General features: G+C 41.9%; 6 protein-coding genes across 6 annotated transcripts in view; 2 read left to right on the forward strand and 4 right to left on the reverse strand.

The window, feature by feature from the left end:
* Nucleotides 7,745-8,809, forward strand: LOC104748890 (protein ULTRAPETALA 2). Its single transcript, XM_010470468.2, has 2 exons — nucleotides 7,745-7,971; nucleotides 8,316-8,809. The coding sequence occupies exons 1-2, from the start codon at nucleotides 7,770-7,772 to the stop codon at nucleotides 8,807-8,809; spliced, it is 696 nt and encodes a 231-aa protein (XP_010468770.1). The 5' UTR covers nucleotides 7,745-7,769.
* On the reverse strand, nucleotides 9,145-10,248 carry LOC104747772. Its single transcript, XM_010469462.2, has 4 exons — nucleotides 10,035-10,248; nucleotides 9,753-9,823; nucleotides 9,581-9,658; nucleotides 9,145-9,468 (listed from the first exon to the last, which is right to left on the reverse strand). The coding sequence occupies exons 1-4, from the start codon at nucleotides 10,132-10,134 to the stop codon at nucleotides 9,445-9,447; spliced, it is 273 nt and encodes a 90-aa protein (XP_010467764.1). The 5' UTR covers nucleotides 10,135-10,248; the 3' UTR covers nucleotides 9,145-9,444.
* Nucleotides 22,383-22,894, reverse strand: LOC109129240. Its single transcript, XM_019237010.1, has 2 exons — nucleotides 22,693-22,894; nucleotides 22,383-22,604 (listed from the first exon to the last, which is right to left on the reverse strand). Exons 1-2 carry the CDS (start codon nucleotides 22,831-22,833, stop codon nucleotides 22,389-22,391), a joined length of 357 nt encoding a protein of 118 aa, XP_019092555.1. The 5' UTR covers nucleotides 22,834-22,894; the 3' UTR covers nucleotides 22,383-22,388.
* LOC104748891 (serine/arginine repetitive matrix protein 1-like) lies at nucleotides 23,558-24,261 on the reverse strand. The gene is made up of 2 exons (XM_010470470.1): nucleotides 23,642-24,261; nucleotides 23,558-23,564 (listed from the first exon to the last, which is right to left on the reverse strand). Exons 1-2 carry the CDS (start codon nucleotides 24,259-24,261, stop codon nucleotides 23,558-23,560), a joined length of 627 nt encoding a protein of 208 aa, XP_010468772.1.
* On the reverse strand, nucleotides 36,710-52,840 carry LOC104748892. The gene is made up of 4 exons (XM_019236843.1): nucleotides 52,532-52,840; nucleotides 40,256-41,696; nucleotides 37,910-40,155; nucleotides 36,710-37,711 (listed from the first exon to the last, which is right to left on the reverse strand). The coding sequence occupies exons 1-4, from the start codon at nucleotides 52,838-52,840 to the stop codon at nucleotides 36,710-36,712; spliced, it is 4,998 nt and encodes a 1,665-aa protein (XP_019092388.1).
* Nucleotides 71,239-72,089, forward strand: part of LOC104748893 — a 2,314-nt gene continuing 1,463 nt past the window's right edge. Inside the window, exons 1-4 of the mRNA XM_010470472.2 lie at nucleotides 71,239-71,379; nucleotides 71,460-71,633; nucleotides 71,809-71,912; nucleotides 71,991-72,089. The exon at nucleotides 71,991-72,089 is cut by the window's right edge and continues 32 nt beyond it. Coding sequence (XP_010468774.2) covers nucleotides 71,239-71,379; nucleotides 71,460-71,633; nucleotides 71,809-71,912; nucleotides 71,991-72,089 — 518 coding nt within the window. The remainder of the gene's footprint in view (nucleotides 71,380-71,459; nucleotides 71,634-71,808; nucleotides 71,913-71,990) is intronic.

The raw sequence follows: 72,089 nt of genomic DNA on the forward strand, positions 1-72,089 counted from the left end.
TGGTCTTCCTTTGTTAATTTTTTTGGTTAGTTTTGCAATTAAATAGATAAAACAAGGTAGACTTCAATGGAAAGTTCAACTGGTTAACTTCAAATATAGTCGACTATGGTTATTTTTGCAATTGACCAACCCATTGACTTTACAGTAGACTTCTGTAATAGACTTCAACTATCCGTCAACAAGAAAAAGTAAACTTCGTCGTGGTTAGTTTTGCAATTGATCAAGTTTGACTTTCGCCAAGTAGACTTCGTATGAAGTCTACATTAATGATGACTTCGTTTGCAGTCTGCCGTGGTCATTTTTGTGGTTGACCAACATATGAATTTTTTAAGTAGTAGACTTCTATTGCAGTCAACTAATTATTTTAATATAATAATATTACGGTCAATGCTTAAATATTTTGGTCAATTCCAAAAATAGTCACTATTGAAGTCTACTCGTTTATTATCATAAGAAGACATAGCCTAGCAGTCATCACTAAAAAGTCAAGAATTTGGTCAATTGCAAAAATACACCTTAGTAGACTGCAAACGAGGTATTGGTTGGAAATATTTTAATGCAGTCTACACTATATTTTTTTGTTTTCAAATGAAATTAAGGAGACTGGAATTTTAGTCTACGGGCTCGAAAGTCGATAAATTTTAAATTACAAAACTGACCAAATAGTAGACTTTACATGATCTTATGACGGTTGGACTAACAAATGAAGTCTAGTTTCGACAAAAAACAAAGAAAATCACGAAATCTACCGGAAAATAACCTTATCGGTGGTTGTTTCGCAATGTCAAGCACCGAGGACGTCGTATTTAGTCACCACTGAAGAAACACAGCGCCAATTTTCCTTGTTCACGAGATATAACAAGATTAACGAACTTTCAATTTTTTCGATTAAAATAGAGAGGAGATGGAAAAAATGAAGTACTCATAGCATTGGGTGTTATTTAAGCTCACAAATTTGGATTGTTGAAGCAATAAGAGCATCAAATTTGGTTGATCATGGTGGTTGGAAAATTGATGGCGGTGGCACAACCGTAAATAAAAGAAGAAGATGAGGATATGGATGTAATAAACATTTTCGCAAGAAATTCAAATAAATTAGAAATAATGGCATTTCTGTGAATACATGGAATGACAGAGGATTTAGTAGGGAGAAAGTGGCAAATGTTGGAGAGAGAAAAAGAGGGGTCCAATTTTGCAATTGACTCAAGTCAGGGGTCCAATTTTTCAATCGTCCCAATTAACTATCATAATAGAATTATTAAATCAAAATTTTTAACTCTTTCTTTCCTCCATTTTTTTTTTTGAGAATTTGTATACTCATCATTATAGTTAATTCTTGTGATCCAAAATATAATTATATAATGATCATTCTAATGTTTCTTTGATTCAAAATTTTGTAATTTAATGATTTTCTATATAAAAAACAATTTGATATTACATTTCCAAAATTTTACTACAAAGAGGAAATCATTAGAATTTAACCTAGCAATATAGCTTAAATTAAGGTGAAAATAAAAGAGATTAAAAATTAAATTAACATTTGGGATTTTTAATTGAATTTCATATGATTTTATAGGAAATATATTTAATTGATACTTCAACAATAATTTGGCAATTTAATTATTAAATGTTTTCGGTAAATTTCGAATATCATAGTAAAATTTTATTTTTATCATTAACAATATTTTTTACATAACTGATATATTTTATGATTTGAATAAATAAAGTGTATTATTAACATTTAAGAAATTTGTTTGTTATATATGTATTTTTAAGGAGAATTTCAAAAATACATTATAAAAAACTTTATTAAAAAATCTTCTCATAAAGTTCTCATAATTTTATGATTATTACATAAACTAAAATAAATTAACATAACTAATACAACAACCCGCGCATATGCGCGGGATATTACCTAGTTAATTAGTTTGCTAAATGGTGACCACTAAGTTGAATAGCTGAATACAAAAATATTATATTAATAATATATCTATAATAGTATCTGAAATTATATATAATTAAATTATACATTTAAATATAAGAATTGTTTTTTAAAAAAACTAATATATTATTAATTCTTATTTGGAAAATTAATATTTTATTACAAAATATTATATAAAATAAAATCTAACGTTGCTGACGAAAACTACGTCGACTTGTAGACCATATTTGCTCAGCAATTTGATCACGGACGATCTTCATATAGTTTCCATCATGTGTTTCTTCTTCCACTCCAATACCCTTATCATCATTCACATCATCATTAACATTTTGCTGCCCAAAAAAAATATAATTAGTTAGTGAACGATTTGTTTGTTACATATTTCAAAATATAATATATATATATATATATATATATATATAATAATTTAAAACTATAAATAAATAATTTAAAAAACAGATTTTTAAACTCACAATCTTTTTGAATTTCCTTGATTATCGAAATAACAATCTAGATTTCGAATATTGATTTGTTAAAAGATATTTTTTTAAAATCCAAAAATATTAATTCAAATATATAAATTGAATAATTTTTTTTTAGTTTTCCATCTCGTTCAATCTGTTCATCTCCTATTTTATGGTTGAACAATTTTCACGCAAAAAATGTTATTTTCCAGTCATATGGTGGGACCCAATAGATTTGGGTTGAAAACATATTTATCTTAAATAGAGAATTTTTGGCTGAACAAGATTGAAAAGCATGTTCAACTCATTCAACCAGATTGAAAAGTACAATCATTTGCAGCCTTAATCTCTTCTCTTCTATTTATCTATCAACCAACCAAACATCAAATATGGACAATCACCACAATTACAAGTACACATCAACCTATCATCTATGTATGTACGCAGTTTACGTAACGTATGCATATGTTATTAAAAAATAAGTGATATATATATATATATATATATTTATTTACGTAACGTATACATATGTTATTAAAAAATAAGTTGATAAATTTATATATATATATATATATATATATTTTTAGAAAAAAGATTCACAATTCCCATGCGGCCATGCCCCACGACTTGGTGTTTTTCTTTGGCCACCCACCTAATTCGCATCCATCATCTCTCTGTCTCTATAGTATAGATAGTTTCTTTCTTTGTCTTTCAAATCCCTAAAAACCTAGAAGGACACCAAAGTCTCTCTTACTCCAAAAGCATTTTAGCCTTTGAGATTTTGATATAATTATCAGATCCTTGCTACTGATGCTAGGGCTTTTCTCTCTTTTCACTCATATTAAATTACCTTCTTGTCCCTTGGTGTTTAGGGCTCTAATCTAATCCAATAGATTAAAGATATATAATATATGTAACTAAGGTCCTAAAGCACATATATGTGGCTAGATCTATATATGTTGAAGTACGAGATGTTTTTGTGCGTATATGGAAGAGCATAATAGTAAACAAGACACAAGCTTTGTTAACGGGGTTCAGATAACCTACATCCCCGGGACCTAGTCCAGAACAAATCCACTATAACAAGATTACAATTTCAATTACAATTGTACATCATATTAAGCAATAGTGGGGCGACGCCACACACCTTGTGTGCATCTCTCGAGAATATCCTAGACGCGCAAGCCTTCATAATCTGATGAGCCACTTATAGGTGTGTTAAGATAATACAATTACTAGTATTAGACTATCATTCTTTAGCGATTTCTAATCTTCCATTATCAAATTTATTGGTGAGTTTTGTATTTATTACTCGGTAGTGGTATTTATAACAACTGCTCAACTCTAGAGTTGACAACTTACCTATTCTAAACCGGTAAACTAACATATTTAGATAACTCCTAAATATATTTAATCCTAATTCCATAACTCGGTAGGATTAGTATAGCTTGCACCTCAAGCTATCTTCAAGCTTATGCCAACATTCTTCCTCTTAAGCTTGAAATCATTTTCTTCCAAATCTCTCACGCCAATGAGATCCCTCATTTCTTTAAACTTGTTTCTTCTGAACACTTTAGTTAAGATATCTACCTTTTCCTCACTTCCGGGAAGATGCTCGACTTCCACTTACCCACTCTCCACACATTCTCTTATATCTTATTTTATGTCAAGTTTGATTGATCCCCTTTTGATGTCGTCGAACACTATCTTCATCGCTTTCATTCTTCAATGCTTATCTTAAACAAGATTCAACTTCTGAACAATCTTTAATACCCAGAAGCTCCACGGAGACATAATCATAGATACTTCACCTTAGTCTTTCTAGTCTTTGTGACTGCAGCGGACACATCTTAGATTGATCCCAATCAGCTTCTCATAGGATTTTCCTTTCAAATCAGCTTGAAACTTATGACCGAACTTATGATAATCACTGAGAAGAACCTCTTTCCTTTCCATCCAAAAGAGATCAAATACTTCAACCTTGATAATGCAGATCATATCTCACTTGTCCCTTCCTTTTTTTTTCTTTCCCATCAACTCTATTTTTCTCTGTCATCTCTTTTAATCTCTTCAACCACACAATCTTCTTTATGAACTTTGTTAATCACACATAACTGTTTACAAGCTGACAAGATGATCCACTCTTCTGAAATTCTGCTCTCCAACCTAATCTTCAATATATTTCTTCACAACTTCTTGTTTTGAGACAACAAAAAATTCTGCATTTTTCATCAGTTTCGACGCAGAACACAATGAAGACGCAGGAAAAAACAGATCAGGATTTGCATTTACGGTTTGAAAGTTACGGCCACTTTCCTAGCACAGATCCGGAATGATGCAGCCTGCAAGCAGTCCAACTTTAAAAGCAATTTCCCATTAGAGCACAACGAATCAGATGGCGATCTTTATATCATAAGAAAGATCTCGCTCTCAATTTTTCAGAACACCTTTCGTAGCTTAAATCCGAGGCCTGTAGCAATAGTAACCGAAGAAGAAAGTACCGATCCTAGAAAGAAAACTGTTCTTGAATCCCGAAAACTTTTTCTTTTCATCATTCTTACAATTCCTCTTCTTCTTTTGGCATCTGTTCACTCTGTTTTCATCATTCTTACGATTCCTCTTCTTCTTCTGGCATCTGTTCACTCTGTTTCGTGTTTCTCTTTTGTAGGATTAAGCAATGAATCAACTTCCAACACTCCCTCTTGATTCATTAGCTGAATCCCCAAAGTCCAAAAACAAAGAAATTTGATCCCACACGCTACTTCTTCTCGGTTGGTTCGTGAATCTCTTTCACGACATTGGCAGAACTCATTGGTGAGTTCCCTTACTCCCTCATTGCTTCAGTCTTCACAAGATTTTAATTTGCTTCGTCACTCTCTCTCTCTCTCAGATCTCCCATTTGCTCTTATTCTTCATGAATTTTTTCTTTCTTCTGCAGGTGCTTAGAGTGGAATAACTCTTGTTTTCCTCTTCAATGGAGCTGATGCTTTACGTCAGTCTCTTCCGGTTAGTCAAACCCTCACCATCTCATTTTTCTTCATGGAGACTCTATGCTCTCCACAGTCCACACAGAGGTAATTCACTTCTCCCTCTTATTGATTGTGTGTCTCAATAAGGCAAGCATCCGAGCCACGGCACACATACAACAAATCAAACAAAACATCAGCTGACTTCACCCCACACAAGAACCATTGGTGACTGCATGATTACGAACATAATTCTTTTCATCTTCTCGCTTTGAATTTTCTATGAAACTCCTCTATAAAGCTCTTGGCTTCAACATACATCAACACACATCCAAGAATGCTTATCAAATAAGACAAGGCCTCAATACTTCTTCTTATCAACAAATTGTTTTTACCATTGTTGTCCTTTTAGTTCTCAATCTTGCATAGGCTTCATTTCGATATATACTCGTACTCGTTTTCACTGGCGTGCTTCTCAACCTCTGAATCTTTCTTGGGTCACTTCTATCGGAGATTGAGAAAACCACCCTTTGAATCTTCACATCTTAAGCACATTACCTGAAGAAGGATTTCCAAATCTCTGTCCAATTTTCCCATCAGCCTCTCAAAAACTCAAAACTTTAAAAACCCTCTGATTTACATAAAGGCTACCACATACTTTACCAATTTTGTATTCGCTTCTTCCTTTAAGTTCATGTAAATGTGAAGGTTCCATTCAAGTCAAAACGGCAATAGAAAAGAAGACTCAAAGAGTTGCAGTGAGAAATAAATTCAAACCTCAATCTATCGTAGAAGGAGATTCTCAATCACTCCCTTTGATAAATCTCAGATTCCAAGAAGAGAGTCATACTCGCCCTTAAATCTATCTCCGGCACGAAACTATAGTGTCCAGCTTCTTCCAATCGACCATGTCTATACTTGCCGTGACTCTCCCTATCATCTCCATGAACTTACGAGTCCAGATCGATGAACCCAACATCAAACATGCCAACATCACTTTCTCTCAACCAAACCTCTTCAGCACAATTGAAACCACACACCAAAAGAAGGAAAAACAAACTTTGTTAATTGTGTGAGCTAAACACTCGATCTACAGAGAAGAAAACTAATGTATAGCTGATTTATTACAAATTCCCAAAATTCACACGTGTCCACCAGCTTCCTAAACAAAATTTCTTAAACCCTTTATTTCTTCTAGCAGCTCTAACACAAGTTTCTAATTTTTCCTTACTCATTGTGAATCGCCATTGATGCTGGAGATGAAGACTCAAATCTTTAATTTTTTTTAAAATTATATCTCAAATTGATGTTGTGGAGTAGAGGATCGACTTTGACAACACCAATTTCACCATCGTTGTTTTAATATCTTGATAGCCATTGAAACCCAAAAATCCAAGCCCATACAGCCATGCTACCTTCTTCTCTTAATAAACATAGCTCTTGGTCCAGTAATAACAAACCTATCTCTCGTATCTTGTAAGTCTTAGAGGAGACAAACTAACAACAAAAACCCCATGAACACGAATGATTTCTACTGTTTCAAATTACACAATCCATGAGTCTCTGTTCCTATCTGTCACGTTCACAATTTCATTCTCCTCTTAAACACGTTCATGAACACTGTAATTCTCATCCACTTAACCTTTCTTTTCAAGCCCATGTCAGTAAAACTCTTTTCTTCTCAATCGTGTCCCGATGACGGTAATAGAAACAACCAAATTAGTTGCGCTCTTTATACAACTCCGATAGAACAAACCCTTTATGAGAGTTTGTGATTTTTCTGCCCCTTCATGAATACTCTCTACCTTCTCATATGCATTCTCCGCTAGCCACAAATCCAGGATCACACCCGAAACGAAAACAATTCTCTATAGGCTCTGATACCAAATAAAGCACATATATGTGGCTAGATCTATATATGTTGAAGTACGAGATGTTCTTGTGCGTATATGGAAGAGCACAATAGTAAACAAGACACAAGCTTTGTTAACGGGGTTCGGATAACCTACATCCCCGGGACCTAGTCCAGAACAAATCCACTATAACAAGATTACAATTTCAATTACAATTATATATCATATCAAGCAATAGTGGGGCGACGCCACACACCTTGTGTGCATCTCTCGAGAATACCCTAGACGCGCAAGCCTTCATGAAACACCCTCTTGGTATTTATAACAACTGCTCAACCCTAGAGTTGACAACTTTCCTATTCTAAACTGGTTAACTAACATATTTAGATAACTCCTAAATATATTTAATCCTAATTCCATAACTCGGTAGGATTAGTATAGCTTGCACCTCAAGCTATCTTCAAGCTTATGCCAACAGGTCCTTGATATTACGATACTAACTAGGAGGAATCTCTTCTTCGTTCTTTACTAGTCCCGATCGGTGATGGAGAGAGAATGTGGGTCGAAGGAGTTGTTCAGCAAAGAGGAGCTTCAAGAAATAAGTCAAGTCCATGTGGGAGACGATTACGTCGAGGTGATGTGTGGCTGCACCAGCCACCGTTACGGAGACGCAATTGCAAGGCTTAGGGTTTTCTCAGATGGAGAACTTCAAATCACCTGCCAATGCACTCCCGCTTGCCCCGAAGGTCTCTCTTCTCTCTCTCCTAGATATTTTTCTTGTGTTTTTATCTAAATGGGTTTTCGTATTGTATTTGTGCATGTTTCATCGCGTGACATTATCTATGCAACTTTCTTTTGTATCGCGTTTACGGAGATCATGATAGTCAGAAAATGCAATGCAGTTGTCTCTGCCTCGGTAAACCAGGGCTGCCGTTCAAAGTCTTTCATGTTCATGTATCTCCATGTTCATAAACTTTCTATTGTTCATGTTCATGTGTGGCTGCCTCATGTATCTTCGTGCAGTCTTTTGTATCTCCATTTTAAACTTTCTTTTAGAGTGATCTTGACATCTTCGATTCTATGATGGTAGACAAGTTAACGCCTGCTGCCTTCGAAAAGCATTCTGAGAGAGAGACTTCTAAAAACTGGAGGAACAATGTGTGGGTGTTCATCGGGGGAGACAAGGTTCCGCTTTCAAAGACAGTGTTACTCAGATACTATAACCAATCATTAAAGAAATCCAACGGATCAAAAATCATTCATCGGGATGAGTTTGTTGGTTGCAGCAGATGCGGGAAGGAAAGAAGGTTCAGGTTGCGGAGCAAAGAGGAATGTCGGGTGCACCATGATGCAATGGCAGAGCCCAATTGGAAGTGTTGTGATTATCCATATGACAAGATAACATGCGAGGAGGGGGAAGAAAGAGGAAGCAGGAAAGTATACAGAGGATGCACTCGCTCTCCATCCTGCAAAGGCTGCACTTCTTGTGTCTGCTTTGGCTGCAAGCTCTGTCGTTTCTCTGATTGTAACTGCCAGACTTGCCTCGACCTCACCACCAACACACCCAACTCATTTGACTTCTAACTTAATTATTCTGCAAAACACTTGTATTGTATGGTGGATGCTCTGTATTTTCTTTAATCATTAGCTTGTTGCACCTGTTATGTGACTGGGGAGACAAAGTACGAAACACAAACAACTGAAAAAAAAACAAGTCGGGCTTGGAAAGCTAATTTAGCTCGCACTACGAGAACATGCAGCTCATCTAATTTCAACTTTCTAGCCTCGCCAAAAAATACACACAAGGCCAGAGATCGAGAACAAGAATCAAGCAGTAACGGTAATAGTATGCTGAAGTCAAGAATAAACGCACTAGCAGTGCTGGGAAAAGGTGCAGACAAGAACAACTTACAAAGATGTACTTTCAAATGGGCAGAATCACCTCCAACAAAAAATTGGCATCCGGAGGACAATCAAATAGAATGTAAAGCATATATCAAGGTACATAAAGAGAGACAATGCTTTCGCTTAAATCCTGACTGTTTCAAACATAAGGATATTATGAAACACAAAACAATAAAGAATCATCATTCATTGCAGACATCATGAGATGCATATTATTTTGAAATGAAACACAAGACCAGTCTCACAAGATGCTGAAAGGGGAAAAAAAGTGCATGAGAATGAGACATAAAAGATCTTCCTGGTGACAGCGAAACTCATTGTGTACTCTCGACAGGCTTCTGCAAAGATTAAAAAAGGAAAAGGAAAAAAAAAACTTGTTTTTAGGGAAGGAAGGAACATGAAGCCGCATTGCAACGGAAGAAGAGCAAGAGCAAGAGCAAAAGCAAGTACCTCTTTGTTACCCCCGGTGGCGAGCTTGTATCCACTGTAGAAGAGCAAGCCCCAGCCAGAAAGAGAGATAAGCACAAACTGCACACATTGATCAGGGAAGAAGGGGTCAATCTCACCAAAAGATCACAGGCAGCTTCATATAACAAAAACATAGAAAGTTAAAGACACATACATGCTCCTCTTTCCAGTTTCCTGGGTTCGTGGGCTGTTTCCAGAAGTCAACCTTGGTAGATCCATGGTGATCTGCCACAAAAAATTGCTCAAAATCACATTCTTATATTTAAACATAATATATACTATACAGTGATTCAACTTAGAACCTAGGAGGAAGGATGAGAACAAACAAGAGATTACAAAAACCTTGGCAAAGTTGTAACATTTGCGAATTAGACAAAATTGATACCGAAACCATCGTAGATTCAAAGGAAATGTCGAGAAAGATAAGGGGAGTTACCAGCGGCGCCGGCGAGACCACGACGCTGACCAATAGAAGCGTGAACACGGGAAGATTGGATCTGAGCTAAGCTCATGGCTCGGCGAGCGAAGGAGGCCATCGATCTCAACTTCTGATTTTTAGGGTTTTCTGAGAGTTTCGAGGAGAGAGAGAGAGATCGATTTGGGATGATGAAGGAGGAAGGAAGCAATGTTTGTGACACCCCCCGGAACTTTAACAAATGTTGTTTCTTCATCTTAAACGTCGTCGTATTTGTCTCTTGGAAACACCTGAGGAAACCTCCTTCCCCGTCAGAGGCTTTCTTTTGTGGACTTTTTCACTTGTTTTACTGATTTTTGGACGATTGGGCATTCAGCTCTCGTACATAAGTCAATCTACACTGTCATATTAAATTAATTAAATAAAATATATATTATAAAATATCACTAATATATATATATATATAATATTTAATCTCTAAAATATCATTAATATATGATATATAAAATATATATTCTAAAATATCATTAAGAATCTAAACCGTAATTTTTAATTATAAAATCTAAACCCTAATTCTCAATCAACTCAAATCAATATGTAATCTTTTTTCTATTATAAAATCTAAACTCTAATTCTCGATTTGTCAATTCAAACTGGACGTGTAATCCTTTTTATTTGTAAAATCTAAATTTTAATTCTCATTTGTTAGCCCAAACTAACATTTAATCTCTTTTATATTGTAAAATCTAAACTAACATATAACCTGATAAACCAAAACTTAATAATATTTTTAGTTTTCTAAAAATACTAATTTTTTTTATTAATTGGCATAATTTGATTGGTTGAAAAAATGAAATGAACAATTGGGTGAATAGTATTTCCCTGTTTTTTTTCTTTTTCTCATGGCATTTTTTTATCTCTGTTTCTCTACCAAGAAAAATGATGTTTAGGTGTATATTTTGATTTCTACTACCATCTTTGAGTCTTTCATTAGCATCAACACATCCTTAGAAAATGATACAGTTGATTCTCTATAAACCATCCCTTAAGAGCAAATAGATAACAAAAAAAAAACTTAAGACTCATAACAAACATTAAAAAGAAAAGGCTAGTGCTTAAGTTTGTTCATCATATGCAGAAGAAGAAAAAGCTAAAGAGACATGATAAACCTTAACCCATACTGAGATCTTGTGTTATCAACAGCATCCTTAAAACTTTGGTCTCTTCATGAGTTTGGGTGCGGCAAAGGAAAGGTCTTGAATCTTTACGTCTTTGAATTGTTCGTTGCTTTTAATATACTTAGCTACTTCCGTGAGACTCCTTAGTCTTTTTTGTTGGAGAGATTCGTAATACACATCCACTCTCTCGCCGTTTTCTCTGACAACCAACAGCCTCTTCAACCCTTCAGGGGTTTTGGGTATACCATGTTGATCCACAAACCAACGCACACCAGGGGAATCACAGTCCACAACCACACATCCAGGTTCTTCACAACTCTTGCATTCAAAACATGTCTCTGGTGATTTACTTCGAATCTCCTCATACTTTTCTTGTGTCTCTATATATCTCAGTTTCTTACACTTTCCACATTGTACAACGTATGAGTCAATTAACGTCGTCAATGGTTTTTGCTACACAAACAATACCAAATTATAAGATTCTGTCTGCAAAACGAATGTTCATGTAATGATAAAATAAACCATTGGTGATACCTTGGGGGAAGTCGCTTGAGTCGTCTTCTCCATTTCAAGATTTGAGGGAGATGAAGAGTTTCGGTGGCTTGGCTTTTTGGTGGAAGTGAAGAGGTCTTAACTATTTTAACCGAGCCTCTTGAGTCTTGAGTCTTGATTGGCAGTATAGCATTTAAGTGGATTTTAAGCCTTAAAACAGTGATTATCGGAAGAACATGAAGGAGGTCGCATATATATTTATCAAATTCGTCCATATAACTAAAGCCTGCCTACATACTGTATATATATAATTACCAAAAAACAAAATAACGAAAGGGCTGGGCTCGTGATCCATTATTTTTAACTTACTTGTTTCTTATAAACTAGATGAATACATGCACTAGGTACGGTTTGATTATTGCATATATATATATATATTTATTGCAATATATTTTTTGCTTCTTATATTTTCACATTTTAAAAATTAAAAAGTATATATTACCCAACAAAACTAAGATTTTTTTCTGAGGAGGCAAAAAATACTAAATTTTGTTTGAAGCTAAATCTTATTCTAAAGTGATTTTTGTAGATAAAAACTATTGGCACATTTGATTGGTAGATAAAAAGATTTAAACATCCTACAATTCTTGTCTAAAACTTAGGTATTTAGATATATTTTTATTTAAGCTTCTCAATTAAATACCATGAGACTATCAAATTTTCTTTTATCAAAAAGATTTTCATGCAGTTTGGTTAACTCTTTAATGGTTATAATTGAGATAGACAATTTTCCTTCCTGCTAGCTATTCAATTTTTTTTTTTGTCAACCATCGGACAACAACTGGCCGGCCCATTAGCCAAATCCTTATATTTGTAGGGAGCGAGACTCGATCTCTGGTGTGATGATGCCTTCTACAAATGGACTTATCTTCTGCCACTGCACTAAGTTCACTTCACTGAAATTTAATTTAGTTTTCTTCTTCTTTTTTCTATGTATTTTCCTCAACCAACATTATATCATTGATTTAACTATCTTTCATTCGATAGTGAACAAAACTCCGATCTTTTTCATATATAAAATTTATTTCTCTAATGACACTTGTTTATTTTTTTTTGGACAAATTTCTCTAAGGACACACTTTCATGAATTTCTATACAATAGTAACCAAATTCTCATTCACTGCTACAACCCGTCAAATTGTTGAGAAAATTCTAGCGCATAAACCATATGTTCATATCTTTATGGTTTACTCTAAGAAGATGAAATAAATTTTTGGTTTTACTCTCGATACATTTTTTTCTTTTGGTGATGCATCTGCTTATTTAAAAAATACATCAATATGTTCTAAGCCTTTCTATATTTCTTATATAAATATTAAAATTATTTGTAATTTGAAAAAAATAAAAGATATAGAAAATGTTTCAAATTCCTCTTTAATTTTAAATATGTTTGTTTTTAATTTGGAATGACATGTGTTACTCTCTCCACTACTGATATGTCACTCATATAGAGAGAGTTGAGCAACTTTCATAATATAGATTTAACTTATTTGTTTCATATGCTTGGAAATTTAAGACAATATATAATTATATATCTCACCAAATTGTATTGGGATCAATAGGCAAATACCATCACAGGGACAGAAACATAAAAGGATCTGATTTAAATTGTATTGGCCAGGCCAGTGATTGTTGTGATCCTCGGACTCGGAGCCATTGATTTTGCATGTACTTTTTCCAAGGAGAGAAAACAAAAAGAATGCTTTGAGATTTGTTATTAATGAACTGCTACTCTTAAGTGTCGTACCAAAGAATTAATCACCGTTGATCTTTTGCGAGATAGATGCAGGTGAATTTTGGACGGTTGAGATGGATGTAGGTTATGGCTAGCCTTTTGAATCATAAGGTTTGTCGATGACACGCGTTTTACCTAACTAACCCCCACATAAATTACTGAAGAGTTAAGATATGCAAATAATCAAAATTATTATTATTATTTTTTTTTAACAACCAACTACTTTCATTTAATTAAATTGACTCATTACAAACTAAAAAAGCCTATTTTGTCAGAGTATCAGGTTCAACATTTCGATCTCTTGGGATAAAATTAAACAAACAACTAACAAAAGAAGTCGAAAGGTTCATGATATCAAGGAGAATCCCGTGAAGTTCTTTGGATCAGATCTTCGAGTTGAGGGTTTTGACCAGCGTCTGCGAGTCTGAAGCTACATGAAGATGGGTGAAACCCAATTCAAAGGCAACTCTAACTGCCGTGAGAGTTGCTATTGCTTCGGCCATCAAGGAGGAATCAACAAAGTCGGAGGATGAGGATCTATAGAGCAGCGTTGTCCGGGTCGATCTTTGAAAACCCAGCCGAAACCCGCGTTTTTGTTCGTCGTCCAAGCCGCATCCGTGTAATACATAGTTGTGGAGGGAGGTACAGGTGGTTGCGGATCGATCAGGTCTGGTCACTTTGCTCAAATTTCTTTCATCTGTGCCTGTTGCCATTCTTTAGCTCTGGTAATTGCTAACAAGAGGATCTCTTCTGCCTGGATCTGTTCTTTGGGAAAAATGAAGCGGTTGCGGGCTGACCAGATTGACCAGAGGATCCACGGGAAGAGAGGGCCATTACCAAGTCCGGAGGGTGGGAGGTTAATCAATCGGGATCCTACAGCTATACCAGATTTTACATCACAAATGAGTTTGGGCCGGATGGAGTCTTTTAAGGGGGCGGAGGACCAAATCTTGGAGACAAATAGACAATGGAAGAAGAGGTGGAGGACAGATTCCGATTCACCACAGTGAGGACAACTTGCCTCTTCTCTGATCTGTCGGTAGAGGAGATTTTCACCCACCGGAAGTGCGTTCTAACTTGCTTTCCATAGAAGGAGTTTTACTTTGGGGGAACAGTTAGTGGACCAAATACTAGATTTCCAATCAAACAAAATATGTTGATTTCTCTGGGGATGATAAGGTCTTGCTGCAGTCGTCAACTCGGATCCATCTTGATCCTTTAACAGCAATCCTTCATAATATCTCGATTTAGTGGAATAGTAACCATCATTTGAAGGTAGCCACCCCCATCTATCTGAGCCATGAGTTCCACTTGGTCTTAGCTTAAGGATATCTTCCTCATACTGGGGGAGGATCTGACGGATAAGTTCTCTGTTCCAGGTTGCCGAGTTTGGTAGTAGGAGGTCCGAGACAGCGAGGTTCTGGGTGGCTTTAGTAGGCGGGCCAATAGGTGCAAGAGGTTGTGAGAGAGATAACCATGGTGTTCTCCATATCGGTGTGGAAGCTCCACTACCTAGCAGTCGTCCCAGGTGGTGAAAGACCCCGACCCGGACGTCCCAGCGTCCGCGGTCACGGCTTCCCCTCGGCCCTATTCCCGGCCGAATATCCTTTAACCCGTCCACTTAGCTTTGGCTCGCGGCCTTGCCTTTGGACCTTTATACGCAGCGGAATATCATATTAACCTTAACCCATCCCTTGGTGCATAGCCATACAACCAANACCAACCAACCCCACAGGCTTGCACAGTTTAGGGATGGGGACTTATAGTCCCTTCGGATCACGGTGTACGGTTGCTCTATCGGCTTCTCGTACCACTCATGTCCGAAGCTTACCGCACATACCGTCCGTTGACCTATCGGTCATATCTTGGTACCCCGGTCGACTCGTCGGTCTTGGTATCAGAGTCAGGTCCGATCAAACGATCCGACCCCATAATCGAGTCGCCAATCCACAGACCAAGCTGATACTTCCGACTGACTCGTCGACCACCCGACCGATCCATCCGACCTACGGCTCGTATCGTCGATCCTTAGATCGCCCGATCCGACTAGCCATCGAATCACCGGTCGACGCTTGATCGATCCGTCCGTGGACGCAGATCGTCAATTACCATTCGATCGGTCCGACACTATGATCGAACCGTCGATCATCCTGCGGTCAGTTCGACTCTTTGGACGAAACACCGCTTATCCTACGATCGGCTCGGCCCGATTGCCAACCCGTCGCTCGTCTCATCGTACCTTCGATAAAGAGGTAGCGTGCGCATCAGTTCAAACGAGAATACTCGCCGAGCCGCACCCCCTTTTCTTCTTAGGCTTCGATGGACGAAGGAAGGATGATGGTGTATGAGAGGCTGGGCGTCCATCCCTTATATAGGACGCCAATGGGTATGTTCCATGAAAGGACACGCCCATTCCTCGCCCCTTTTCGATGGGTCGCGTCTCTTTGAAGAGTCGCACCCTTCCGGTGGTGACCGCTCACGCTACCGAGCTACCACACTCCTCCAGCTCGAGTGTAAGCTGACCGGACTACTCAGCTGGGTCAGCACCGGACCAGTTAACCGAGCTGAGTTGAGCTGATGGCCAGCTGACCTAGCTAGTGTACCAGCTGGTGTAGCTCAGCTCAGCTGAGCTAACTAGTTCATCGAGCTTGTTCAGCTCGTTTAGCTCCTATTCCAGCTGATTGAGCTAGTAGCTTAGCTACTTAAGCTCATTTAGCTATCATTTTTCTTAAAACAAATTGCCCCCCTTTAGGATTGCGGGACGCGGGCGTTACAGGTGGGGTTTGAATAAATCCCTGCCAATACATATGCTTTGCAATCCGTGGGAAGCCGATGAAGGGGGTGCACAGTCGGTAAAGGAGGTGTTCCTGCAATACTTCCCGAATAAAGTACTCGCCAGCAAATAGTGTGGGTTTGACAGAAGTCTCCAGCTGATATTTGCCAGTAACACATCATTGAAGGTTTGGATGTCTCTGAGCCCTAAACCTTCGTCTTTGAATGATTTTGCCAGTTTTTTCCACGCTAGCCAACACATTTTCTTTTTCCCATCGTTAGAATCCCACCAGAACCGAGTAAGCGCAAATTGAATACATTTACACAAAGAGTTGGGGAGCTTGAAACAGGACATTGTGTAAGATGGAATAGCCGCCATAATAGATTTAAGGAGAGTTAGCTTACCAGAAGATGAGAGGAAACGAGATGAACAACTTAGGGCCCGTTGTTTAATCCTATCAACAATTTCACTGAAGAGATATTTTTTCTTGCCTCAAAACAACTCCGGTAGTCCCAGGTATTTACCTTGACCACCCTCTTTTGATATGCCTAGTGTTCTTTTGGCTTCCGTCCTGACTTCAATACTCATTTTAGAGGAAATAGTGATGGAGGACTTTGCTTGATTTATTTGCTGACCAGATGTGATGTGACCCGGAGACGCGGTTGCGGAACATTCGCGGCTCAAGCTCTCGGTCAACTTAAGATCAGTAAGACTTTACTCGGCAAAGGCTCGTGGCTTCGGATCTATGGGAGAAACAAACGAAACGGAGTTTGAAGCGATTCAAACGAGCCGTTTAGGAATACGGTCGTGAGGCCTCGAACAGGACGGTTGGATGGAACGGATGCGATAGCGATCGAATGGAAGTGGTTATCGGACGGTTGCGATGGAAGCGACGGTGGAAGCGAGTTGAGATGGTTCGATGGTGAACTCGAGGGCTCGTGGGGAAAGAACTCGAGGTTGACGAAGGTGGAACGATAGACGACACAAGAGTTGTGGCTCTTCTCTTGATACGGTCGCTATCAAACGATGAACCCGGTTCAAGGTTTGATAGGGTTCTTTCTCTTAGATGAATCCCGGATTAATCTAAAGAAAGGATGGAGACAAGTCAAGAATCTCTCTTGAGAAAAGTTTGTATTTTCATTCAAGTCTACAGGAGGAACAAGGGCTAAGAGAAGTTTAAATAGTTAGGTTTAGGTAGGGGCTTAAGGACACACAGATTCATCTTGATCCACACATCATCCTTTGACGTGTTCTGTTTGCAATGAGAACCCATCGCCACCTTTTGACTAACACGCTAGCCACAAACTCTCTCAACGTTCATAAGCAAAAGCATCAAGAGAGGAATATTCCCCAAAGTTCAAATTTAAACCAACGACAAGAAATAAAAGAGATAACCGCCTTGGCCTTGCGCGGGAAGCAACTTGGCTTTAGGCATTGTGCGCCAAGCTACATGCCTCGTTAAAACCTTCTCCGGTAAACCCATTGGGAAAAACCCGGAGTAAGTAAAAAGAGTACACTTTCTTGCTTTGAGCGACTTGTTCGTCTTCACTATTGGGTAAGAGTGAAGACTAAGCGAACTGAGCCTTTGGAGTCTTTATGGGACGGCTGGTGTTGAGCGAATGACCGGACAAATAGATTGAGACGTTGCTTGGTCGCCTTCGCTGAGCTCTTGGACCGTGTGGTGGCTCCGGGAAGGATTGTTGGAGCTTTGGCCGCGTCCGAAGTGGTTGTCTTAGCTGCATCCGATGCGTCTTGGTCAGGCGTCTCGGTTGCGTCCGGCATGTCTTGATCTACTTGGCCGAGGTCGCGTCCTGCGATCACATCATTCCCTCCCCCTTGAAAAGGTTTTGTCCCCAAAACATCTCCGTCTTCACCTACATCAAATGGAACGAGGTCAGTGACATTGAAAGAGGTAGATGTGCCAAACTCACCTGGAAGCTCGAGTCGGTAAGCATTGTCGTTGATCCTTTCAACGACTCGGAAGGGACCGTCTCCACGCGGGCTGAGCTTATCCTTTCGTTTCTGCTAGAACCTCTCTGGTCTTAAGTGAAGCCACACCCAGTCGCCGGGCTTGAATAGCATCGGTTTACGGCCTTGGTTGAGAAAGCGTGCATATTGCGCGTTCCTTTGTTCGATGTTGGCTCGAACATCCTCGTGCAACGCTTTAACCATTTCTGCTCTTGCGGCTCCATCTTGATTCTCGGCTTCATTTGGTGGTATAGGGAGGAGATCCAGTGGCGTCAATGGCTTGAATCCGTATGCGACCTCGAACGGTGACTTCTTCGTGGATGACTAGGGATGATAACCAGAGAACGCTCTCCACTAAGACTCCCGTATGATATGCAGGTTAAAGCAAGAGTGCACCGCCTGGTTGTATGCGAACTCGATGATCGGAATGCACTTGAGCCAGGAGCCTTTGTTGCTTGCGATAGCTGTGTGGAGTAAAGCGTCTATTGATGTGTTGACAACATCCGTTTGGCCATTGGTTTGAGGATGAGCCGCGGTGGAGTAAAGGAGCTTCATCCCGAGCTTTCGCCAAATAGTGCACCAAACGTGGCCAAGAAACTTGGGATCCCGATCAGATATGATGGTGCGAGGAACGCCATGGAGCCTTATGACATGACTAAAGAACAGATTCGCCAATTGCACAGCATCATTGTTCTTGTGGCACGGGATGAAGTGAGCCATCTTCGAGAACCTATCAACAACCACCATGATACTATCTCTATGCGTCAAAAGGGGTAGGCCGAGGATGAAATCCATGGAGAGATCGATCCATGGTGCGGTTGACACGGGCAAAGGCATGTAGAGGCCATGCGGGTGAGTTGTCGACTTAGAAGTGCGACAAACGATGCATCGACCAACGTGTTTCTCCACCATACTACACATCTTTGGCTAGTAGAAATGCTCTTTGAGCACGGCCAAGGTCTTGGTGATACCGAAATGACCCGCTAAACCACCACTATGAGCTTTACGAAAAAGTAACTCCCGGATAGAGCCATTTGGTATACACAGCCGACGTCCTCTGAACAGGAACCCCTCATGAAGGTAGAATTTGGTGTTAATTCCCTTCCCATGGTTCTGAAAACAATCTCCAAACTCTGCGTCCCCAGCGTAAGCATCCTTGATGCTTTCAAAACCCAACACTCGCGCGTCAATAGTAGTGATGAGAGCGTGTCTCCCTGACAAAGCATCGGCAACCACATTTTCTTTGCCCTTCTTGTATTTAATGACGTAAGGGAAAGATTCTATGAACTCCAACAACTTCGCATGGCGCCTCTTGAGGTTGGTTTGGCCGCGGAGATGCTTCAAGGTCTCGTGATCGGTGTGAATCACAAATTCTCGCGCCAACAAGTAGTGTTGCCAAACCTCCATCGCACGAACGAGGGCGTACAACTCCTTGTCATACGTTGGGTAGTTAAGCGCTGCACCCCTAAGCTTCTCACTATAATATGCAACTGGTCGGCCTCCTTGGGTCAAGATGGCTCCAACTCCGACTCCCGACGCATCACACTCGACTTCAAAAGTTTTGTTGAAATTAGGCAAGGTGAGCAATGGTGCGCTCGAGTGAAGACTAAGCGAACTGAGCCATCGGAGTCTTCATGGGATGGCTGGTGTTGAGCGAATGACCGGACGAATAGATTGAGACGTTGCTTGGCCGCCTTCGCTGAGCTCTTGGAGCATGTGGTGGCTCCGGGAAGGATTGTTGGAGCTTTGGCCACGTCCGAAGTGGTTGTCTTGGCCGCGTCCGATGCGTCTTGGTCAGGCGTCTCAATCGCGTCCGGCGTGTCTTGGTCTTCTTGTCCGAGGTCGCGTCCTGCGATCACATCAAGATGCCTCCTCATATTTGTGCAGGATATCCTTCAGGGTTCGGCAGTTTTGCTTGTTTGAACGGCTGAAGAACATGGTATCGTCCGCGAATAAGAGGTGGTTTACTCGTGGACTTTGCTTTGACACTCACAAGCCAAAAAATCATCCCTGAGCTTGAGCATTGTGGCAGAGCCCCGAGAGGACTTCACTACAACAAATGAAGATGTAGGGAGAAAGTGGATCGCCTTGGAGAATGCCCCGGTGCGGATTCACCAGTCCTTTAGCCTGACCATTGATAAGGTATGCATACGATACCGTAGTTATGCATTGCATGATCCAGGTAGTCCATTGGTGATTGAAACCTAATCTGTGAAGAACAACTTTGATAAAGTCCCACTCTAGGCGATCATAAGCCTTGCTCATGTCTGTCTTGACAGCCATAAAGCATCTTATTTTAGCCTCTGATGTCATTAAATAGTGAAGAGCTTCATGTGTAATTAGGACGTTATCTGAGATAGCTCGTTGGGGAACAAAAGCTGACTGATTTTCTGATATGCAGCTTGCTAGGATTGGTTGGAGACGGTGAGATAGGAGCTTTGCAATGATCTTGTAGTAAACAGAGCAGAGCGCAATGGGTCGATAATCCGAGACTTTTGTAGGGCTGAGGATCTTTGGGATGAGTCTAACATGGGTGTGGTTTATATTCCGAGGGAGGGATCCAGATACAAAGAAAGCAGGCCGAAAACCCATCAGGCCCCGGTGCTTTGTCCGGATGGATAGAGAAGCAAGCTTCTCTGATCTCCTCAGCAGAAGGCATTTTGATCAGCTGATCATTCATCTCCGGTGTAACTCGTGGATTCAGGGCTTCGTGCACAATGGACAGCCTATTCCCATTTTTGGAAGTAAAGATATCCTGGAAATAGTTTGAACACTTGTTTTGATGTCGAGGAATGAATAATCTGAATACCTGCTCAATTATAACAAAAAAAAAGTAGTGATAAATCTGCATTTTGAACGTAACAACATATATATATATATATGCATACAGAGGCGGACCCACGTTCATTAGAGAGGGTGCAAGTGCACCAGATAAAAATATAAAACGTTTATTTTATGTATACTTATTAGTGATGTAAATAGCCTAATGGTCAACACTACAAGAAAACAGGCGGTTAGCGATTACACTATTAGTCGGTTTGTAGTCGTATAAACTGTGTTTATGACCAAATAGCGACTAACTCAAGCAGTCGGAGATCGATAGTCGCTAATTTATGTAGTCGTATTTATAGTCGCCTTTTAGCGACTACTGTACGACCATATAATGTAGTCGTTATATGGTCATTACGTAGTCGTCTCATAGTCGTTAAAATACAACTATATTACGACTATAGTGTGATTAATTAGTAACTGAGTGTTTATAGTCGCTATATAGTCACTTACCGTAGTGACTATTTAGAAACTACATTACGACTATTTGGCCACTGATGTTGATTTTAGAATCTGTATGTTACGACTATTTAGCCACTGCTGTTGATTTCATTATTTGAAAGTTTCATATACTAATTTCCCATTATCCTCTTCTTTTCATTCCCATTATCCTCTTCTTTTCATTCTTGTATACCAATATTAATTGAAAGATTCGAATTAAGAAAGACATAATATCGAAATATTGAAATACACTACATGTTCAAGTTACAGAAATCAAAAGAGGATGAGATAGAGTTCATACAAAAGTGGCAATGAGTTCATACAAAAGAGCGAGAGATAGAGTTCATCCGAGTAGAGTGAGATAGAGTTCATCCAAAAAGAGTTAAGACATAGAAGAAACCTATTAAGCAGCGGTTGATGAAGTTGGAGTTGGATCATCTTGGAGAAGAGGTTCTGTGGTTGTCTGTTTCCTTGCAACGAAATTCTCAAACCGCGGATCACATTCCCTCAGAAAATCCTCGACGACTGATAAATGGTCAATCTTGTCGTTCTGGGCAGCAATAACTTTGGATTGCTCAGCTTGGGCAGCAATACGTTTGAATTGCTCAGCTTCACGCACAGCTGTTTCTGCATCATGCCTCCGCAGTTGAGCAGCCTGTTCTTCTATCATGCGTTGAGCTTCCTTCAACTGTTCTTCGAGAGCCACAAAGGTAGAAGAGCCACATGCTTGCTTATGCTTTCCATTGACAAGGCAGTCCTTGAGGCTTCCAACTCCATAAGGTGTTCCTCTTGTATCTTTCTCAGTGGACTTGAAAATAAGAGAAAAGTTAAGATTAGTGGATGACAAATGAAACTATAAATGTGTATTGGTTTTTTAAAAAAGTTACCTCAAGGAAAATTTATGTATATTCTTCTGTTGTGAGGTCCCGTGGCCGTGATTCTCCATCCGACACAGCAAAAGACTCTGCCTCGAGCTGAGACAACCTCTCTTGAACAGTCTTCTCATAAGTTCCAGCAATCTTCTCTGCCTTCCGATCAACATATGTACCATCAGGCTTTGTATGTGCCTTGATAAAAACCTCACCAAGTCGGACTTCTCTTCCCAATTCCTCAACCTGCAATGTTAGCAAAGAAACAAATATTAACTAAAAAAAATAACAGCTATGTAAGAATTGAAAGTGGCAAAAATAACAGCTACTTAACCATTTCGTCTTGAAGCTGTCGATACGACTTTGGCCCTGAGAGGTGTACGTGAGGACCTAGGCCGTTACGGTCAGACATACGGGCATCAGAGTAGGTTTTACTCCTTTGTTGTGCTTCTTCAATGTCCCAGTAATCCTCCATCGTAATCCAGAGAGTGTCGCCAATCCAGTTTGGTTGAACTCGACTAGTCCTCACACTGCTAACCATGTCTTTGATCCGGTTTTGAAAGATTCCCTCAAAGTAAGCTTGAACAGTCCCGGTTATCAAAGGATCCCAAGTGTGGGTTTTCTAGAAAAAAATGAGCTATTGTGAGTAAAAAGACATGTAAAGCTATGTATGAAAGCTATGTAAAAAGGAGCTATCCTTACCGCGAACTCAAGGAAGTATCTCTCTTGTTTGTCCCGCGGCACACATGTCCAGCTGTAGAAGGAACCTTCGAATTTGTTTTGAAGAATTTTAGTAATCTTCCGAACAAGTTTCGATCCTTTGTCACGAGTAAACCTCCATACACATGAACCAATAAAATAAGTAAGATCAACACTAATTGTTATTCGCACAAGACAAGACCAACTTAGAAGCTATTCGCACAAGAAAAACCACAACCATTTCTATTCGCACAAGACTAGACCATAGTAATTGAAGAGGAAAATCATTGTTATTCGCACAAGACAAGACCACAAGACCACAATCATTGTTATTCGCACAAGACAAGACCAACTTAGAAGCTATTCGCACAAGACAAACCACAACCATTTCTATTCGCACAGGAGAAGACCACAGTAATTGAAGAGGAAAATCATTGCTATTTGCACAAGACAAGACCACAAGACCACAATCATTGTTATTCGCACAAGACAAGACCAACTTAGAAGCTATTCGCACAAGACAAACCACAATCATTTATATTCGCACAAGACAAGACCACAATAATTGAAGAGGAAAATCATACCATTGGGTGTTCGGTGCGGGTGTGGGAGAGAGGACAGTGGTGAACTGATCCCTGTCTGGAACCACAAGCAATGCATTTAGAGCACGCAACACATCGGACTGTAGTTCGGGCAACACCGGAGAAGATTCTTCTTCAAAGTTGTTCCCTTGAGATGATGGATGCGATGGATGCGACTGACTTCTCGCCTGAGGTTGTGAGGGTCGAACTGGAGAAGGCGGAGAGACTTCCCGACTTCTGGCCTGACTTCTCACCTGAAGTCTCGCCTGAGTTTGAGAGGGTCGAACTGGAGAAGGCGGAGAGACATCATGACTTCTCCCCTGAGTCCGTGGATTGAAGTGGACTTCTTCTGAAGGAGTCCGGTGTAGCTTGGGTGGAGGTGGATGTGTAGATGAGTTCTGAAAAAGTTGTTGCGGCGGAGTATAGTTCCGGATCTGGGCTGGAGACTGTCGTTGCAAACTGCCGACTTGTGCTTCAGGCGTCTGCAGAGGAGGAGGATCTTGTCCCGCCGGCGTGAAGTTGTACCGACTAGGCAGAGTATTAGGCCGTCGATTTGGTGTTGCCCCTGTCGCTCTCTGAGTAACGTTAGGACCAACCTTCCTCTTCTTCCCTCGATTTGGCATCTTCTTGGTGATGGAGACTGATAGATTCGAAGAGAGTGAGAGTTGTGTTGTGAGATTAGGGTTTGAGAGATAGAGGCGATAGAGTTTCGAAGAAACTGAGAGTTGTGTTGTGAGTTGTGTCGTGAGATTATGTTTTTTAGGTTAGTTAGTGGGTTAATGGGTTTAGGTTAGTTAGTGGGTTAATGGGTTTTTAGGAATTACAAGGCCTAATTAGATAATTAGGTAGTGGGTTTGGGCCTTAAACATTTAAATGATTAAGATAGAAATTGTAATTAAGATAGAAATTATAATAATAAAATGAATTTATTATTATTCTAAAAATTATAATTACAAATTTAAATTATTTTAGTACTTATTAATACTTAATGAATATTGAAACAAAAAAGAACGTATGGCGACGACGATGGCGATATCGGGGTTTTGACCTAATTTCTTGATGTGCGTTTGTTCGGGGTTCTTGATTCTCGATTCTTGCGGGTTCTCATGCATTTGTTATGGGTTTTCGATTTGCTATCAGTGGTTGCGTCTGATTGTACTCGATTTGGGATTAAAGGGTTGTGATTTGGGGATCTCTGGGATCTGATTTTCTTCCCGCTGTCTGTGGTATATTTTGGATTTGGTTTCGATTCTGGTTTTATGGGTATCAGTTATCAACGTTGGAAATGGAATACAAATATCTGGGTTTTATTCTTGGGGTGGATTTGATTCGCGGTGGAGTAAAGTCCTTGGTGATCTTGGACGGATATGGCGACGATGTTTCCGGTCACACAGTGAAGAATATTGCTATGAGGGCTGGTTTGGATATCTTCGGAGGATTTCGGGAGATTTGGCTTTCAAGGGTGCGATTGCTTCGTTATTGTTGAAGATCTGGTTGGGGTATATAAGGGCTTCTCGGGTCAGAAGGAGAACTCATCATTCTCTCCATCTTTTGCTACCCCTCATAGTGCGATCTTTTCAGTTCCCTGTGTCTGCGATAATGTCTCAGAGTATGTTGATGAGTAAGAGTCAGCTTCTTGGGTCTACGGTTCCTGCTGTGAACAAGAGGAAGGTGAAGATCCCGTTCTTTGATAACACGGCTCTGATTGAAGGTTATTCCAAGACGGTGGTCGGAAGGTGTTTCAATCCCAGACGCCAAGACATGAAAGCTCTTCTCATCATGTTTCCGCGTATCTGGCAGTTAGAAGGGAAGGTGGTTGGTGCAGACCTGGGAATGGGTAAATTCCAGTTTGACTTCGACGAGGAAGAAGACATGGTGAAGGTCTTGAAGATGACTCCGTTTGACTTTGACCATTGGATGGTGTCAATGGTTCGATGGTCACCGACGGTGGATCCTCAGTATCCTTCCTCCTTAACTTTTTGGGTCCACATCATGGGGGTTCCATTCCAGTTCTGGGCTGAGCCAACATTCAAAGGGATCGCTGCGGATTTGGGGCGTGTTGAGGCGGTTGACATTGATGGTGGCCGAGTTCAGGTTACAATCAATGGGTTCAGGCCTTTGAGTTTTGAGACTGAAGTAGAGTTTCACAATGGTGAGGAGACTGTGGTGTCGCTCCGGTATGAACGGTTATACGGCTACTGTCGGCACTGTTTCAGCCTGTGCCATGACGATGATCACTGCCCGTTGCTGAAACCACCAGTGGTTTCTGATGTTCCGGTTCTGCATCATGACGAACCTGAAGATCGTCAAGCTAAGAGCTACAAAGGGGCTGTCTTATCTTCAGGGAGACAGGGTTCTGGTCATGAGCGGGGGTATAAGAATGGTCCTAAAGGCAAGCACTCAGGGGAGGTTTCTCAAGCGGAAGGCAAGCGACCTTTTGAGGGGAGATATGCTAAGGGTGCAAAGCCTAGGGCTGACTTATCAGCAAGGGAACCGATGGCTAAACAGAGACGATTCCAGTCTTCTGTTCAGGACATTGATCATTATCACTCAAGTTTGGCTGTTAAGGAGATTGTGGGTACGGAACATGTGGAGCTCCCGGTGGTGAGGGAAGAGGGAGAGGTCTCTGCTTCGCAGGTGGTGACTGGTGTATCCATTCCAACCAAAGTGGTCCGCAAAGTGTTGTTTCAAGAGGAGGATACTAGTGTTGATGTATCCATGGAAGCGGAGGGGACAAAGACTAATGCGGATTTGGCTTCAGTGGTTGAAGAAGGACAAGGCCAAGCTGGGGATTGTGGTTTGCCAGAAACTGGGGAGGAGGGTGCGAGTATCGATTCTGAGGTAGGTGGAGAAGGTATTGTTAATGTTGTCGCAGGGCTTGTGGGAGAGTGCTCCCTAGGCTCAGAGGAACCCATTGAGACTAGTCTTCCACCGAAAGTGGATGCTGCTGCAATTGGGGGCTTAGGTGGCTCGGGGGAGACTATGGAGGCCCAAGAGGCCAATATGTCCGATGGCGATGGTGTTGAGGGGATGGAGGTGGATCAGCAAGTCATGGCGGAAGGCTCTCTGCCCAAGCAACGCAAAGGTAAAGGTGTCATGGGTCTTAAAGGTATGGGGTCGAAGAAGTTAAATGTCTACGTCCGTACTCCCCGCAAGCGTCCAGCTCTGAAGGGTTCAGTTCTTACCGGGGTCCCTGCTAAAACCACATGGGGTGGAGAAGGAGGCAATGGGTGGTCCTAAACCACCACTTCCAAAAACTGATAAATGAAGGTTCTAAGCTGGAATTGTCAGGGTTTGGGTAATAAGGCGACAATTGGCTATCTCAGAGATCTATGGAGGAAGCATCGTCCTGATTTCTTGTTCCTCTCTGAGACTAGACAATCTTTTTCTATTTTAGAACCTTTTGTTGGTCATTTTGGTTATTTCTCTTTAAAAACAGTTGAACCAGTTGGTTGTAGTGGCGGTTTAGCCCTATTTTATAATAATAATTTTCATGTTTCAATTTTATTTGCATCCAATAGATTGATTGATGTGGAAGTTGATTTCCAAGGGAAGACTATTTATCTGTCTTTTATTTATGGTGATCCTGTTCTAAAGAACCGGGATGCGGTATGGGAACGGTTAACGAGAATTGGCCTAAATCGGGACTCACCTTGGTTTCTAATTGGGGATTTCAATGAATTAAAAGGCAATCATGAAAAGCGCGGGGGGAAATTGCGTCATGCTTCTTCTTTCGTGCCGTTTAACACTATGATCCGTAACTGTGGTTTACTTGAGTTTCCATCGGTTGGAGATAGTCTTTCTTGGAGAGGCTGGCGGGATAAAAAGCCGATTAGGTGTCGCCTGGATAGAGCCTTAGCTAATGAGGCGTGGCATGATATGTTTAGTAATGCCTTTACGGAATACCTACCGATGATTGCGTCGGATCACAAACCAATTTTAGCTTCTCTGGATGATAAAGTCCGTCGCGGAAGAGCGTCTTTCGTTTCGACAGGCGTTGGTTGGACAAAGAGGGTCTGCTTGGCACTATTGCTACGGGTTGGGCGTCCGGTGCAGGTTCTGCTTTGGGCAAGGTGTTTGAGAAGATTGTCTCCTGTCGGGCGGCGATTTCAAGGTGGAGGAAGGAACAAGAGCCATATGGGCGAGAAACAATCGAGGAATTAAAGACAAGATTGGCAACGGCTCAATCGAATGATGCAACCACTGTTGAAGAGATTGCGGCTTTGACTTAGAGTTTGAGGAAGGCCTATCGGGATGAGGAAATTTACTGGTATCAGAAGAGTAGGAGTCGGTGGATGAAGCTTGGTGACTACAACACTAGTTATTTCCACCCCCAAACAAAGCAACGGAGGGTTAAAAATAGGATTATTGGTCTTCATGATGAAGATGGTAATTGGTCAACCGAGGAGGCCTCAATTCAAAATATTGCGGTAACTTATTTTGAGGATTTATTCACATCGTCTGATCCGGCAGGTTTCTCTGAAGCCCTGAGTGAGGTTCGTTCTGTGGTTACCGAGGACACAAATGATTTCCTGACTAAAGAGGTTACTGAAAAGGAGGTTAAGGAAGTGGTGTTTTTGATGCACCCGGATAAGGCCCCAGGCCCAGATGGGATGACGGCTTTGTTTTATCAGAAGGCGTGGGGGACGGTCACGGCGGACTTGGTTCTTATGGTAAACTCCTTCCTACGAGACGGGGTTTTTGATAAGAGGTTGAATATGACAAATATTTGCCTTATCCCTAAAGTGGATAAACCAACACGGATGACAGAATTGAGGCCCATTAGCCTCTGTAATGTTGGGTATAAGATTATTTCAAAGGTTTTGTGTCAGAGGTTACGCACGTTACTGCCTTCTCTGGTTTCGGAGATGCAGCCGGCTTTTGTAGAGGGTCGGCTCATCTCGGATAACATTCTGATTGCTCAAGAGATGTTTCACGGGTTACGGACTAACCCTTCATGTAAAGGAAAGTTTATGGCCATCAAGACAGACATGAGCAAAGCATATAATCGGGTAGAGTGGCCTTTCATTGCACATTTATTGCGGAAGTTTGGTTTCTGTGAGAAATGGATCACTTGGATTATATGGTGTATCACGTCCGTTAGTTACAAGGTTTTACTAAATGGGCAACCACATGGTTCCATTGTTCCCCATTGGGGACTGCGCCAAGGGGATCCTTTATCACCTTATCTTTTTATTCTATGCACGGAGGTGCTTATTGCTAATTTTCGGAAGGCGGAGGAGGCCAAACTTATTACAGGGATTAGGGTGTCGACGGCTTGCCCGACGATTTCCCATTTGTTGTTCGCAGATGACAGTTTGTTTTTCTGTCGGGCTTCGAAGGATCAGTGTGAGGTTGTCCTTGGGATCCTTAAGCAATATGAGCGGGTTTCGGGTCAAAAGATAAATTTCCAGAAAGCGTCGATTCAATTCGGCCATACAGTAGATGGTACCCTCCGAGAGGAGCTTAAAGGGGTCCTTGGAATTACAACTATGGGTGGTATGAGTTCATACTTGGGTATTCCGGAGAGTCTGGGTGGGTCTAAAACAAAATTTTTTTCCTTCGTTCAGGATAGATTACAAGCTCGGGCGGGTGCATGGCCGGCTCGGCTCTTGTCCAAGGGGGGGGAAAGAGGTGATGATTAAGTCGGTGGCTACAGCTGTTCCAACTTTTGTGATGTCCTGCTTTCGGCTTCCGAAAGGGGTTACAAGGAAGTTAAACAACGCGATTTCCAATTTCTGGTGGAGCTCATCGGGAGAATCGAGGGGATTACATTGGGTAGCATGGGATAGATTGTGTCTCAGTAAGTCGGATGGAGGTTTGGGTTTTTGGTGTTTGGATGACTGTAATACTGCGTTCCTGGCAAAGCAACTATGGCGGTTGATTACAGTACCAGACTCTTTATTTGCTCGGGTCTTTAAGGGCCGCTATTATAGACATTCAGATCCTTTGGATCCAATTAAATCATATTCCCCATCATATGGTTGGCGGAGTATGGTGTCTGCTCGCTCTCTGGTACACAAAGGACTCATTAAACGGGTAGGATCAGGTGAATCGATTTCCGTCTGGAATGATCCCTGGATTCCTGCACAATCCCCGAGACCAGCATTGAGCTGTGGGTCGACCTTCGACCCCACGCTCCGAGTTAACTCTTTCGTCGACAGGAATTCCAATTCCTGGAACATGGCTCTACTTACGGCCACTTTTGTGCCAGAAGATGTTGCCACTATTTCGGCCTTACCTTTAGGACAGCCGGAATCGCCAGACTTGTTGGGCTGGCATTTCACAAAAACGGGTAAATATACAGTTAAGTCTGGGTATGCTGTTTTGCAGTAACAAAAGGTCCCTGCCTCAGGGGGGAAAGTTATCGGCCCTCATATTACTCAATTACAAGCTTTTGTTTGGAATACCGGTGCCCGCCTAAGATTCGACATTTTTTGTGGCAAGTGGTTACCGGCTGTGTGGCGGTTTCCACTAATCTTCAGAGACGTGGTGTGGGCTGTGATACTCAGTGTTCGCTTTGTGGGGTTCATGAGGAGACCATTAATCATGTTCTGTTTGAGTGTTCCCCGGCAAGGCAGGTGTGGGCTTTATCTCAGTTCCCGACAAGTCCAGGAGTTTTCCCTTCGGCGTCCATATACACGAATATGGATTTTCTTTTTTGGAGGTTTTCGGAGACACCTACTCCAGAGGTTTATCCATGGCTACTGTGGTATTTATGGAAGGCCCGGAATGATAAGTTTTTTGGTAATCTGGATCCACACCCAGAGGCAATTCTCCGGATAGCGGTGGATGAATCTAAGGCTTGGTTTTTAGCACAATTAGAGGATGTCACTGAGTCTACGCCGGTGATCCCAGGGATTTTCCCTGGAAATGGTAGTTTGGGTTTAAGAGGTAGCTTTCAGACAAGTCTCTTATGTTATGTTGATGGTTCTTGGAAAGCGACAGATCCATATGCCAGCCGAGGTTGGTTCTGCTCTCCTCCTTCGGGAGGGGTCCCCACTATGGGAGCAGCAAATCTTCGTCGTAGTCTATCCCCGCTTCATGCAGAGGTTGAAGCCCTTATTTGGGCGATGCGTTGCATGATTGGGGCAGATAATCAGGATGTTGTTTTCCTTACCGATTGCTCTGACTTAGTGAAGATGGTGTCTTCACCTACAGAGTGGCCGGCGTTTGCGACTTACTTAGAGAACATCCAGGAAGATAAGGAAGAATTCGCATCCTTCTCGTTGATTCTCGTCCCTCACTCGCAGAATGGGAAAGCCGATAATCTGGCAAGACGTGTTCGTTCTGAAGCTCAACTTACCATCTACGTCAACGATATCCCGTCTCATTGGCTTTAAGTCAATCTTTTATGTTGTTGTCAAAAAAAAAAAAAGAAAAAAAAAAGAAATAAGGAAAAGATTCTGTATATAATTTCTATCTCTATTATAATAATAATTAAAAGAATTTGTAATTTTAATTTTAGAAAAATAATAAATTAATTTTAATATTATAATTTCTATCTTAATTATAATATAAATCTTCACATAAATTATTTTAGTACTTATTAATCCTTAATGAATATTGAAACAAAAAAAAGAAATAAGGAAAAAATTCTATATATAACCTATATAGATACTTTAAATAGAGCATATTCATAAGTCCAAATCCAATGCAAATATTGTTTGTGAATAAAAGTAAGAAAATGATAGGCTTCTTAAAACATATGTTTGTTTTCTTCTTCTACTACATGAACAGAAAAACTTACCGCCATTATTCTGAACTGTATCTTGGCTACTTCCAAACGAGAATTGGTCCAACCCCACTAATTCGAATTCTAATGAAAAATTTCCCGCCATTATATATATATATATATATATAAATTGTTTTTTTTAAGAACTATATATATATATATTTTTTTGGAGAAAATAAAAATTTTTATAAATCCAAATGGGTGAAATTTGTGTTGGAATGAAGACGGCAAATGGGTGAAATTTGTTTTTAAAGTCTACATCTATGCCACTAATAGGCGACTACTCAATATCAGTTGGCCCCCATAGAAAAACACTTTTTTAACTGTCTTTTACGACTATTTAGCGACTAAGGGGTGACTATTTAATGACTCGCCGAATGAGTCGCAGAATAGTCGCTAAATTGACGACTATAGTACGACTATCTACTGTGGTCGGTAAAGTAGTGACTGATTGGCGACTAAATCACTGTAGTCACAACATAGTCGCAAAGTGGTCACTATATAGTTGTTATTTTTGGCGACTACAAATGTAGTCGCTACTTGTAGTCGCTAATCCACTGTTTTCTTGTAGTACAATGATGCACCACATACTATTTGAGTTCAAAGGTTCAAATCCCCACCTGAACACTTTTGGTTTTTTTTTGCGCTCTCTCAAAAGATTTGTTGGATCCGCCACTGTATGCATATATACATTTCAAAGTTTATGAGTAAACGAAATTATTCGATTTAATGATAATGGTGGACATGTACGTATGTAGTTCAACCTGCGTTAGTCTAAATTTTCGAGGTACTCGTGTTAGTGGACCTGAATATATCTCTACTATCTAGCTTTTGACAAATATGACACTTTAAAATTTGCTTTTGAAAGAATCGTCGTTCGTGGACGTATACAATGCTAAAATACCGTTTCGTCTTTCACTTACATTTTGAAAATCATAATTTATATCTCATCATACATGCTACAAAAGGAAAAAGGATTGTAATTTGATTACGTAAAGAAGAAGTAATTAATGTTTATGCACCTTTAGAAGCAATGATACTAGATATAAGTAACTTAATTTATACTGAATTTCTTTGATTGGACAGAGCAATCTCTCCAAGAAATTTTGGATACTCTTGAGGAATTTAAAGCTCAATCAGGTTTGAGGATTAAGTTAACAGAGAGAAAACCAATCTTTTTTTGGATAGAGGAAATTTTCATAATAGTCAGCATTTTGACTAGGACTCACTCAAGGTTCACTCCCTATGAGATACTTAGGGGTGCCTGTGCCTCTATCCTTTAAAAAGATAAGAAGACAAAACTACCATCCTCCTCTAAACAGGATTAGGAACATATTCTCAGCTTGGCCGGTCATAAATCTATCTTTTGCAGGGAGGTTACAACTCATACAGTCGGTCATTTACTCTACTATTATCTTCTAGACGTCCATCTTTTTGCTCCCTAGGAATTGCATTGAGGAGATTGAGAAAATGTGTAATGTTTTCTTTTTAGCAAGAAGCTTCAAATTCGGCCAGAGGAGCCAAATTCAGCTGGGAGAAAGTATGCACCAATAAAGAGAGTGGGGGCCTGGGGTTGAAGAGAATTGAAACAAACCCTTCCCGTTTTTTTTTTTCAATAATATTAATTCACTAGTGGTCCCATACCCACTATCAACCTAGCAACAATCAACAACAGCGGATAACTAAAGAAAACATGTGACAACCTGTCCCATGGACCCCACTTGTAACGCCCCCGAACCGCGCTATAGCCATCCCGGCCATGCCACAGCCCGGAGACGCTACTATAGGAACGTTCATCAAAGGTCCGGCCGGGTGTGAGAACAAATCAGGCCCTTCGGCCAGTCCCTCGACGAGGTTCCCGACCACACGACACATCCTTCAGGTTTTGCAACCCTACGGACACGTCGTGCGTTGGGCCGACTCGGACTAAGCCTATACCAGTACGACCCGCTTGATTTAAAAGAAAATACGAATTCATTATTTCTTAAAAGGGTATCCACAACCGATTACACAAAATAGTTCGCAAGGCTTAACGCCAAAACTTGGTTCGCAAATAAACATACTTTGAATTTTACAATAGACACCAAAAAGAAAACTACTCCGGATCCCTATCGTTCACCACGCCCTCTAGTTCCCTCTAGTGTCACCTGCAGAACAACAATATTATCATAAGTAATCTAAGATTACTTAGTGAGCTCAGGGTTCCTGCAGAGAAATTAAATTCCCAACCCCAATCCCCCAATCACACACAACATGCACGCATATATGACAACATGCAAGCATAAATAAGCAACATGCAAGCGTTGATAAACAACATGCAAGCATAAGCTATCAACGAGAAAGCGAAAACAACTCAACAACCATCAAAGATGGCATGCGGAAGCTAAAAAGCTAACCAACCACTTCAACATCACTCGCATCTACATGCAACCATAAACAACAATCATGCAACAGCATGCAACAACACGCAACCATAAATAACAATCATGCAACAGCATGCAACAACATGCAACCATAACTAACAATCATGCAACCATAAATAACAATCATGCAACAGCATGCAACAACATGCAACCATAACTAACAATCATGCAACAGCATGCAACAACATGCAACCATAACACTTGTAATAAAAACAACAGTTTTTAACAAGTTTAATCCATCTGGGCCCGGTACGCATCTCTCTTCCCCAACCCCTTGTGAATTCTCCAAGCCGCAACCACAAAGGTACGCGTTTGGATATCAGCCAACGTTACACCGTCGTGTAAAATAGCCTCGGCCAGGGTAGCGAGCCCAGTAACCTCCGAGCTCTTCGTGACCAACCCTGCACACACACGAACATGGGTTGCATGTCGCGGCTGCATGTGGCACGGAATGGGAAGGATAGCAATACCAACTCTCACATCGCTTAGCCGGAATCCCTCGCGGACTAAAGCGTCTCAAGATCTCACCANGGTCCCATACCCACTATCAACCTAGCAACAATCAACAACAGCGGATAACTAAAGAAAACATGTGACAACCTGTCCCATGGACCCCACTTGTAACGCCCCCGAACCGCGCTATAGCCATCCCGGCCATGCCACAGCCCGGAGACGCTACTATAGGAACGTTCATCAAAGGTCCGGCCGGGTGTGAGAACAAATCAGGCCCTTCGGCCAGTCCCTCGACGAGGTTCCCGACCACACGACACATCCTTCAGGTTTTGCAACCCTACGGACACGTCGTGCGTTGGGCCGACTCGGACTAAGCCTATACCAGTACGACCCGCTTGATTTAAAAGAAAATACGAATTCATTATTTCTTAAAAGGGTATCCACAACCGATTACACAAAATAGTTCGCAAGGCTTAACGCCAAAACTTGGTTCGCAAATAAACATACTTTGAATTTTACAATAGACACCAAAAAGAAAACTACTCCGGATCCCTATCGTTCACCACGCCCTCTAGTTCCCTCTAGTGTCACCTGCAGAACAACAATATTATCATAAGTAATCTAAGATTACTTAGTGAGCTCAGGGTTCCTGCAGAGAAATTAAATTCCCAACCCCAATCCCCCAATCACACACAACATGCACGCATATATGACAACATGCAAGCATAAATAAGCAACATGCAAGCATAAGCTATCAACGAGCAAGCGAAAACAACTCAACAACCATCAAAGATGGCATGCGGAAGCTAAAAAGCTAACCAACCACTTCAACATCACTCGCATCTACATGCAACCATAAACAACAATCATGCAACAGCATGCAACAACACGCAACCATAAATAACAATCATGCAACAGCATGCAACAACATGCAACCATAACTAACAATCATGCAACAGCATGCAACAACATGCAACCATAACACTTGTAATAAAAACAACAGTTTTTAACAAGTTTAATCCATCTGGGCCTGGTACGCATCTCTCTTCCCCAACCCCTTGTGAATTCTCCAAGCCGCAACCACAAAGGTACGCGTTTGGATATCAGCCAACGTTACACCATCGTGTAAAATAGCCTCGGCCAGGGTAGCGAGCCCAGTAACCTCCGAGCTCTTCGTGACCAACCCTGCACACACACGAACATGGGTTGCATGTCGCGGCTGCATGTGGCACGGAATGGGAAGGATAGCAATACCAACTCTCACATCGCTTAGCCGGAATCCCTCGCGGACTAAAGCGTCTCAAGATCTCACCAAAGTTTATACTTGAATTTATGCGGTTCTTAAACCCATAATTTCACAAGTATTCCAACCAAAACTTGCCCTTGTTACTAGATCATCTCGATCTAGCAACTAGCACAACCTCAACCCGCATGCATTTAAACAAGAAAACATAACAAAACTTCAAGCAAATGCATCTACATGCAACATGCAAAACCGCGCACTAGATGGATGTTTTCAACTCTCCATCTAAGCCGATGCAAATATGTGCCTGAACTCACAGTAAACCGTCGACGAATGATCTCCTTTGATGAAGCTCTTCTCGCGGCTACTCGGATCTCTCCTTTGATTAGAATCGATTTCCTTATCGATCTAACGTTGATGGTCTTGGTCGATAGTCTTCTCTTGCAACCACTCTCTTCTTCTCTTCTTTCTCTCCCAAACACTTACTCTTTCTCTCTCAATTTCTCTTAACTTATCCCTTCTTTCCTTGAGCGAAAATGAGAGGAGTGAGAGCTTATTTATAGAACAAGTGGGCGGTGGAGACAGCCAATGGGAGTCGCATGCACTCTCCCTATTAGAGGGACTTCAACACTTGGAAGCTCCTTGCTTCAACACCTTGAATTCCACTTAAGCTCCCTTGAATTCTTTAATCCTCCACTAAAAACCCACTAAGCCTCCTTGAATAAAATATTCACCCACTTAACTCCACTAAGCCTTCTTGATTAAAATATTAATCCACTTAACTTCCTTAAGTGATTCTTGGGGAAGACTTTTTCCACTCTCGGTTGCCCTTCGCCGGTCCTCGGCAGCTCTCTCGGCAACTATCGGCATCCATCGGCAATGTTCTTCGGGTACTCGATGCTTTCCTCGAGTACTCGGTAGCTTCCTCGAGTACTCGACACGTTCTCGGGTACTCGGTACTCTCCCTCGAGTACTCGACACTTCCTCGGGTACTCGGTACTCTCGGCATCTCTGGGCGATTGCCGGGTAATGCGTCTTGGACGGTACGTGCGGTACGTCTCGGACGACTCGGACAACTCTCGGTCCGTTAACTTTTTCTCGGACTTCCCTTCATCAAACTTCCAGCTCTTCTTTCTGCCTTCCTTTTTCCGGTCTTTTGGACTTGAAAACACGTCAAAATTTTACCCTTAGGTGAGGGTCACTACATTCTCCCCCCCTTAATAGAATTCGTCCCGAATTCCATAGGGTTCTGATGGTCTTGCCTCATCTTCTTCCGCAAACAACTGAGGATACTTGGCACGCATCCTATCCTCATCTTCCCATGTGGTGACCTTACGGTTCTGTTTTCCCCAGAACACTTGAATTTGAGGAATACTCCTATTCTTCAACTTCCGGGTCCTTCTTTGCCCTATTCCAAACGGTCCTTCGGGGTATGTGAGATTTGGCTCCAACTCCTCGATAGACTCGGGCACAATCATTCTTGGATCTGGCACATGCTTCCGTAGTTGTGATACGTGGAAGACTTTATGCAACCGCATCACCTCGGGCATTGATAACCGATAGGCTACCTCGCCAACTCTTCTCTCAATCCGGTACGGTCCGATAAACCTTACCGCAAGCTTTCCCACTTTGCCAAAACGATCCTTTCCTTTTTGTGGTGCAACCTTCAAATACACCATGTCTCCAACTTCGAATTCCACTTCTCGCCTCTTACGGTCTGCGTACTTCCTTTGGCGATCTTGAGCCTTCTTCATGCTCTCTCGAATAAACTTGATCTTTTCTGTCGTCTCATCAATCAACTTGTGGTTGAAACTTGTTCGCTCTCCCACTTCTGTCCAACATAAAGGCGTTCTACACGGCCTTCCGTACAAGGCTTCAAATGGCGACATGCCAGTGCTCGAGTGATAACTATTGTTATACGCAAACTCGACCAAAGGCAAATTCTTCTCCCAATCAGATGACCACTCCAATGCACACAATCGAATCATGTCCTCTATGGTTCGAATAGTTCTCTCCGTCTGCCCGTCAGTCTCTGGGTGAAACGAGGTGCTCATATGAACATTTGTTCCCAACGCCCTATGTAAATCTTGCCAGAATATTGACGCAAACTTTGGATCACGATCCGAAACAATATTCGCTGGCACTCCATGGAGCTTCAAAATCTCGTCTATGTATTTCTCTGCCAAGACTGGCGCTTGATCCGTGCTCCTCACTGGAACCTAACGGGCTACTTTGGTTAAACGATCAACCACTACCCACACTGCGTCATTGATCCTCCCTTTTCTTATAGGTAGGCCGGTAATAAAATCCATAGAGATAGAGTCCCATTTCCATGTCGGTATGGGCAAGTTGCGAAGCAATCCCGCTGGCACTTGATGCTCTACCTTGATTCGTTGACATGAATCACATTGGCTTACCCATTTTGCTACTGCTCTCTTCAGTCCAGGCCAATGATAGTATCTACGCACATCTTTGTACATCTTGGTGCTCCCTGGATGTATACTCAATGCTGAGCTATGGGCGGCTCCTAATATCTCTTCTCGCAATCCGTTCCGATTTGGTACGGTCACTCTCCCATTGAGAAGTAAAGTGTCATCGTCCGCTAGATGATATCCACTAGCATTTGGTCCTTCTAACCCTTTCAACTCTTCGATGATCTTCTTCAGATTCTCGTCTTTAGGTTGTTCCTCACGAACTCGTTGTAGTAGGCTCGCTTGAGTTACGGCTTGTAAACCCAACGGCTCACTAGATTCTCCCTCCAAGGCTAAAAGCCTTACCTTCTTCAATTCCTCAGTTAAAGACTCCACGTCCTTCTCAACATCAACTTGTGCTTTTCTTCGGCTTAGCGCATCCGCTACTACGTTCGCTTTGCCTGGGTGATACTGGATTCTTAAGTCGTAATCGGCTACGAACTCCATCCATCTCCTCTGACGCAAATTAAGATCCGGTTGCGTGAACAAGTACTTAAGACTTTGGTGGTCTGTAAATACCTGAACAGCTTCTCCATACAAATATGATCTCCAAGTCCTCAATGCAAACACCACAGCGGCCAACTCTAGGTCGTGTGTGGGGTAGTTTTCCTCATGCTTCCTTAGCTGTCTAGATGCATAGGAAATCACCCTATCCCCTTGCATCAAAACACATCCAACTCCAACTCTTGATGCGTCTGTAAACACAGAATATGGTTGGTTTTGTTCGGGCAGGGCTAACACCGGTGCGGTTGTCAGCGCTCCCTTCAACTTTCTGAAAGCCTCCTCTACTTCCTCACTCCATATGAAAGGTACTCCTTTCCCGGTAAGTCGTGTCAAAGGTTTCGCGATAGTCGAAAACCCCTTTACGAACTTCCGATAATAACCTGCCTGGCCTAAGAAACTCCTTACTTCCGTTGCGGTCGTTGGCATCAGCAAACCCTGTATTGCGGCAATCTTTTCTGGATCCGCGGACACACCTTGTTCCGACACTCGGTGTCCTAAAAATCCAATCTCCCTCTGCCAAAACTTGCACTTGCGAAACTTCGCGAATAGCTTCATCTCCCTTAACCTTTCCAAAGCCTTCCTCAAATGCTCCGCGTGGTCCTCCGCACTTCTTGAGTATATCAAGATATCATCAATAAAGATGATCACGAATCGATCTAAATAATCGTGAAAAACCTCATTCATTAATCGCATGAATGCGGCCGGTGCATTGGTAAGTCCAAACGGCATCACTACGAACTCGTACTGGCCATATCTCGTTTGAAACGCCGTCTTCATCACATCTTGTTCCGCAATCGAGATTTGATGATAGTCGGAGGCTAGATCAATCTTCAAAAACCAACTTGCTCCTCTTAGCTGGTCCAACAGCTCATCGATCCTTGGCAAAGGATACTTGTCCTTTATAGTTATGTTATTGATACATCGGTAATCAATACATAATCGCATGCTTCCGTCCTTCTTCTTGACGAACAGCACTGGGGCTCCCCATGGCGACGAACTTGGTCTTATAAAACCCTTCTCTAACAAGTCCTCCAACTGAGTCTTGAGTTCAGCCAACTCGGCTGGCGCCATGCGATACGGTGCCTTAGCAATTGGGGTAGCTCCCGGTTCCAAATTTATGGTAAGCGGATGGCTCCTAGGTGGAGGCAATCCTTCCAATGGCCTAAATACGTCTCCAAAGTCCTTGACTATGGCAATATCCTCAACTTCCATGCCTTCTCTGTCATCTCCTCCCATCGCGGTTAGAGTGACTAAATAAACTTCATCTTCCTCACTCACTCTTCTAATCCTTGCTGCCGATGCGAAGTATGCCGTTTTACTTGGGCTGATCCCATTGAAAGCTAGAGGGGTCCTCCCTCCATTTTCAAATATAACTCTGCTTCTGCTGCAGTCTATATGGGCTTGGTGTTCCGATAACCAATCCATTCCCAAAATAGCATCGAACCTTTCCAATGGCATCACCAAAGGATTTACCGGGAGGTTCGTATCTTGCAAGACTATCGACACTTCCTTGACCCATCTTGTTGTCCTCAACGGCGGCTGATTACCCGCAGTGTAGACATTAATGTTCACCTCTTCCTCCTCACACAAGTGTCCCAACTTGTCAACCACTTCGGGTGTCACAAAACTATTGGACGCTCCCGAATCGAACAGTACATGTGTGGGGTTACCACCAACAAGTAATGTTCCTAAATGCAAAGCAAATATAACAAAATGCAATGCCAAACTAATCACACAACCTCACAAGCAACACAAAACAATCACAAGAGAGTTAGAACCCAATCAAACCTGTTATAGGGCCCTTCGCGGCCTGTGGAGGTTTGGGTGGCTCTATTCCTAAACCAAAAACATTTGCTGGGGTTGCTTGCTTCTTCGCTGGGGGTTCCTTCACTTGGTTCGCTATCTGGGCACGGTTCACAGTTTGGGTGTTCGGTTTGGCCGGCTTCGACGGACATGAGTTCGCGTAATGTCCCAACTCGCCATAGTAGAAACATGTGACGGTTGACAAGTTATTGCTCTTCGTTTCCTCGACAGTCGGACAAGCGCGAGCGAAATGCCCCACTTTCCCGCACACATAGCATCCCCTCGGATCCATGTTGCTCACCTTACTACCACCTTGGTTAACGTTCATCTTGACCTTCCTGCGGCCTGCGCTCCAATTCCGTCCTGCTATTTGATTCACCTTTCGGGTGTTCACAACCTTAGTTTGCTGGACGGGTTCCTTCTTTCTATCCCGAGCTGCAATCTCCTTTTCTTTCTCGATTGCTTCCTCAACACTTACCGCCCTCTCTTCCACTTCCTCGACACTGCGGTAAGTCACAGCGTGCAACCTTCCTTGAATATCTAGCCTAAGCCCGTTAAAGTACCTTCGGGCCATCGCTAACTCGTCGTCATTTCCTTGGTACAGGTACCTCCAAAGTCTTGTAAAAATTCTCCCATATGCTCGAACGGTCATTTCACGCTGTTCCAATTGTAAAAACTGACTCTCCAACCGGTCACGCGACTCTGGTGGAAAGTACTTCAGCTCGAACTCTTTCTTAAAGATTCCCCATGTTACGGTCTGAAACCGGTAACGAGGAACTACGGTATCCCACCATGCACGAGCATCTTCCTCCAAGAAATTAACCGCTACTGGCCTCTTAAACTCCTCTGGACACCTTGTCAACTCGAAATTACTTTCCAGGTCTTTTATCCAAGCGTCTGCTAATACGACATTCGGATCTCCTTTGAATTTACGGAATCCTAAGTTCCGTAACAACATCACCCGCTTAAGAAACTGGTCGGATGGATCTTCGGCTGCACGATTTGCTTGATCCTGCTGCTGCTGCTGGATCATATGGTTCAAGAGATCTTGGACCATCTTAAGTGTCTGCTGGGTCTCCGGCACATTCTGCTCACTTGGTCCTTCTCCATGCGCTTGATTTACACCTGGCATGTTCTGAGTTGGATAAGCGGCGTACGGTCCAAACGGCGAAAATCCTGGCGGGTACATGCCCTCCGATGCACTAAAATGATTCGAACTTAATGGTGTGTATCCTAACGTCGCGCCAGGTACATTCCTATTTGGCACAAACATATCCGGCCCATAAACATCCGAGAACGACTCTTCCCTTTGAGCATCATCAAACTGCGAATCCCATTCCTCCGGACCAAACTGCTGACTTGAACCCCTCCCTGTGTCCGGCGAACGATACGTCGACCTCGATCTTTCAGATCCTTGACGTGACATCTGCATCCACGATCAACAAAGGGTTTACTTAATCCCGNTGTGGAGGTTTGGGTGGCTCTATTCCTAAACCAAAAACATTTGCTGGGGTTGCTTGCTTCTTCGCTGGGGGTTCCTTCACTTGGTTCGCTATCTGGGCACGGTTCACAGTTTGGGTGTTCGGTTTGGCCGGCTTCGACGGACATGAGTTCGCGTAATGTCCCAACTCGCCATAGTAGAAACATGTGACGGTTGACAAGTTATTGCTCTTCGTTTCCTCGACAGTCGGACAAGCGCGAGCGAAATGCCCCACTTTNAGCATCATAACCATGCTCTGATACCACCGTTGTAACGCCCCCGAACCGCGCTATAGCCATCCCGGCCATGCCACAGCCCGGAGACGCTACTATGGGAACGTTCATTAAAGGTCCGGCCGGGTGCGAGAACAAATCAGGCCCTTCGGCCAGTCCCTCGACGAGGTTCCCGACCACACGACACATCCTTCAGGTTTTGCAACCCTACGGACACGTCGTGCGTTGGGCCGACTCGGACTAAGCCTATACCAGTACGACCCGCTTGATTTAAAAGAAAATACGAATTCATTATTTCTTAAAAGGGTATCCACAACCGATTACACAAAATAGTTCGCAAGGCTTAACGCCAAAACTTGGTTCGCAAATAAACATACTTTGAATTTTACAATAGACACCAAAAAGAAAACTACTCCGGAGCCCTATCGTTCATCACGCCCTCTAGTTCCCTCTAGTGTCACCTGCAGAACAACAATATTATCATAAGTAATCTAAGATTACTTAGTGAGCTCAGGGTTCCTGCAGAGAAATTAAATTCCCAACCCCAATCCCCCAATCACACACAACATGCACGCATATATGACAACATGCAAGCATAGATAAACAACATGCAAGCATAAGCTATCAACGAGCAAGCGAAAACAACTCAACAACCATCAAAGATGGCATGCGGAAGCTAAAAAGCTAACCAACCACTTCAACATCACTCGCATCTACATGCAACCATAAACAACAATCATGCAACAGCATGCAACAACATGCAACCATAAATAACAATCATGCAACAGCATGCAACAACATGCAACCATAAATAACAATCATGCAACAGCATGCAACAACATGCAACCATAAATAACAATCATGCAACAGCATGCAACAACATGCAACCATAAATAACAATCATGCAACAGCATGCAACAACATGCAACCATAAATAACAATCATGCAACAGCATGCAACAACATGCAACCATAAATAACAATCATGCAACAGCATGCAACAACATGCAACCATAAATAACAATCATGCAACAGCATGCAACAACATGCAACCATAAATAACAATCATGCAACAGCATGCAACAACATGCAACCATAACTAACAATCATGCAACAGCATGCAACAACATGCAACCATAACACTTGTAATAAAAACAACAGTTTTTAACAAGTTTAATCCATCTGGGCCCGGTACGCATCTCTCTTCCCCAACCCCTTGTGAATTCTCCAAGCCGCAACCACAAAGGTACGCGTTTGGATATCAGCCAACGTTACACCGTCGTGTAAAATAGCCTCGGCCAGGGTAGCGAGCCCAGTAACCTCCGAGCTCTTCGTGATCGACCCTGCACACACACGAACATGGGTTGCATGTCGCGGCTGCATGTGGCATGGAATGGGAAGGATAGCAATACCAACTCTCACATCGCTTAGCCGGAATCCCTCGCGGACTAAAGCGTCTCAAGATGTCACCGAAGTTTATACTTGAATTTATGCGGTTCTTAAACCCATAATTTCACAAGTATTCCAACCAAAACTTGCCCTTGTTACTAGATCATCTCGATCTAGCAACTAGCACAACCTCAACCCGCATGCATTTAAACAAGAAAACATAACAAAACTTCAAGCAAATGCATCTACATGCAACATGCAAAACCGCGGACTAGATGGATGTTTTCAACTCTCCATCTAAGCTGATGCAAATATGTGCCTGAACTCACAGTAAACCGTCGACAAATGATCTCCTTTGATGAAGCTCTTCTCGCGGCTACTCGGATCTCTCCTTTGGTTAGAATCGATTTCCTTATCGATCTAACGTTGATGGTCTTGGTCGATAGTCTTCTCTTGCAACCACTCTCTTCTTCTCTTCTTTCTCTCCCAAACACTCACTCTTTCTCTCTCAATTTCTCTTAACTTACCCCTTCTTTCCTTGAGCGAAAATGAGAGGAGTGAGAGCTTATTTATAGAACAAGTGGGCGGTGGAGACAGCCAATGGGAGTCGCATGCACTCTCCCTATTAGAGGGACTTCAACACTTGGAAGCTCCTTGCTTCAACACCTTGAATTCCACTTAAGCTCCCTTGAATTCTTTAATCCTCCACTAAAAACCCACTAAGCCTCCTTGAATAAAATATTCACCCACTTAACTCCACTAAGCCTTCTTGATTAAAATAATCATTCCACTTAACTTCCTTAAGTGATTCTTGGGGAAGACTTTTTCTACTCTCGGTTGACCATCGCCGGTCCTCGGCAGCTCTCTCGGCAACTATCGGCATCCATCGGCAACGTTCTTCGGGTACTCGATGCTTTCCTCGAGTACTCGGTAGCTCCCTCGAGTACTCGACACGTTCTCGGGTACTCGGTACTCTCCCTCGAGTACTCGACACTTCCTCGGGTACTCGGTACTCTTGGCATCTCTCGGCGATTGCCAGGTAATGCGTCTCGGACGGTACGTGCGGTACATCTCGGACGACTCGGACAACTCTCGGTCCGTTAACTTTTTCTCGGACTTCCCTTCATCAAACTTCCAGCTCTTCTTTCTGCCTTCCTTTTTCCGGTCTTTTGGACTTGAAAACACGTCAAAATTTTACTCTTAGGTGAGGGTCACTACACCACTAGCCCTAAGCTAGCTGCCCCAACGGACCGTCCGTGGATCCCACTAGCCCACCGCTAGCCGTCCAACGGACCCCAAGCTGGCCTTGCAGGGCATCGATCCTAACCCATCACTGTGGATATCCAAATCCACCAGTAGGTTATTGGTGCGCCAGGCGTTCCTCGAACCCTGGTCCCCACCCTTTAACAACCTTCCCACAGGACCTGCAGATCAATTGGTGGCAACTTGTCCTGTGGGAAGGTTGTTAAAGGGTGGGGACCAGAGTTCGAGGAACGCCTGGCGCACCAATAACCTACTAGTGGATTTGGATATCCACAGTGATGGGTTAGGATCGATGCACTGCAGGGCCAGCTTGGGGTCCGTTTGGGCGGCTAGCAGTGAGGCTAGTGGGCTAGCAGTAAGGCTAGTGGGTTAGCAGTGAGGCTAGTGGGGTCTACGGGACGGGTTGTCACAAAAAAATTCCATTAAACCAATAAGAATTTCAACAATAATAATCTAATAACCAACAATGCAATAACCAAGTTCCAACATCCTACAACGTTCTATCCACTCAACACTAGGAACCTAACAATAGCTAGACCACAATCAATCAAGCCTCTAGAACATCCTCCTCCTCATTGCCTTGACTCCACGATTACACTTTTCCTTTACCTGCACACCACAAACAACAATTGAGATGCGTAAGTATTATCATAAATACTTAGTGAGGCCGTCCTCCCATCTACTAGGTTATACACACAAGCATCTGAGACTCTCATGTTTAAGCAAACAAACAATACATCAAACCACGAAAACAAGTCTCAGATGAGACTGGTGTCGACCGATGCTACATCGGTATCATCGATGCTTGCACGACATGGTGTCGATTGATGCTACATCGGTATCGATCGATGCTTCTTTTGCAGACGCAAACTGCACGAACACGAACGTCGATCCTCCGTTTCAAATCATCTTGAAACCGTCCCAAACTTACCCAAACACCTCGGGAACCTATGGTAAACACGAAAACAACGAACCCAAGCAAGCAAACACCACAGATAGACAAAGAACATCCCAAACAAAAGAGATTTCATGCTTAGATCAACCATGGTCACACACTCACCTCTTTTACAGGAAGATTGGGTTGAGAAACGGTGGAAACAACACCTTAGGAACCTTCTCCTTCGTTCCCAGCAACAGCTCCCCCTTCTCCAGCCACAGATCACTCCAAAAACGCCAAGAACAGACCCAGAAACTCACAGAAACACTCTCCAACGCTTTCTCTCCTTTTTCTCTCTTTCTCACTTAACGGCGACAAAAAAAACTCCCAAAACCCTTAATTCGTCGCTTCTTCACTTATAAATGCGAATTAAGGATTTCTAATTGAACCAAACCGAACCAAACAGCAACTAAAACAAACACGACCAAACCGGAACACATGGTGTCGATCGATATACCAAGGGTGTCGATCGACACTCAGACTAAAAATGCAATATTTGGTTTGCGGATGTTACAATTCTCCCCCACCAGTAAGGATTCATCCTCGAATCCCGCATCACCGTCCATCCGTCAAGGACCTCCGTGCCACCGTCAACACGGCCCGCACGTCCTCCAACCGGACTAAACACCGTCAGCCAAAGTTTCCCGTGCAACTGTCGCAACAGCCCACACACCTCCGACTGAACCATGAGGTCCTTTCTAGCCAATATACTCACATCAAATACACTATTTGCTCACAACTCAGTGCTTCCCCCGTCCGTGGTCACAACAGACGAATCATGCCGGCTTGCTATCAGGCCAACCGCCTTAAGCTACGGCATCCAGGAAGTCACTCACACACACTCCCCCGCTCTCGGGTTGCAACCCTCGAGACATACCGGCTCACTGCCGAGCAACAACTCACGGCTACGGTATCCAGGGAGTCTCAAATATCCTGCTCTTGGGTCGTCACCCTAAAGCACGCTCTCGGATCGTCATCCGAAGCAACATACAACTCCCACTCTCTGGCCACAAAGTCCATCGAGCTATCGGTATCACATGAGTTGGGCCCACACGGCCTTGAGCAAAACCAAATCTGATGCCATCAAGTATCTCCCGGCTAGATCTACCTCAACACTTCCCACAAAAATTCCCCTTTTAGAAACTTTCTAAATCTGGAAACCTCCTTTTTGGAAACTTTCTATTTATGGAAACTTCCAAAAATAGAAATCCGAGCTATTTCTCTTTTTCCCATGACAACAACCNGTTAAAGGGTGGGGACCAGAGTTCGAGGAACGCCTGGCGCACCAATAACCTACTAGTGGATTTGGATATCCACAGTGATGGGTTAGGATCGATGCACTGCAGGGCCAGCTTGGGGTCCGTTTGGGCGGCTAGCAGTGAGGCTAGTGGGCTAGCAGTAAGGCTAGTGGGTTAGCAGTGAGGCTAGTGGGGTCTACGGGACGGGTTGTCACAAAAAAATTCCATTAAACCAATAAGAATTTCAACAATAATAATCTAATAACCAACAATGCAATAACCAAGTTCCAACATCCTACAACGTTCTATCCACTCAACACTAGGAACCTAACAATAGCTAGACCACAATCAATCAAGCCTCTAGAACATCCTCCTCCTCATTGCCTTGACTCCACGATTACACTTTTCCTTTACCTGCACACCACAAACAACAATTGAGATGCGTAAGTATTATCATAAATACTTAGTGAGGCCGTCCTCCCATCTACTAGGTTATACACACAAGCATCTGAGACTCTCATGTTTAAGCAAACAAACAATACATCAAACCACGAAAACAAGTCTCAGATGAGACTGGTGTCGACCGATGCTACATCGGTATCATCGATGCTTGCACGACATGGTGTCGATTGATGCTACATCGGTATCGATCGATGCTTCTTTTGCAGACGCAAACTGCACGAACACGAACGTCGATCCTCCGTTTCAAATCATCTTGAAACCGTCCCAAACTTACCCAAACACCTCGGGAACCTATGGTAAACACGAAAACAACGAACCCAAGCAAGCAAACACCACAGATAGACAAAGAACATCCCAAACAAAAGAGATTTCATGCTTAGATCAACCATGGTCACACACTCACCTCTTTTACAGGAAGATTGGGTTGAGAAACGGTGGAAACAACACCTTAGGAACCTTCTCCTTCGTTCCCAGCAACAGCTCCCCCTTCTCCAGCCACAGATCACTCCAAAAACGCCAAGAACAGACCCAGAAACTCACAGAAACACTCTCCAACGCTTTCTCTCCTTTTTCTCTCTTTCTCACTTAACGGCGACAAAAAAAACTCCCAAAACCCTTAATTCGTCGCTTCTTCACTTATAAATGCGAATTAAGGATTTCTAATTGAACCAAACCGAACCAAACAGCAACTAAAACAAACACGACCAAACCGGAACACATGGTGTCGATCGATATACCAAGGGTGTCGATCGACACTCAGACTAAAAATGCAATATTTGGTTTGCGGATGTTACAATTCTCCCCCACCAGTAAGGATTCATCCTCGAATCCCGCATCACCGTCCATCCGTCAAGGACCTCCGTGCCACCGTCAACACGGCCCGCACGTCCTCCAACCGGACTAAACACCGTCAGCCAAAGTTTCCCGTGCAACTGTCGCAACAGCCCACACACCTCCGACTGAACCATGAGGTCCTTTCTAGCCAATATACTCACATCAAATACACTATTTGCTCACAACTCAGTGCTTCCCCCGTCCGTGGTCACAACAGACGAATCATGCCGGCTTGCTATCAGGCCAACCGCCTTAAGCTACGGCATCCAGGAAGTCACTCACACACACTCCCCCGCTCTCGGGTTGCAACCCTCGAGACATACCGGCTCACTGCCGAGCAACAACTCACGGCTACGGTATCCAGGGAGTCTCAAATATCCTGCTCTTGGGTCGTCACCCTAAAGCACGCTCTCGGATCGTCATCCGAAGCAACATACAACTCCCACTCTCTGGCCACAAAGTCCATCGAGCTATCGGTATCACATGAGTTGGGCCCACACGGCCTTGAGCAAAACCAAATCTGATGCCATCAAGTATCTCCCGGCTAGATCTACCTCAACACTTCCCACAAAAATTCCCCTTTTAGAAACTTTCTAAATCTGGAAACCTCCTTTTTGGAAACTTTCTATTTATGGAAACTTCCAAAAATAGAAATCCGAGCTATTTCTCTTTTTCCCATGACAACAACCGTCAAACATAAAGAAAAATACTCATTTTATTAATCTCAAAAATGTCATAATCGTTACAACCTCAACGAAAATACAAAAGAAAAATAAGATACAACAATCCAAGCCATCCACCCACATCCCGAGCACCACCTCATCTTGGTACTTAGTCGCACAACCAACCCCCCTAAGCGACCAAGTATCAAGAGAGATTGGCTGGAATACTCCGTACCTGCTCCAGCCACGGACTACAACGTGGACCCGACTAGACAAGCTCATGTCGCGGCCTGCTTCTCAAGCCACTTCTTAAACCTTGCCTTCATCCTCTACTTCATCACAGTCCCACATGACTCTCATCAAAGGAATCTTCTTTTCCGATGTTCCTCGACTCTTCTCCCGAGCACCCTCAACNGACCACAATCAATCAAGCCTCTAGAACATCCTCCTCCTCATTGCCTTGACTCCACGATTACACTTTTCCTTTACCTGCACACCACAAACAACAATTGAGATGCGTAAGTATTATCATAAATACTTAGTGAGGCCGTCCTCCCATCTACTAGGTTATACACACAAGCATCTGAGACTCTCATGTTTAAGCAAACAAACAATACATCAAACCACGAAAACAAGTCTCAGATGAGACTGGTGTCGACCGATGCTACATCGGTATCATCGATGCTTGCACGACATGGTGTCGATTGATGCTACATCGGTATCGATCGATGCTTCTTTTGCAGACGCAAACTGCACGAACACGAACGTCGATCCTCCGTTTCAAATCATCTTGAAACCGTCCCAAACTTACCCAAACACCTCGGGAACCTATGGTAAACACGAAAACAACGAACCCAAGCAAGCAAACACCACAGATAGACAAAGAACATCCCAAACAAAAGAGATTTCATGCTTAGATCAACCATGGTCACACACTCACCTCTTTTACAGGAAGATTGGGTTGAGAAACGGTGGAAACAACACCTTAGGAACCTTCTCCTTCGTTCCCAGCAACAGCTCCCCCTTCTCCAGCCACAGATCACTCCAAAAACGCCAAGAACAGACCCAGAAACTCACAGAAACACTCTCCAACGCTTTCTCTCCTTTTTCTCTCTTTCTCACTTAACGGCGACAAAAAAAACTCCCAAAACNCTCAACGGTCTCGCCTCAAAAGTCATGTTAGGCTGAAGATCCTCAGGAATCTTAGCCAACCACCGATCCTCCTCGTGAAGACACTTCCTCAGCATCANCTTCACTTATAAATGCGAATTAAGGATTTCTAATTGAACCAAACCGAACCAAACAGCAACTAAAACAAACACGACCAAACCGGAACACATGGTGTCGATCGATATACCAAGGGTGTCGATCGACACTCAGACTAAAAATGCAATATTTGGTTTGCGGATGTTACAATTCTCCCCCACCAGTAAGGATTCATCCTCGAATCCCGCATCACCGTCCATCCGTCAAGGACCTCCGTGCCACCGTCAACACGGCCCGCACGTCCTCCAACCGGACTAAACACCGTCAGCCAAAGTTTCCCGTGCAACTGTCGCAACAGCCCACACACCTCCGACTGAACCATGAGGTCCTTTCTAGCCAATATACTCACATCAAATACACTATTTGCTCACAACTCAGTGCTTCCCCCGTCCGTGGTCACAACAGACGAATCATGCCGGCTTGCTATCAGGCCAACCGCCTTAAGCTACGGCATCCAGGAAGTCACTCACACACACTCCCCCGCTCTCGGGTTGCAACCCTCGAGACATACCGGCTCACTGCCGAGCAACAACTCACGGCTACGGTATCCAGGGAGTCTCAAATATCCTGCTCTTGGGTCGTCACCCTAAAGCACGCTCTCGGATCGTCATCCGAAGCAACATACAACTCCCACTCTCTGGCCACAAAGTCCATCGAGCTATCGGTATCACATGAGTTGGGCCCACACGGCCTTGAGCAAAACCAAATCTGATGCCATCAAGTATCTCCCGGCTAGATCTACCTCAACACTTCCCACAAAAATTCCCCTTTTAGAAACTTTCTAAATCTGGAAACCTCCTTTTTGGAAACTTTCTATTTATGGAAACTTCCAAAAATAGAAATCCGAGCTATTTCTCTTTTTCCCATGACAACAACCGTCAAACATAAAGAAAAATACTCATTTTATTAATCTCAAAAATGTCATAATCGTTACAACCTCAACGAAAATACAAAAGAAAAATAAGATACAACAATCCAAGCCATCCACCCACATCCCGAGCACCACCTCATCTTGGTACTTAGTCGCACAACCAACCCCCCTAAGCGACCAAGTATCAAGAGAGATTGGCTGGAATACTCCGTACCTGCTCCAGCCACGGACTACAACGTGGACCCGACTAGACAAGCTCATGTCGCGGCCTGCTTCTCAAGCCACTTCTTAAACCTTGCCTTCATCCTCTACTTCATCACAGTCCCACATGACTCTCATCAAAGGAATCTTCTTTTCCGATGTTCCTCGACTCTTCTCCCGAGCACCCTCAACGGTCTCGCCTCAAAAGTCATGTTAGGCTGAAGATCCTCAGGAATCTTAGCCAACCACCGATCCTCCTCGTGAAGACACTTCCTCAGCATCGACACATGAAATACCTTGTGGAACGCATGCATAACCTCAGGCAACTCCAGCCGGTATGCCACTAGTCCCACCCGCTCAACCACTCTGAACAGACCCATGTACCTCAGACTCAACTTAGTCTCTGTCAATGACCTGTTCGGACCCCGCAACATGGCCATCTTAAGGTACAATCTATCCCCAACCTGAAACTCAAGATCCTTCCTCCTCTTATCAGCATAGCTCTTCTGCCGATCTTGAGCCTCCTTCATGTTCAGCCTCAGAACCCGAATCTTCTCCGAGGTCTCCTGAACAAAATCTACACCATATATGCTCCTCTCCCTCACCTGAGTCCAACATAACGGTGTACGACACGGCCTCCCATACAATGCCTCATAAGGGGCCATCCCAATACTCGCCTGGTAGCTGTTGTTGTAAGCAAACTCTAGCAAGCTCAAATGACCCAAATCGCATTAAACGTCCTCGACACAGGCAATCCCACCACGAAGTCCATCGTGTTCAAATCCCACTTCCACTCTGGAATGGGCAAACTCTGTAATAATCCACCAGGAACCTGATGTTCCGCCTTCACTAGCTGGCAAGTATCACACTTCGCCACCTAGTCGGCTACGTCCTTCTTCATCCCGACCCAGTGATAATACCGCTTGAGGTCACGGTACATCTTGGTCGCTCCTAGATGAATAGAGAACTTGCTCGAATGAGCCTCTCTCAGTATCTCCTGCCTCAGATCCACACCCTTGGGCACACAGACATGACCATGCACAAGGATAGTACCATTAGCAGAGACCTGATACTCCGAACCCGCAGCCTTGGAGGCATTTACCAGCCCCTCATCGCTCTCCTGAGCTAACTGCACTCTGCTCAACAAATCCGCTCGATCAACTGCCTCCAAACCCAAAGGTTCCTGTGAGATAGCACACAACCTCAATGCACTAATCTCACCTACCAACGCCTCCACATCCTGCTCCTGAGCCAAAGCCGCCCGCTTCCGACTCAAGGCATCTGCAACTAGGTTAGCTTTACGAGGATGGTAAGCTATGTCCAGATCATAATCCGCTACTAACTCCATCCAACGCCTCTGCCTCAAATTCAGCTCAGGCTGAGTAAAAATGTACTTCAAACTCTTGTGATATGTAAATACATGTACCTTCCTGCCATACAAATAAGACCTCCAAATCTTCAGAGCAAATATCACTGTTGCCATCTCCAAATCATGAGTAGGATAATTAGTCTCGTGCTTCCACAACTGCCGCGAAGCATAGGCTATAACCTTCTCCTGCTGCATAAGAACACAACCCAACCCCACTCCAGAAGCATAGGCTATAACATAAGGCTCGTTCTGCTTAGGCAGTGCTAACACAGGCGTGGTAGTCAACATCTGCTTCAGGCTTGCAAAACTCGCCTCACACTCCAGTGACCACACAAATGGAACCTCCTTCCCTGTAAGCTTAGTCATTGGCTGTGCCATACTCGCAAAACCCCAAACAAACCTCCTGTAGTAACCCGCTAATCCCAGAAAACTTTGGATCTCAGTGGCGCTCTGCGGCCTCGGCCACTCTCTGATGGCATGAATCTTCTCAGGATCCACTGAAACTCCCTCTACCGGAACAATCACGCTGCCAGAAACTGCACTTACTCAGCTTAGCAAACAACTTCTGCTCCCGGAGCTTCACCAGAACTACTCTCAGATGTACTGCATGCTCCTCAGGACTCTTATAGTATACCAGGATGTCGTCGATGAATATGATGACTGACTCGTCCAGAAACTCCTGGAACACGCTGTTCATCAATCTCATAAACGCAGCTGGCGCATTAGTCAACCCGAAAAGCATCACCACAAACTCATAATGCCCATACCTCGTCCTGAAAGCCGTCTTCCTCACATCTGCCTCATCTATCGGTATCTGATGATAACCTGATGCCAGATGCACCTTAGAGAACCAAGTAGCACCCCTCAACTGATCCAACAACTCATCGATCCTGGGAAGAGGGTACTTGTTCTTCATAGTGACCCGGTTCAAACCCCGGTAATCAATACACAACCGGAAACTCCCATCCTTCTTCTTCACAAACAACACGGGCGCTCCGAACGGTGATACACTAGGGTGGATGAATCCCTTACCCAACAAATCCTCTAGCTGCTTCTTCAGCTCTGCCATCTCTGCTGAAGCCATTCTGTAAGGAGCCTTGGATAACGACATCGTCCCCGGTTCTAGTTTAATAGTAAAAGAATCCGACCGAGATGTAGGTAATCCCTGCAATGACTGAAACACATCCTCAAAGTCCTCCACTACCGGAATACCGCTAACCGTAGACTTTCTGACTGACTCTGGCATAGATATAGTAACCAGATAAGCCTCACGGCCCTTCTCGATCATCTTCCCAGTCTGAATGGCCGAGATCAGGAGACTCCCCGAAGTCGGTCTAATACCCTGAAAAACCAACTTCCCTCCTGGACGCTCAAACTCCACTCTACCCCGATAGCAATCCAAATCCACCCTATGCCGATGCAACCAATCCATCCCGAGAATAACATCATACAACTCCACAGGACTGATAAGCAAATCCGCTGGCCACGACTCCTCCACGATCTAAATATCAACTCCTCTAGCTTGTCCAACAACTCTCAGGAGCTTGCCTCCCGCAACTCTGACAACTCCTGTACGCTCCCCGAAGTCCCCTCTGATTCCCGCACTCTCTGCACACTCCGGAGTGATGAAGCTATGAGAAGCTCCAGAATCGAACATAACATGGGACTTAAACCTGCCCACCAACAAGGTCCCTACATAAACCTCATGTGTTGAGAACCTAACATTCGATCACAAGCAAAAACAAACATAATCTGAACTATTGAATTGACCAAGTTCGAATCTCTGAAGTTATACCTGTGATCGCTCCTGCACTTGTGCCACTGGTCTCCACAGTCGAGTACACCCGCGACATCGGATCAATCCAACCCACTGTCTGCACACCGTGCTGCACTCCTGGCTGACCTCCAGCCTGCACCGCTGCTACTGCCATCTACTGCAACTTGGGACAACAAGGCTTGATATGCCCCGTCACCGCCCGCTGCTCCATCACTGCCTGCTGCTCACCTCTCTGCGGACAGTTGGTCACCTTGTGGTCCCTGCTACCACACCCAAAGCATCTCGCACCACCGTACCTCGATCTCTGCATATCATCAAACTTCCGCTTCTGCCCATGCGCAGGCTTGCCGCCCTTGCTAGGGACAGAATACGGCTGAGACCGCTGTGGCTGCACTGAAGGACCGACCATAACCACCTGTGACCTCAAGTCATCCTCTATCCCAGCTGCAACCTCAACTAGCTCCGCTCTCTTAGCATAGCTCCTCACTCTGCACCGTGTCCTTAGATCATCCCGCAGAGCCAACAAGAACCACCGCACCTGAGCCGACTCTGGCTCCCATGCCCGGCCTGCATACCCCACAAGCCGACTGAACTCTGCATCAAGCTCCCGCACTGTATGGTCACCCCGAGTCAACCCCAAGAACCTTGCCTCCATGCGATCAAGAGCCTCCTGTGGAAAATACTTGGAGTTAAACTCCCTCACAAAATCTCCCCAATTCATATCCCGCTGCACCCTCCGTGCTGTCACCGACCTCCACCACACACATGCATCACCTGACAAGTAGTACACTGCCAAATCCACCCTGAACTGGTCGGGACACCGAAGCGAAAGGAAAAGATCCTCCATTGGCTCTCTCCACTCATCTGCTACACTCGGATCTGTACCTCCCGAGAAAGACCCCGCTCCCACTCGGTGCAGCTGCACCATAATCTGCACATACTGAGCATCCACTACCTCGGCCCCCGGCTGCACACCTGCCTGCAAACCCGCCATAGGCTGCACCGCTGGAACCTGCCCACCAACCACTGGCGGCACTACTGCTGGAAGTCGCTCCAAAACATGAGCTAGCAAGCCCATCAAGACATCCTCCCTGCCTGGAGCACCCCCTACTGCAACCCCCACACCTTAGGCAACACTGTGACCGACACCGGGCCCATCCGTGCTGCCGTCACCCAAACCAGCCTGGCCTCCAGACACACTAGGATGAACCTGTGACTCCGCTACCTCCTCACTGGCCATGCTCTGGGTCACACTGGCCTCAGGAACCTGACCTCGTCCCCGACCACGACCACGACCACGACCACGACCACAACCAACAGCATCCTCACCTCTAACCATTTGTATCACCAAGAACAGAAGGCTAAGCAACAAATAATTCTAATAACACAAGAACACAACTCACCGTGGAATCACAAAGCAGGCTCGAAGAGGATGTTCTAGGACCTCATGCCACACACAATTGACTAACTCACACAATCAACTCTAGCATGAAATCCTAAACATCAACAGAAAAAGCACAATGAACCCTAGACCTAGAACCGTAAGGGCTCTGATACCAAAATGAAACAACCCTTTCCGTTTTTTTCTAAATAATATTAATTCACTAGTGGTCTCATACCCACTATCAACCTAGCAACAATCAACAACAACAGATAACCAAAGAAAACAATTCCATTAAACCAATAAGAATTCCATCAATAATAATCCAATAACCAACAATGCAATAATCCAAAACCAACTGATAACATCATTATTTTACTCATTTTAGCTATAGTTTTCATATGCATTTAGGAAGAGTTTGATGAGATTCTAGGTGTAAAATGTCTATTATCAAGTATTTCAGGTTTCAACAAGGTTTTACAAGTTTAATAGCTATTTGAACCAAAAAGAAAAGAAAATACGTTTTAGGAAAGTTTTAGAGCTTTACAGTACGGGCAACGTTTGGAGAGCTTTAAGAACTCAATATATATCATGTTTGGTGTCTTTGGAAAGCTGGAAGAGTCTATCTTTCTCCTCGAAGTGGAACCAAGTCAATCCATTCAGCCATCCGAAAGTTATGCCTGATTTACCGAGACGTATTATAAACCGACATAAGAAGAACCGACCTACCGACGGGCTTTTATCCAAGGCCTGACCGCCGACCACCACGGCGGCTAAGTCCAAGCCTCCTCCACGGTCCATAAGCCTATTTCGCCGCCTCTTAGCCTGCACTTAAGAAGAGAAGACGTTTCTACCCTTACAAAACCCTAAACCTAAACAAAACCCTATAAATACTCTTAAGACCTAGGGTTTTGAGGTGTGCCTTCATCGAGACTTCAAGTGCCTCCTATACCGCTGCTGCTGAGCAACCCTAGACGACCAGAGAAGCTCTCTCTTGCTCGCCGAATCCATTGAAGCCTTTGAAGACCACCATCTCTCTTTCTACTCTTTCTAGTTCTTTCATTCTATCTTTGCTTTGGGACCAAGTTACTTTTGTGACAAATAGAGAAGTTTACTTTGAACCCCCTTTTGTTTATTGATTCATTTTTTATGCTGTTCTATATAATATCAATGTCGTTTCTTTGCATCATGAGCGAGTAGTTTTATTTGTTGGGTTCTATGGGGTGATTCAAGGGGAATTCATAGGTTCGCTTCTATTAGGTTGTTAGATCTTATTTTCGGTTTTAAATTAGAGTTCTTTCGGGACATCTTTATCTTAATGCTTATGCTTGGATTGATCACCAAACACTGATCTAGAGAACGGGAGCGCTAACCGTGTTATCCTACTTCTCCGAACTAGTGTTATACCGAAGCCTTGCTCGTAACCTTCATAAGTTGAGTTGCAAAGTTTGGTGAATGTACCGAACTTGTTTAGCTAGCTGGTTGACATGCGACGTTGCCTGTGAAAGTTGAGTAACGGAGTGTGAAGACTTTAGACTTTCATTCTATGAGAATAGCTTGTTAGTTCATTAGTGTTTCGTAGTTGAGAACCTAGACCGAAAATTAGTATTTACTTGTTAAATCTTACACTTACTATTGCTTAGAACCATGAAAACCCTAAGATGACTCCCAAAACGCCCAACGCCTTAGTCTTATAGTTTTAAACCCTTTTTATTTTCTTGCAATAGTTATTAGAAAAACCAAAACCCCAATCTCTTCTTTAGTCTTAGCCATAGTTCTTTCTCCTANATTCATAGGTTCGCTTCTATTAGGTTGTTAGATCTTATTTTCGGTTTTAAATTAGAGTTCTTTCGGGACATCTTTATCTTAATGCTTATGCTTGGATTGATCACCAAACACTGATCTAGAGAACGGGAGCGCTAACCGTGTTATCCTACTTCTCCGAACTAGTGTTATACCGAAGCCTTGCTCGTAACCTTCATAAGTTGAGTTGCAAAGTTTGGTGAATGTACCGAACTTGTTTAGCTAGCTGGTTGACATGCGTCGTTGCCTGTGAAAGTTGAGTAACGGAGTGTGAAGACTTTAGACTTTCATTCTATGAGAATAGCTTGTTAGTTCATTAGTGTTTCGTAGTTGAGAACCTAGACCGAAAATTAGTATTTACTTGTTAAATCTTACACTTACTATTGCTTAGAACCATGAAAACCCTAAGATGACTCCCAAAACGCCCAACGCCTTAGTCTTATAGTTTTAAACCCTTTTTATTTTCTTGCAATAGTTATTAGGAAAACCAAAACCCCAATCTCTTCTTTAGTCTTAGCCATAGTTCTTTCTCCTATAATTCAATTTGTGTTTGCTATTACTCTCTGTGAGATCGATCCTAAAATACTACAATTGATTAACTGTGCACTTTCAGCCGANTATCCTACTTCTCCGAACTAGTGTTATACCGAAGCCTTGCTCGTAACCTTCATAAGTTGAGTTGCAAAGTTTGGTGAATGTACCGAACTTGTTTAGCTAGCTGGTTGACATGCGACGTTGCCTGTGAAAGTTGAGTAACGGAGTGTGAAGACTTTAGACTTTCATTCTATGAGAATAGCTTGTTAGTTCATTAGTGTTTCGTAGTTGAGAACCTAGACCGAAAATTAGTATTTACTTGTTAAATCTTACACTTACTATTGCTTAGAACCATGAAAACCCTAAGATGACTCCCAAAACGCCCAACGCCTTAGTCTTATAGTTTTAAACCCTTTTTATTTTCTTGCAATAGTTATTAGAAAAACCAAAACCCCAATCTCTTCTTTAGTCTTAGCCATAGTTCTTTCTCCTATAATTCAATTTGTGTTTGCTATTACTCTCTGTGAGATCGATCCTAAAATACTACAATTGATTAACTGTGCACTTTCAGCCGACGTGTAGTCTTTTCAGGTAAAAGATTTGGAGTGAAATTCTACACACATCACCAACAATGCAATAACCAAGTTCCAACATCCTACAACGTTCTATCCACTCAACACTAGCAACCTAACAGTAGCTAGACCACAATCAATCAAGCCTCTAGAACATCCTCCTCCTCATCGCCTTGATTCCATGATCACACTTTTCCTTTACTTGCACACCACAAACAACAATTGAGATGCGTAAGTATTATCATAAATACTTAGTGAGGCCGTCCTCCCATCTACTAGGTTATACACACAAGCATCTAAGACTCTCATGTTTAAGCAAACAAACAAACACAAACAATACATCAAACCACGAAAAAAAGTCTCGGATGAGACTGGTGTCAACCGAGGCTACATCGGTATCGATCGATGCTTGCACGACATGGTGTCGATCGATACTACATCGGTATCAATCGATGCTTCTTCTGCAGACGCGAACTGCACGAACACGAACGTCGATCCTCCATTTCAAATCATCTCGAAACCGTCCCAAACTCACCCAAACACCTCAGGAACCTATGGTAAACACGAAAACAACAAACCCAAGCAAGCAAACACCACAAATAGACAAAGCACAGCCCAAACAAAAGAGATCTCATGCTTAGATCAACCATGGTCAAGCACTCACCTCTTTTACAGGAAGATTGGGTTGAGAAACGGTGGAAACAACACCTTAGGAACCTTCTCCTTCGTTCCCAGCAACAGCTCTCCCTTCTCCAGCCACAGATCCCTCCAAAAACGCCAAGAACAGACCCAAAAACTCACAGAAACACTCTCCAACGCTTTCTCTCCTTTTTTTCTCTTTCTCACTTAACGGCGACAAAACAAAACTCCCAAAATCCTTAATTCGTCGCTTCTTCACTTATAAATGCGAATTAAGGATTTCTAATTGAACCAAACCGAACTAAACATCAATTAAAACAAGCACGACCAAACCGGAACACATGGTGTANAACCGTAAGGGCTCTGATACCAAAATGAAACAACCCTTTCCGTTTTTTTCTAAATAATATTAATTCACTAGTGGTCTCATACCCACTATCAACCTAGCAACAATCAACAACAACAGATAACCAAAGAAAACAATTCCATTAAACCAATAAGAATTCCATCAATAATAATCCAATAACCAACAATGCAATAATCCAAAACCAACTGATAACATCATTATTTTACTCATTTTAGCTATAGTTTTCATATGCATTTAGGAAGAGTTTGATGAGATTCTAGGTGTAAAATGTCTATTATCAAGTATTTCAGGTTTCAACAAGGTTTTACAAGTTTAATAGCTATTTGAACCAAAAAGAAAAGAAAATACGTTTTAGGAAAGTTTTAGAGCTTTACAGTACGGGCAACGTTTGGAGAGCTTTAAGAACTCAATATATATCATGTTTGGTGTCTTTGGAAAGCTGGAAGAGTCTATCTTTCTCCTCGAAGTGGAACCAAGTCAATCCATTCAGCCATCCGAAAGTTATGCCTGATTTACCGAGACGTATTATAAACCGACATAAGAAGAACCGACCTACCGACGGGCTTTTATCCAAGGCCTGACCGCCGACCACCACGGCGGCTAAGTCCAAGCCTCCTCCACGGTCCATAAGCCTATTTCGCCGCCTCTTAGCCTGCACTTAAGAAGAGAAGACGTTTCTACCCTTACAAAACCCTAAACCTAAACAAAACCCTATAAATACTCTTAAGACCTAGGGTTTTGAGGTGTGCCTTCATCGAGACTTCAAGTGCCTCCTATACCGCCGCTGCTGAGCAACCATAGACGACCAGAGAAGCTCTCTCTTGCTCGCCGAATCCATTGAAGCCTTTGAAGACCACCATCTCTCTTTCTACTCTTTCTAGTTCTTTCATTCTATCTTTGCTTTGGGACCAAGTTACTTTTGTGACAAATAGAGAAGTTTACTTTGAACCCCCTTTTGTTTATTGATTCATTTTTTATGCTGTTCTATATAATATCAATGTCGTTTCTTTGCATCATGAGCGAGTAGTTTTATTTGTTGGGTTCTATGGGGTGATTCAAGGGGAATTCATAGGTTCGCTTCTATTAGGTTGTTAGATCTTATTTTCGGTTTTAAATTAGAGTTCTTTCGGGACATCTTTATCTTAATGCTTATGCTTGGATTGATCACCAAACACTGATCTAGAGAACGGGAGCGCTAACCGTGTTATCCTACTTCTCCGAACTAGTGTTATACCGAAGCCTTGCTCGTAACCTTCATAAGTTGAGTTGCAAAGTTTGGTGAATGTACCGAACTTGTTTAGCTAGCTGGTTGACATGCGACGTTGCCTGTGAAAGTTGAGTAACGGAGTGTGAAGACTTTAGACTTTCATTCTATGAGAATAGCTTGTTAGTTCATTAGTGTTTCGTAGTTGAGAACCTAGACCGAAAATTAGTATTTACTTGTTAAATCTTACACTTACTATTGCTTAGAACCATGAAAACCCTAAGATGACTCCCAAAACGCCCAACGCCTTAGTCTTATAGTTTTAAACCCTTTTTATTTTCTTGCAATAGTTATTAGAAAAACCAAAACCCCAATCTCTTCTTTAGTCTTAGCCATAGTTCTTTCTCCTATAATTCAATTTGTGTTTGCTATTACTCTCTGTGAGATCGATCCTAAAATACTACAATTGATTAACTGTGCACTTTCAGCCGACGTGTAGTCTTTTCAGGTAAAAGATTTGGAGTGAAATTCTACACACATCACCAACAATGCAATAACCAAGTTCCAACATCCTACAACGTTCTATCCACTCAACACTAGCAACCTAACAGTAGCTAGACCACAATCAATCAAGCCTCTAGAACATCCTCCTCCTCATCGCCTTGATTCCATGATCACACTTTTCCTTTACTTGCACACCACAAACAACAATTGAGATGCGTAAGTATTATCATAAATACTTAGTGAGGCCGTCCTCCCATCTACTAGGTTATACACACAAGCATCTAAGACTCTCATGTTTAAGCAAACAAACAAACACAAACAATACATCAAACCACGAAAAAAAGTCTCGGATGAGACTGGTGTCAACCGAGGCTACATCGGTATCGATCGATGCTTGCACGACATGGTGTCGATCGATACTACATCGGTATCAATCGATGCTTCTTCTGCAGACGCGAACTGCACGAACACGAACGTCGATCCTCCATTTCAAATCATCTCGAAACCGTCCCAAACTCACCCAAACACCTCAGGAACCTATGGTAAACACGAAAACAACAAACCCAAGCAAGCAAACACCACAAATAGACAAAGCACAGCCCAAACAAAAGAGATCTCATGCTTAGATCAACCATGGTCAAGCACTCACCTCTTTTACAGGAAGATTGGGTTGAGAAACGGTGGAAACAACACCTTAGGAACCTTCTCCTTCGTTCCCAGCAACAGCTCTCCCTTCTCCAGCCACAGATCCCTCCAAAAACGCCAAGAACAGACCCAAAAACTCACAGAAACACTCTCCAACGCTTTCTCTCCTTTTTTTCTCTTTCTCACTTAACGGCGACAAAACAAAACTCCCAAAATCCTTAATTCGTCGCTTCTTCACTTATAAATGCGAATTAAGGATTTCTAATTGAACCAAACCGAACTAAACATCAATTAAAACAAGCACGACCAAACCGGAACACATGGTGTAGATCGATACACCAAGGGTGTCGATCGACACTCAGACCAAAAATGCAATATTTGGTTCACAGATGTTACAAGAATGATGCCATGGAGCACCGTGTTGGGTTTAAAACTCATTTGGCTACTGTTTAAAACTCATTTGGCTAATGGTTTAAAACTCNAAAGCACAATGAACCCTAGACCTAGAACCGTAAGGGCTCTGATACCAAAATGAAACAACCCTTTCCGTTTTTTTCTAAATAATATTAATTCACTAGTGGTCTCATACCCACTATCAACCTAGCAACAATCAACAACAACAGATAACCAAAGAAAACAATTCCATTAAACCAATAAGAATTCCATCAATAATAATCCAATAACCAACAATGCAATAATCCAAAACCAACTGATAACATCATTATTTTACTCATTTTAGCTATAGTTTTCATATGCATTTAGGAAGAGTTTGATGAGATTCTAGGTGTAAAATGTCTATTATCAAGTATTTCAGGTTTCAACAAGGTTTTACAAGTTTAATAGCTATTTGAACCAAAAAGAAAAGAAAATACGTTTTAGGAAAGTTTTAGAGCTTTACAGTACGGGCAACGTTTGGAGAGCTTTAAGAACTCAATATATATCATGTTTGGTGTCTTTGGAAAGCTGGAAGAGTCTATCTTTCTCCTCGAAGTGGAACCAAGTCAATCCATTCAGCCATCCGAAAGTTATGCCTGATTTACCGAGACGTATTATAAACCGACATAAGAAGAACCGACCTACCGACGGGCTTTTATCCAAGGCCTGACCGCCGACCACCACGGCGGCTAAGTCCAAGCCTCCTCCACGGTCCATAAGCCTATTTCGCCGCCTCTTAGCCTGCACTTAAGAAGAGAAGACGTTTCTACCCTTACAAAACCCTAAACCTAAACAAAACCCTATAAATACTCTTAAGACCTAGGGTTTTGAGGTGTGCCTTCATCGAGACTTCAAGTGCCTCCTATACCGCCGCTGCTGAGCAACCATAGACGACCAGAGAAGCTCTCTCTTGCTCGCCGAATCCATTGAAGCCTTTGAAGACCACCATCTCTCTTTCTACTCTTTCTAGTTCTTTCATTCTATCTTTGCTTTGGGACCAAGTTACTTTTGTGACAAATAGAGAAGTTTACTTTGAACCCCCTTTTGTTTATTGATTCATTTTTTATGCTGTTCTATATAATATCAATGTCGTTTCTTTGCATCATGAGCGAGTAGTTTTATTTGTTGGGTTCTATGGGGTGATTCAAGGGGAATTCATAGGTTCGCTTCTATTAGGTTGTTAGATCTTATTTTCGGTTTTAAATTAGAGTTCTTTCGGGACATCTTTATCTTAATGCTTATGCTTGGATTGATCACCAAACACTGATCTAGAGAACGGGAGCGCTAACCGTGTTATCCTACTTCTCCGAACTAGTGTTATACCGAAGCCTTGCTCGTAACCTTCATAAGTTGAGTTGCAAAGTTTGGTGAATGTACCGAACTTGTTTAGCTAGCTGGTTGACATGCGACGTTGCCTGTGAAAGTTGAGTAACGGAGTGTGAAGACTTTAGACTTTCATTCTATGAGAATAGCTTGTTAGTTCATTAGTGTTTCGTAGTTGAGAACCTAGACCGAAAATTAGTATTTACTTGTTAAATCTTACACTTACTATTGCTTAGAACCATGAAAACCCTAAGATGACTCCCAAAACGCCCAACGCCTTAGTCTTATAGTTTTAAACCCTTTTTATTTTCTTGCAATAGTTATTAGAAAAACCAAAACCCCAATCTCTTCTTTAGTCTTAGCCATAGTTCTTTCTCCTATAATTCAATTTGTGTTTGCTATTACTCTCTGTGAGATCGATCCTAAAATACTACAATTGATTAACTGTGCACTTTCAGCCGACGTGTAGTCTTTTCAGGTAAAAGATTTGGAGTGAAATTCTACACACATCACCAACAATGCAATAACCAAGTTCCAACATCCTACAACGTTCTATCCACTCAACACTAGCAACCTAACAGTAGCTAGACCACAATCAATCAAGCCTCTAGAACATCCTCCTCCTCATCGCCTTGATTCCATGATCACACTTTTCCTTTACTTGCACACCACAAACAACAATTGAGATGCGTAAGTATTATCATAAATACTTAGTGAGGCCGTCCTCCCATCTACTAGGTTATACACACAAGCATCTAAGACTCTCATGTTTAAGCAAACAAACAAACACAAACAATACATCAAACCACGAAAAAAAGTCTCGGATGAGACTGGTGTCAACCGAGGCTACATCGGTATCGATCGATGCTTGCACGACATGGTGTCGATCGATACTACATCGGTATCAATCGATGCTTCTTCTGCAGACGCGAACTGCACGAACACGAACGTCGATCCTCCATTTCAAATCATCTCGAAACCGTCCCAAACTCACCCAAACACCTCAGGAACCTATGGTAAACACGAAAACAACAAACCCAAGCAAGCAAACACCACAAATAGACAAAGCACAGCCCAAACAAAAGAGATCTCATGCTTAGATCAACCATGGTCAAGCACTCACCTCTTTTACAGGAAGATTGGGTTGAGAAACGGTGGAAACAACACCTTAGGAACCTTCTCCTTCGTTCCCAGCAACAGCTCTCCCTTCTCCAGCCACAGATCCCTCCAAAAACGCCAAGAACAGACCCAAAAACTCACAGAAACACTCTCCAACGCTTTCTCTCCTTTTTTTCTCTTTCTCACTTAACGGCGACAAAACAAAACTCCCAAAATCCTTAATTCGTCGCTTCTTCACTTATAAATGCGAATTAAGGATTTCTAATTGAACCAAACCGAACTAAACATCAATTAAAACAAGCACGACCAAACCGGAACACATGGTGTAGATCGATACACCAAGGGTGTCGATCGACACTCAGACCAAAAATGCAATATTTGGTTCACAGATGTTACAAGAATGATGCCATGGAGCACCGTGTTGGGTTTAAAACTCATTTGGCTACTGTTTAAAACTCATTTGGCTAATGGTTTAAAACTCATCGATTAAATGCTAATCATTAAGTTAAAATCACAAATATCTTTCAATATTACCTAGATTGCTTACTATTACATTAACCTCATATTTACCTAATTTCAAACTTAAAAATCCTTTCTGTTTTTACTAACTAACTAGGATCGGATCCGTGTCACAGCGCGGGGAAATATTTACAAATATATATAATCTATAGCATAATAGAATATGTTGTTTTTATTTTATTATAGTAAATTGTATATATGTATTGAGATTAGATAAAATAATTGAAAGAAAAAAAAGTTAATAATGAGTTTGGATATAACGAAACGGGAAAAAACAGAAAAACAATTATGATGAACTAACCCGCAAAAAACTGTATTCGTAAAAATATCAATAATCTGCTCTACCATGTGATTGTGAGTTTTGCAAGTCAACCTGTGTATATTTAAAATAAATATGAAAGCAAAATGAGTAATATTTGTTGTCACACTTGATATTGTAATATCTTAATACTATTAAAAGTGAAGTATATTTTGAAAATGTCTGAAATTACTCACTTATTTACGGAATGTGATACTCAAAAGGACAGTACTTGGGTTCACCCCTAGGGGCGAACCTCTTCATTCACCCCTAGGGGCGAACCTCTTCATTCACCCCTTTATAAAATAAGGAATTAAAATCTGTATACATTATTATAAAATTAAAAACTTAAAACGCTCATTTATAAACCCAAACCAATATATAATTTTATTCTAATTGTAAAATCTAAACCCTAACCATCTCATTTGTAAACTCAAACCGACATATAGTTTTGTTCTAATTGTAAAATCTAAATTCTAAACCCTAACAATCTCATTTGTAAATCCAAATTNATGTTTAAGCAAACAAACAAACACAAACAATACATCAAACCACGAAAAAAAGTCTCGGATGAGACTGGTGTCAACCGAGGCTACATCGGTATCGATCGATGCTTGCACGACATGGTGTCGATCGATACTACATCGGTATCAATCGATGCTTCTTCTGCAGACGCGAACTGCACGAACACGAACGTCGATCCTCCATTTCAAATCATCTCGAAACCGTCCCAAACTCACCCAAACACCTCAGGAACCTATGGTAAACACGAAAACAACAAACCCAAGCAAGCAAACACCACAAATAGACAAAGCACAGCCCAAACAAAAGAGATCTCATGCTTAGATCAACCATGGTCAAGCACTCACCTCTTTTACAGGAAGATTGGGTTGAGAAACGGTGGAAACAACACCTTAGGAACCTTCTCCTTCGTTCCCAGCAACAGCTCTCCCTTCTCCAGCCACAGATCCCTCCAAAAACGCCAAGAACAGACCCAAAAACTCACAGAAACACTCTCCAACGCTTTCTCTCCTTTTTTTCTCTTTCTCACTTAACGGCGACAAAACAAAACTCCCAAAATCCTTAATTCGTCGCTTCTTCACTTATAAATGCGAATTAAGGATTTCTAATTGAACCAAACCGAACTAAACATCAATTAAAACAAGCACGACCAAACCGGAACACATGGTGTAGATCGATACACCAAGGGTGTCGATCGACACTCAGACCAAAAATGCAATATTTGGTTCACAGATGTTACAAGAATGATGCCATGGAGCACCGTGTTGGGTTTAAAACTCATTTGGCTACTGTTTAAAACTCATTTGGCTAATGGTTTAAAACTCATCGATTAAATGCTAATCATTAAGTTAAAATCACAAATATCTTTCAATATTACCTAGATTGCTTACTATTACATTAACCTCATATTTACCTAATTTCAAACTTAAAAATCCTTTCTGTTTTTACTAACTAACTAGGATCGGATCCGTGTCACAGCGCGGGGAAATATTTACAAATATATATAATCTATAGCATAATAGAATATGTTGTTTTTATTTTATTATAGTAAATTGTATATATGTATTGAGATTAGATAAAATAATTGAAAGAAAAAAAAGTTAATAATGAGTTTGGATATAACGAAACGGGAAAAAACAGAAAAACAATTATGATGAACTAACCCGCAAAAAACTGTATTCGTAAAAATATCAATAATCTGCTCTACCATGTGATTGTGAGTTTTGCAAGTCAACCTGTGTATATTTAAAATAAATATGAAAGCAAAATGAGTAATATTTGTTGTCACACTTGATATTGTAATATCTTAATACTATTAAAAGTGAAGTATATTTTGAAAATGTCTGAAATTACTCACTTATTTACGGAATGTGATACTCAAAAGGACAGTACTTGGGTTCACCCCTAGGGGCGAACCTCTTCATTCACCCCTAGGGGCGAACCTCTTCATTCACCCCTTTATAAAATAAGGAATTAAAATCTGTATACATTATTATAAAATTAAAAACTTAAAACGCTCATTTATAAACCCAAACCAATATATAATTTTATTCTAATTGTAAAATCTAAACCCTAACCATCTCATTTGTAAACTCAAACCGACATATAGTTTTGTTCTAATTGTAAAATCTAAATTCTAAACCCTAACAATCTCATTTGTAAATCCAAATTGACATATAATTTCGTTCTAATTGTAAAATCTAAACCCTAACCATCTTATTTGTAAACCCAAACCGACAATTTAAACCCTAACAATCTCATTTGTAAACTCAAACCAACATATAGTTCTAATTATAAAATCTAAACCCTAACTACCTCATTTGCNCAATCGATGCTTCTTCTGCAGACGCGAACTGCACGAACACGAACGTCGATCCTCCATTTCAAATCATCTCGAAACCGTCCCAAACTCACCCAAACACCTCAGGAACCTATGGTAAACACGAAAACAACAAACCCAAGCAAGCAAACACCACAAATAGACAAAGCACAGCCCAAACAAAAGAGATCTCATGCTTAGATCAACCATGGTCAAGCACTCACCTCTTTTACAGGAAGATTGGGTTGAGAAACGGTGGAAACAACACCTTAGGAACCTTCTCCTTCGTTCCCAGCAACAGCTCTCCCTTCTCCAGCCACAGATCCCTCCAAAAACGCCAAGAACAGACCCAAAAACTCACAGAAACACTCTCCAACGCTTTCTCTCCTTTTTTTCTCTTTCTCACTTAACGGCGACAAAACAAAACTCCCAAAATNCTTGCACACCACAAACAACAATTGAGATGCGTAAGTATTATCATAAATACTTAGTGAGGCCGTCCTCCCATCTACTAGGTTATACACACAAGCATCTAAGACTCTCATGTTTAAGCAAACAAACAAACACAAACAATACATCAAACCACGAAAAAAAGTCTCGGATGAGACTGGTGTCAACCGAGGCTACATCGGTATCGATCGATGCTTGCACGACATGGTGTCGATCGATACTACATCGGTATCAATCGATGCTTCTTCTGCAGACGCGAACTGCACGAACACGAACGTCGATCCTCCATTTCAAATCATCTCGAAACCGTCCCAAACTCACCCAAACACCTCAGGAACCTATGGTAAACACGAAAACAACAAACCCAAGCAAGCAAACACCACAAATAGACAAAGCACAGCCCAAACAAAAGAGATCTCATGCTTAGATCAACCATGGTCAAGCACTCACCTCTTTTACAGGAAGATTGGGTTGAGAAACGGTGGAAACAACACCTTAGGAACCTTCTCCTTCGTTCCCAGCAACAGCTCTCCCTTCTCCAGCCACAGATCCCTCCAAAAACGCCAAGAACAGACCCAAAAACTCACAGAAACACTCTCCAACGCTTTCTCTCCTTTTTTTCTCTTTCTCACTTAACGGCGACAAAACAAAACTCCCAAAATCCTTAATTCGTCGCTTCTTCACTTATAAATGCGAATTAAGGATTTCTAATTGAACCAAACCGAACTAAACATCAATTAAAACAAGCACGACCAAACCGGAACACATGGTGTAGATCGATACACCAAGGGTGTCGATCGACACTCAGACCAAAAATGCAATATTTGGTTCACAGATGTTACAAGAATGATGCCATGGAGCACCGTGTTGGGTTTAAAACTCATTTGGCTACTGTTTAAAACTCATTTGGCTAATGGTTTAAAACTCATCGATTAAATGCTAATCATTAAGTTAAAATCACAAATATCTTTCAATATTACCTAGATTGCTTACTATTACATTAACCTCATATTTACCTAATTTCAAACTTAAAAATCCTTTCTGTTTTTACTAACTAACTAGGATCGGATCCGTGTCACAGCGCGGGGAAATATTTACAAATATATATAATCTATAGCATAATAGAATATGTTGTTTTTATTTTATTATAGTAAATTGTATATATGTATTGAGATTAGATAAAATAATTGAAAGAAAAAAAAGTTAATAATGAGTTTGGATATAACGAAACGGGAAAAAACAGAAAAACAATTATGATGAACTAACCCGCAAAAAACTGTATTCGTAAAAATATCAATAATCTGCTCTACCATGTGATTGTGAGTTTTGCAAGTCAACCTGTGTATATTTAAAATAAATATGAAAGCAAAATGAGTAATATTTGTTGTCACACTTGATATTGTAATATCTTAATACTATTAAAAGTGAAGTATATTTTGAAAATGTCTGAAATTACTCACTTATTTACGGAATGTGATACTCAAAAGGACAGTACTTGGGTTCACCCCTAGGGGCGAACCTCTTCATTCACCCCTAGGGGCGAACCTCTTCATTCACCCCTTTATAAAATAAGGAATTAAAATCTGTATACATTATTATAAAATTAAAAACTTAAAACGCTCATTTATAAACCCAAACCAATATATAATTTTATTCTAATTGTAAAATCTAAACCCTAACCATCTCATTTGTAAACTCAAACCGACATATAGTTTTGTTCTAATTGTAAAATCTAAATTCTAAACCCTAACAATCTCATTTGTAAATCCAAATTGACATATAATTTCGTTCTAATTGTAAAATCTAAACCCTAACCATCTTATTTGTAAACCCAAACCGACAATTTAAACCCTAACAATCTCATTTGTAAACTCAAACCAACATATAGTTCTAATTATAAAATCTAAACCCTAACTACCTCATTTGCAAACCCAAACCAACATATAATTTTGTTTAATTGTAAAATCTAAACCCTAATTCTCATTTATAAACCCAAACCGATATATAACCTCGTTTAATTGTAAAATCTAAACCAAGTCAATATTTAACTTTTTTATACATAATTTGTTTTGCTTTTTTAATTTAGTTTTGATTTATTTTTAAGTGAAATATTAGATAGAACATTCTGATTGATTGAGAAGAGAGGGGGTGAATACAAAGGTTCACCTCTAGAAGTGAACCTAAGTATTTTTCCACTCAAAACAGTCTTCGAAAATTTCTCATTAAAGGTAAAATCATATTGACACTCCTAAAATTTCTCCCAAACACTACTATTTCGGAGAAAACTATATTCAGGTTTGAAATAAGTCATTCGGGTAGAGAATAGAGGGACACAAATCTTACTTGGATCTTTTCATTTGTTTTGAATTGTTTACGAATATATTAATTGCAATCTACACTAATTAGATTCATATACTTTCAATTAGATCCGCATACTTGAAATTTATTCTAATCCACTAATTTCGTGATTTCTTATTATCAAAACACAGATTCTTCATTAATCGTTCCAAACACTACGCAAGATAATTACATATCCTTACATAATTTCGTTACGAAATTGATTTCTATAGTCTATTACATATCCAAACTAATTTCTTATTCTCTCTTATCATTATCTCTACTCGACGTAATATACGGTTGAGTATCTGTTATTTGAGAATATCTAAACTGAAAATCGTATATTAATCCCGCTAACAATGGTGATTGATTAAGATTTTATTCCTTATTTTATTTTTAAACAATAATACTCTTTCGTTTCCCCCTGTTCGAAACTATAAATATGTACGTATTCGTTACTTCATCTACACCAACTCACACATTGCTTTCTTCCCTACAGAAAAACACATTCTAAAAATGGCTGCTTCATTTGCTTTCCTTCGTGACTTGCGTCCATACAAGACGAATTGGAGTGTGCAAGTCAAAATCCTTCACTCGTGGCGTCAATATACGCCTAAGGCTGGTGAAACACTCGAATGTATCTTAGCTGATTCCACGGCAAGCTGTTGTTTTACAAGCCTATTTCTCATATTGCTATACAATAACGTCACATATTAACATTCTAATTTTTGGAATAGGGTACAAAGATCCACGCATCTGTCAAGAAGGATTTGGTTGTTAGTCATGCTAATCAATTGCTTGAAGGTCAATGGAGATTCATTGAAACATTCAGTCTAACCAATGCTGCTGGTCATTTCAAACCTACTGGGCACGTGTACAAGATTAACTTTCTTAACGGTACCAAAGTTAGGGTGAGTGACAATGTTAGTGAGTCAATTTTCTTATCCCTTTCAAAGTTTCCAATGATCCTTGCACACGAGGTTAATACCAGCATCTTGGTTGGTAAGTTCATATCATTCCAAATTTAACTTCTATTTCCAACATTACGTATAAAAATTATATATAATTAATAATTGTCTTCTTCAGATGTCATTGGTCAAGTTGTTAATGTTGGTGATGTTGAGGAGTGAGGACCTTGATGTTAACAATAAACCAGTTAAGAAGATTGACTTCGAGCTCAGAGATGAGAAGTAAGTTTTTACGGACTAAAATTTCAAAATATAATAATTTTTGTTTTTTCATAACTGTTAACCTAATCTATACGTTAGTGATGTGAGATTGTCTGTAACGTTGTGGGGAAAATATGCTTTTGAGTTTTTCAATTCATGTGAACATGCATATGAGAATGGTGCTACCGTTGTTTGCCT

Source organism: Camelina sativa, chromosome 15 (genome assembly GCF_000633955.1).
Source record: "Camelina sativa cultivar DH55 chromosome 15, Cs, whole genome shotgun sequence".
Classification (NCBI taxonomy): Eukaryota; Viridiplantae; Streptophyta; class Magnoliopsida; order Brassicales; family Brassicaceae; genus Camelina; species Camelina sativa.

Coding starts and splice junctions, on each gene's coding strand:
- LOC104748890 (XM_010470468.2), top strand. CDS start 7,770: ATGGAGAGAGAATGTGGGTCGAAGGAGTTGTTCAGCAAAGAGGAGCTT. Junction 7,972..8,315: donor CACTCCCGCTTGCCCCGAAG/GTCTCTCTTCTC, acceptor CTATGATGGTAG/ACAAGTTAACGCCTGCTGCC.
- LOC104747772 (XM_010469462.2), bottom strand. CDS start 10,134: ATGGCCTCCTTCGCTCGCCGAGCCATGAGCTTAGCTCAGATCCAATCT. Junction 9,659..9,752: donor GAAACTGGAAAGAGGAGCAT/GTATGTGTCTTT, acceptor CAATGTGTGCAG/TTTGTGCTTATCTCTCTTTC. Junction 9,469..9,580: donor CCACCGGGGGTAACAAAGAG/GTACTTGCTTTT, acceptor TAATCTTTGCAG/AAGCCTGTCGAGAGTACACA.
- LOC109129240 (XM_019237010.1), bottom strand. CDS start 22,833: ATGGAGGATTACTGGGACATTGAAGAAGCACAACAAAGGAGTAAAACC. Junction 22,605..22,692: donor GACAGCTTCAAGACGAAATG/GTTAAGTAGCTG, acceptor CTAACATTGCAG/GTTGAGGAATTGGGAAGAGA.
- LOC104748891 (XM_010470470.1), bottom strand. CDS start 24,261: ATGCCAAATCGAGGGAAGAAGAGGAAGGTTGGTCCTAACGTTACTCAG.
- LOC104748892 (XM_019236843.1), bottom strand. CDS start 52,840: ATGACTAAGCTTACAGGGAAGGAGGTTCCATTTGTGTGGTCACTGGAG. Junction 41,697..52,531: donor CTTATTTGTATGGCAGGAAG/GTACATGTATTT, acceptor TCGTGGATGCAG/ATGTCACGTCAAGGATCTGA. Junction 40,156..40,255: donor CGCGAAGGGCCCTATAACAG/GTTTGATTGGGT, acceptor CTTTGCATTTAG/GAACATTACTTGTTGGTGGT.